At 39.3% G+C, this 70,239-nt stretch overlaps 1 protein-coding gene and 2 long non-coding RNA genes across 4 annotated transcripts in view; 1 reads left to right on the plus strand and 2 right to left on the minus strand.

Moving 5' to 3' along the window:
- Positions 1-17,137, plus strand: part of LOC148116854 (uncharacterized) — a 21,842-nt gene extending 4,705 nt beyond the window's left edge. The window contains exon 3 of the long non-coding RNA XR_015731441.1: positions 16,918-17,137. This is a non-coding gene — a long non-coding RNA (uncharacterized LOC148116854). The remainder of the gene's footprint in view (positions 1-16,917) is intronic.
- Positions 17,138-26,749: 9,612 nt separating this feature from the next.
- On the minus strand, positions 26,750-48,814 carry DACT2 (dishevelled binding antagonist of beta catenin 2). 2 transcript variants are annotated; one of them, XM_034428426.3, is made up of 4 exons: positions 47,908-48,814; positions 38,260-38,392; positions 35,457-35,741; positions 26,750-29,356 (listed from the first exon to the last, which is right to left on the minus strand). In XM_034428426.3, exons 1-4 carry the CDS (start codon positions 48,154-48,156, stop codon positions 27,543-27,545), a joined length of 2,481 nt encoding a protein of 826 aa, XP_034284317.2. In that variant the 5' UTR covers positions 48,157-48,814; the 3' UTR covers positions 26,750-27,542. The 2 variants fall into 2 exon arrangements, with proteins under 2 accessions (XP_034284317.2, XP_087739046.1); XM_087882920.1 differs by having other exon boundaries at positions 35,457-35,848; positions 47,908-48,425.
- A 3,736-nt stretch (positions 48,815-52,550) lies between these two features.
- On the minus strand, positions 52,551-59,567 carry LOC117671462 (uncharacterized). The gene is made up of 2 exons (XR_004592894.3): positions 59,438-59,567; positions 52,551-53,196 (listed from the first exon to the last, which is right to left on the minus strand). It is a non-coding gene; the product is annotated as an uncharacterized LOC117671462 (long non-coding RNA).
- Between the last annotated feature and the right edge of the window lie 10,672 nt (positions 59,568-70,239).

Raw genomic sequence — 70,239 nt, forward strand, 5'->3', positions numbered from 1 at the left:
TATAATCCACTCCACGCTTTCTAATGATGATGCTAGAGATTATGGAGTTAATGGTTTTACAGTTGGAGGGGGCATTTACACAAACTTGTGTATACAATAGCATTTAGCTCTTCTCCATTAACCCCCCCTTTATAGATGTATTCCTATTATATTACATAAAAACAAACTAACATAAAGGTATTCATCTATGCTACCATGACCACAAGAATAAACTAGAACTTGCTTCTTCTCCCCTGGTGTTAAACTTAGCATCCATTTATTTGTAATAGAAAAGAATAACATTCTTTAAAAGTTAACAGTACAAATATCCATGTCCCTGCCTGCCTGGGTTCTTCTTGAGGTAACATGTTTTTCAAAATAATAGAGAAAAGGATATCCATGAGCACTGTTGACCCCATTTTTTTGCTTCTTTTATCTCTCTTTGTCCTCTGGATACAATTTGGGATGCACAGGCTTGAGGTTTCTTTCTTTCTGGTCTCAAATTGCAGCTTTAATGCACTACTGAAGCTCTGGTTAGTTATCCTATAGCAGTGATAGCTAACTTTTTTGTCCTTGCATGCCAACATCACACGCACGTGCATGACAGCACATATGTGCGTGCCCACACCTATAATACAATGCGCGAATGACACCCCCTGTGCATGCGTGCGCCAACCCCACAAGCTCCCCCCACACCCCGTGTATGCACGTGTGATCCCCTGCACTCCCTCCCGCATGCCTACGCTTTTACAGGTGTTATGTCTGCCTTATCTGCAGCTTTATTCCTCTCTAGCATTCATCTCCATTGTTCAGTGATACATTTCCTGCCTCTCTAGGATTTACTTCTCTCTGCTCCTGTGAGGCACTTCCTGTTCTTATTGGATGTATATACAGCTCAGCTGGGGCGGGGGCTCGTGTGCCTGCAGAGAGGCATACGTGTGTCACCTGTGGCACGTGTGCCATAGGTTCACCATCACGGTTCTATAGAATGAATACCTAAGCTGTTTGCTCCTCTGAGTTCACAGTTTATATATACCAATAGCTTCCCTAGAAGAAGTTCATGGACCCACCAAATGTTCTTGAACCCAGAGCTACCTCTAGAACAAAACATATTTAGGGGGATATAATGAAACATAAATTACTGGCACAAAATTCAGATCAAAAGTAAAGTGTAGGAAATTAATTTGAGAGAAAAATGGCATTTTTACTCATCATGCATTATATAACACATTTGTGAGTATTGCAGCAAAAATGATCTATAGTTCCTTGCATTCACCTTGCAGATTGTGATAGGAACAAGGGAATTTGGGAGTAGCAAGGTTGCTGTATTTTTATTCCCACACTAGTGTTCTTCAAGTAATGCATTTACACAAAAAGAGTTTTTTACATTAAATTCTCCAATTGGATATCAGGAGTGTAAAATATAAATTTACAATAGTTTATCTCTGATTTCAAGGATATGCTAGGATGGGAGAAATTGCAATTTTTATTGTTGGGGAGAATTTCCATGATAAAAATAAATGTATTGCGTAGAATGATGTTTTGGAGGAATTTTGGTCTTTTAGCTTTTTAATTGTCTCTTTTGATGGCATGTAAATGTTGTTTATCTCTGTGTGCCTGCTGATGACTGATTTATCTGACTGATTTATCTGAATGCCAGGGTTCCAAGAATTCTCTAGCAGTTTTGGATCTAGTTGGATCTAGGATGTTAACAATTTCCCAGTTGAATCTATGGTTAAATTTGTCTGCATGTTGGGCCATTAAGGAGTTTTCATCAAGTCTTTTGACTGCTAGTTAGTGTACAAAAGTAAGATCACCAGATATATGAACAGGCAAAGGAGGAAATGGAAAATAGGAATGGGGAAAGAAAGTCTGGGGAAAGCATTCACAACAAAAAACAAAAGTCTGGGGAAAGCATTACAGCAAAAAAACTGGGAAAAGTACTGTATACTTGAGCCTACACATCACGGCCCTAGTTGATAATGAAATATGTGCAAGATAACAACCAAGTATAGAGAACACCAAAGTTCCTACAAAAATAGAATACTTTGGTTGAAAAAAAATAACTTTCCTAGAAGTCACCTCCCCAAAAATTATTCTGGTACATATTTAGGAAAATTATAGCAACAATCATTATTCAGAGGGAGGGCATTAAACATTAGCTCTCTCTTGTTGCGTGGTCTCTAACTGGTGAGATCCAGGTTTAGATCTGCTCCAGGCTCAATTGTGAATGCTGACTTGGCTTTGGGCTTGTTATCTTTTTTTTTCTTAGTCCAACTTTCCTCAGAGGGTTGAAGTTGCAGAGAAAAATCGGAGGAGGAAGTAGTTTACCTCTTGTGACTCTTGTGTTCCTGGAGAAAGGCAATATAGAAATCTAATAAATGATTAAATAACTGTTGTGATCATTGTGAAGGTGTGCTACCAGTTACCGAGTTCACATGAGAATTATGATGGCTAGGACTGCCTTTAAAAAAAAAAGCAATAAATCCCTTAAAAATCTTTTAAAAAATGTTTTTAGTGCTGTAAATCAAGAAAGAAGAGGCAGAGCAAATAGCATATGAAAAAAGTATGCAATTTTGAATTTTGTTTTCTTCTACAAAAGTCCTCTTCTTCACTCTATTTTTTTTACCCTGAAAACACTGGCAAAAATTCAGGGCAACCTTCCTATTCATTAAGAAAGTGCTTTTTTTTTTTTTTTTTTTTGCATAGATTTGCTGCTGAACATGAGCCATGGAGATTTATGTCATAATCTCTGCCCAGCTTTGACTCTGTGGGTGGTCTTTGATGAGTAACTGTCTTTTTGCTTAGCTTCCTATAAACGTTTATTGCAAGAAGAGTGGGGTCTCCATGATCAACTGTGACCAATGCTTGGGGGTGACAACAGCTAAGAAACAAGGCCATATCTCAGTTGAACTCTTTATCACAATCCTGAATAAATTATAGACACAAATATTTCTGTCCAGGGATACATATATATATATATATATATAATATGGAATATTCCTACAGGGATGATTGGCATGTTAGTGCACTTATGCAGGCCCCCGCTACTGACCACTTAAGTATGAAGTAAGGTCTATGGAAGTCAATTTGTGACTGCAACTGTGAAAATTTGTAGCTGAGACAACTGAATCAGGTAGGGCATTCTAGACTTTGACAACTCTATTATAGAAATCATATTTTTTTACAGTCAAGTTTAGAACCATTTACATTGAGTTTAAAGCAGTTGTTCGTGCATGTATTATTGTGATTAAAACCAGAAAAAGTCATTTACAGGTAAAAAACTACTACATATAATTTTGTATGCAATACCTAGGTCTGACCGCAAGCGAGGCAGTTCTGAGTTCTATCCAAACCAAGAATTTCGAGCCTAGTAGCATAAGGAATTGTATTGTGTACAGAAGAGTGCAAGACTTTTCTCGTGAAGTACTTCTGAACTTGCTTGATTGTACTGATGCCAGGGGTGGGGATTCCAAACACTTGAACAATACTCTAAAATTGGTCTAGCATAAGTTTTATAAGCTCTAATTAGCAATTCAATGTTTCCAGAAAAAAAACTTCGCAAAATTAAGTTTACAACTCTTAATGCTTTTTTAGCAACACTGTTACAGTGAGATCAATGCCACCTAGCTTATACTTGACATTCTGATTACGTTTACCAATATGTAAGACAGAGCATTTATTAATCGAAATTTGAAGTTGCCAAATAGATGACCATTCAGACACATAGTCGAGATCACTTTGCAGAACAACAGAATTTTCTGTGGAATTGAATAATTTTATATCATCAGCCAAAAGAATGCAATTCTTTTAAGTTGATCACATAAATCGTTGATATAGAGAAAAAAAAGTGTGGGACCTAAAACGCTGCCTTGCGCATGACTTCTTGGTTAATACAAAACCTTTACCTGAATATCTACCCTGTTTCCCCCAAAATAAGCATCCCTTATTAATAAACCCAATTGGACTTTTGAGCGCATGGCAATAAGGCCAAGCACTTATTTCAGGGTTCAAAAAAAATATGAGACAGGGTCTTATTTTCGGGGAAACATGGTATCTGTCCATCCATCTAACCATTCATCTGTCTATTTATCCAGCTTTGAGAAATTGGGAAATTGGGAAAATTAGCAGCCATAGCAACACCATTAACCTATATAATTTAAAACAAACCATATGATACTGTGCTATTCCACTATACAAACATAGTGACATATTTTAAATAGTCGGTTAGTCATCTTTTTCTTATTTTTCTTCTGCCATACAGGTTCCTTTGAAGCATGCATTTCCTAGATAACCCCCAAATCATTTCATTCTCTTGCCTTGCATATTTCAGCTCTATTCAAGTACACAATGGAGCATTAGTGCTTGACTTTTTGCCTTTAACAAAGACAAGAGGGCATACGTCCATGGCACATATGTGGATGAGGCAGACTAATTGGTCTCAAAATTTGAGCATAGGGCTTCTTTCAAGATCTTGACTTTCTAAAGACTTTTTTTTTTTAAATAAACATTTGCAATTCTTCATGAAAGGCACTTTTCTCCATGAATCCTCTTAACCTTTGCTGACCTTGCTTCCTAACTATACAGTGCTTTACACTTGGGGATGATTAGGACTTGAGAAGGCTCCTTCCAATGCATGCATACATTTGAGTCTGCCCATTCAACTCCAAGGACTGATGGTCTCAAGAGCTAGCTAAAGAAACAGAACAAAATAACATTGGAAAAATAAGCCAGAGAACCTCCTCACTCCTGTTCCATTTGGCTATCTAATGTCTGCTCACTGAGAGAAAATAACACGCATGATTGGGCACCCATGGCCCTGTGTATAGAAGTCATCCCTTGAGTACAAAATACAAATAACTGTTTTGAGCTACAGTATATACAGATGCTGCCATAGGGAATGCTTCTCCCCATTTACATCAACCTACTACTCCATCAGCTCATACAGAGAAGGCATGCTTGTCTGGGTACTACCAGCTAGGGATCTACATTTAGTGGGTCCCTGGAGATGTGCTTCTGTGCTTTGCCATCTGCCTTATGGAACATCCTTCTGGTCAAAATTAGTTTGGCCCCATCCCTTTTGATATTCTGACAAGCCCTCAATACCTGATTATGTGACCAGGGCTCCATAGAACTGGCTCCATTGTTAAGGGAACTGTCCCTTTATTTATGATTGTATTTTGGGGTTTTATGTTATTTATTACTATGGTTTTTATATTTGTACGAGTGGGATACCTGTGCTTTGCTACGAAACTATGTGATTGGGCTTGATAAATCGACACTTACAGCTTGAAAATTAATGAGTACTTATGATCGGCCTCTCCTCTCCCCTTCTCTCCTTCAGCCTTGTCCCATAGAACCCTATCCTATCCTATCTCCCTTCTCTTCCACAGCCTTACCCCACAGAAACGTCTTCTATCCTATCCCCTTCTCTCCCTCAGCCTTGCCCCACAGAAGCCTCCCCTATCCTATCCCCTTCACTCCCTCAGCCTTGCCACACAAAAGCCTCCCCTATCCTATTCCCTTCTCTCCCTCAGCCTTGTCCCACAAAAGCCTCCCCTATCTGATCCCCTTCTCTCCCTCAGGCTTGCCCCACAGAAGCCTCTCCTATCCTATCCCCTTCTCTCCCTCAGGCTTGCCCCACAGAAGTGTCCCCATCCTATTCCCTGGTTGCTGCTGTGAAAATAAAACTAAAAGTGAAACTCCTGTCCTCTGCTCATGTTTTGCATTTGGAACAGATTTCTTTTCAGGTAAGGAGGGGGAGTAGAACTCCTTAGCATCAGAGAGCTGTTTGGAAAGTGAAACAGTATTTGCTGTGTGAGCAAGGAGACAGGAAGGAGCCTGGCCATGACTTAGTTCAAGTGTTCTGTATTAAAGCTGCTTCCTGCTGTGAAAGTAAAACTGAAAGTGAAACTCCTCTCCTCTGCTTGTATTTTGCATTTGGAACAGATTTCTTTTAGGTAGGGAGGGGGAGTAGAACTCCTTAGCATCAGAGTGTGTTAATCATAATATAGGAAATATTAATGCTCTGATGATCATTTCGAAAAATCCTTACTTAGTAAGGACCTAGAAGCAGGGGTGAAATGCTCCTGGTTCGGACTGGATTGCCTGATCCGGTAGTGGTGGCGGCAGGTAGTTCAGAGAACAGGTAGCAAAAATCCTTCACCTCCCATGCCCAGCTGAGTCGCGTGATCATCAGAGCCTTTTTTTTTTCTTTTAAAAGTACCTCTTCGGCCAAAAAGGTTGTAGAAAAAATGCTTTTAAAAGGAAAGAAAGATCAGGCAACTCAGCTGGGATCGTCAGAGCCTTTTAAATGCATTTTTTCTACAACCTCTTCGGCCGAGCAGCGCAATCGTCAGAGGCTTTTTTTTTTACTTTTAAAAGCAATGCTTTTAAAAGTAAAAAAAAAGATTGTGCGCCACAGCTGATCACCCCCCCCCTTTGTGCATTGTTCTACTTACCACATGCCTCCTTTTGGCATGCACTGTGCACACACCTTGCATTTGGTGCATGGTGCGCTCTGCGCATGCGCAGCCAGTGAACCGGTAGTAAACCGGTTCAGATTTCACCACTGCCTAGAAGCCAAGGGGAACATACGTGGCAAATTTCAAGTTGTAGGTTTTACAGTTCTGGAGATTTCGTTATTACAGCGTGAGTGGTTTTTGCGTTTATATATATAGATTTGCTGTTTTTATACTTCCTTTTTTATGTATTGTTATGCATTGCCAAGAGTTGCCTTCAGTGAGATGGGTGGCTATATAAATTTGATAAATAAATAAATAAATATCTGGACAGCTAAAACGCAGAAAACCATTAGATTGGAGCAGAAGTATCATTTCTTTACTACCATCTAATGGCCCTGCTTTGATTTGCAAACAATAAAGCTACAAAAATGTTCCTTTATGATTACTTTATAAACTGCCTCAATTGCAGAATCTGGCCAGCTTATATCTGTGTAATAACACCATAAAATCATAAAAGCATGGACTTAAGTTTTGCAGAAAGCATTTAAGTTCCATTTCTTACTTGTTACATTTGAATCAAATCTCCCTTCAGCTGCTCATATAGCTGTTAAAATGGGAAGAAGCTGGGAGATGTTGCATCAGAAAGGATAAAAACAAAGCATTATTAAGAATAACTGACTATTTTTGAATCCAGAAGTACATTTTCCTCCATTTAAACCAGGAAACAGATCCATAAGTAGGGCTGAAGTCAAGCTGTTCTAAGATGTTATAGATATGCCTCAAAAACATTAATGGAATCAGCATGTACTCATGCATTAATTAACTATATAGCTTTCTCTTTGGGCAAAAGTAATAATTAAGAAAAGAACAAAGAAATCTATTTATTTTTCCTCCTATAGATTTAAAAGTCAGTTTTATGAATGCTCATTCATAAATTAATCCTGCTGAGTTCAATGGGAGCTCTTGCTAGTTAATCACAGATAAGACTGCAGTCTATTATTGCAACAACTGTAAAAGTAGACTCAACCACAGATGTATAGCTGAAGATGTTACTCAGTTGGGTAATGTAATGTCTGCAAGTAAACCAAGTTCAGAGAGCATCAAGGACTATACAGATGTATATTCATATTTTTATTTCCCTCAGTTATGAAAGAGAGGAGAGGATCAATAAATTATGTTGATCATAAAGAACCTCCCTTCAACTTTGCTTTCTATCCAGGATTTGATACTTAAATTAAATGCATTACCTTAAATTAGTTGGTTTGCAAGCTTTTGCTCTGTGAATCATGAGAATGCAAGATGCAATAGCTGTAATAACTTTCACAGTATCTGTGATTCAACACATTCCAAAAATCCCAATTTCACTCTGTCCAATCCAGAAAATCACTTGGTCCTCTCCAGACAATTAAATATGGTTCTGGCCCATATTCCCCAAAGTTTTCCAGTTCAGCATCTGGAATTTTACCTGTAGAATGTAAAATAGGTCTGGATGCTACATTTCTTCCTGCTCACTTCTAGCCAGTGGTGGGATTCAAGTAATTTAACAACCGGTTCTCTGCCCTAATGATTTCTTCCAACAACCAGTTTGCCAAACTGAGGACCCAGTTTGTGGGGGCAATAAGCTGACTTTGTATAAATATACAAAAGTATGAAAGGTATTGCTTAACGCATTGTAAGCCGCCCTGAGTCTCCGGAGAAGGGCGGCATATAAATCAAATTAAAAAAAAACAAACTGCTCAGAAAGTTAACAACCAGTTCTTCCGAAGTGGTGCAAACTGGCTGAATCCCACCACTGCTTCTAGCCCCCCCATCACCAGAAACACTAACTGATTTTACCTGATTTCAAAGCCGGCAACCTATCTGGTCAGCACAGCCAGAGGATGGATGCAATGACTACTTTTGGTGGCCTGTGCAGGTTAAGTCTCTCTGTAATAAGGCTAAGATTTCCACCCATGCCCTCTTGCACTTTTTTCATACTGAGGGAGCCCATCACATCCCCTCAGCAATAAAAGTCTACAGGGTAAAGGTGATAGCTGCTATCACCTATGGCGCCCCCCTCTGGGTGCAATCCAACATCTCCTCTCTTGAGTCGGTCGGTGGGAGGCTATCGGCGGCAGAAGGCAGTCTCGCAAATACCCCGGCCCTAAGCCATGGAGTGCTTTAAAGGTGGTCACCAACACCTTGAAGCGCACCTGGAAGACCACAGGAAGCCAGTGTAGCTCGTGCAGGAGAGGTGTTATATGTGAGCGCCCCATCGCTCCCATAATCCCCCGTGCGGCCGCGTTCTGAACCAACTGCAGTCTCCGGGTGCACCCCAAGGGGAGCCCCATGTAGAGAGCATTGCAGTAGTCCAGGTGGGAAGTGACGAGTGCTTGAGTGACCGTGTGTAGGGAGTCCCGATCCAGAAAGGGACGCAACTGGTGTATCAGGCGAACCTGATAAAAAGCCCCCCTGGCCACGGCCGTCATATGCTCTTCTAAAGACAGCCCTGCATCCAGAAGGACGCCTAAGTTGCGAGCCCGTGGGGGCCAGTAATTCGCCCCCAATAGCCAGCGATGGCACCAGCTGGCTATATCGGGACGCCGGAAGCCACAGCCACTTGGTCTTGGAAGGGTTGAGTCGGAGCCTGTTTCTCCCCATCCAGGCCCGCACGGCCTCCAGGCACTGGGACATCACTTCAAGGGCATCGTTGGGGTGGCCTGGGGTGGAGATGTACAGCTGAGTGTTGTCAGCGTACTGATGGAACATTACATTCGTATGTCCCCACTACCGAGACATAAGATCAAGATTCATTTCTCCTATTTCCCAGAGATTCCCTGGTTCACCTGATCTATTCAGCCTTTATTTCCTACTCCAGGACACAGACCCCAATATAACTCCAAAGATGGCAAAAAATTTTGCTGCAGTCGTGGCTGAAAAAAAACGAGGGAAGAGACGGGTAACCCCTACGGCAGAGGATCACTAGTATTGACAGTACGGATTGTATCTGAGGTAGTAGATGGTATACTGTCACATGATCTATCTATATTTGTAAAATATACTCCCCTTCTATGTGTATTTTAATTTGGTCTCTGACCGCAATAAAAAGCTTACTTACTTATTTACTACTTTTGTGGCATCAAAAAGGTGGATGTTTGAGTAATATTTTTCAACAGGAGCCCCTACTATTTTGCAAGGTCCCCCTCCCTCTTCATTTCAGTGTTTGTTGGGTCACACAGCTTTTTATCTATCAAAGCATCAGCCTGCAGCCAAACAATTCTGTTTTCACAATTAGCAGTGGAAGCCTATTCTCACATGATGCCCTGAGGACTAAAGGCCAACATTGGGAGCCAACTGTTTTCTACATTAAAGCAAGATCTGAAAAGAAAATGGTTTTAAAGCATGTTCTAAAAAGAAAGTAACTGCAAACTGGCTGGTTTTTCTGAGAAGAAAGATTAAAAACTGTGCTCCATCCAACAATATAATAAACTTCAAAGCCACATGCTCACCCTCATGTAATTGCATTACAATTCCTTTTAACATCTTAATCAAGGGACATACTTATGTATCTACCAAACAGATAAATAGATACTTCAGATATTTTAAAGTGTGCATTTTGTTTGTATTGTATGTTATTTAATAAAATATTTAGTCCTATTTATTAAGTAGGGAAGGTAATAAAGCCATAAAAAAATTCTAAAATCCACAAGAGTTCCTCCTCCTCCTCTTCCTCCATCATCACCCAGCTGGCATCCACACCTAAAGAAAGCCTAAAATCCCATTTTCCCTATTTCCAATCCATATCTTAACCACTACACCATATTGTCTCTCTCTCTTCAACTTTTGTTTTATTCAGTGTCAAGAGAAAATCTTGAGTTTTCTGAGAAGAATTCAACTAAATTGTCTTCCACTGATCACAGAAATTCATTATACCACTAACAATTATATAGTGGAGATGAAGAAAAAGGAGGAAGACATGTGAGCGGTGAAGAACTCTATACTTAAAGTTAATCTCTGTGATAATGTTGTCAGCTCCATCTCATTAAAAACGTAGATTCAAATTAGGGAAGGAAAGTTGGCCTATTAAATGATTAAGCCTGATCTGATATGAAAACCTCAGTGGGCATGTCCACATTTCACCACTTGCAGAAGATAAAAACTATATCCTATGGGGAAAGTAATTGCAAAGATTAAGTTTTATCTGATCAAGAGGTATTCAGTGGTTACATCCACATTTCACCATATGTAATAGAATAGTGGTAGCCTAGGGGGAAAAATGGCAAGCAAAGTTGAACAGATGCCTACTTACAATAAATGACCTTTTGACCAGGCTCAAGGGAAGTTTCTAATGTTCTCCTAGATTCTGCCTTGAACAAAGAGAACTTCCCCCACTATGGAAACAGATGCATTTTGTTGGCCAACCAAACACTGTCTGGTAAACAAAATGGAAAGACTGGAGGGTGATCCTTCAAGGCTCCCTAATGGGAAGCTTTCATTAAGACTCAGAAGAAATTTTCTATTCAGTGGGGTACAGTATTGTTTTGTGGCACCCTGTAGCTGAATGACCTTCCATCAAAAGGCATGTTCTCTTTTGTCATGCAGGAGAGTCAGGATTTGGCAAATCTCCCCATTCTTATGTACAGTAAGAGCAAAAGAGACCTACAGAGAACTTGCTATAAGAGCAATTCCAAACACTGGAATGTAGCAACAACTAAGCTTCTGATGGGTTTCACAGCTTCTGCTGCATCCACAGTTTAATAATGTGGATTAGCGCTCCTTAATCCACTAAATTGCATTCTCCAGATTCCACCTGCATGAGAAAAACAACGGTGTTGAAGTGATAACATTTTTTGGTTTCAAAAAGAGGAAAAGAGCGCTAAATACAACAGTTGAAATATTTCTTTTTTATTGGCTAGATGTAGGGAATATCTGCTTACTTCTCTTATGTTAAAACTGTAAGAAAGACAAAGAGGATGACATCTGAAGACCTAAAATTTCTATAATGTGCAGTACAATTTGATATCTTCTGGAAAGTTGGCATTGCTAATCTCTGATCATCCCTAATCACTGGCTGTGCTAAATGGAGTTGATGGGAACTGTGACCAACCTAAATCAGATCCCCTCTCAGTGTATTAAACTGTACCTCAAATTAATTCATCCACCATGGAATAATTGGAATTGATGAGTCCAATTTATGTAGAGAAAGAACAAAATTTCATTGCTGGATAATTTGCTGGATGCATTTATTCTTGTTAATTTGCTATTTGTCAGTAATTTAAAAATATCTTAAATACTAAATTGTTGAGTTTTAATGAATTGCTTATAAACATTGGATGTGGGTGTTGGGGTTGAAATTAAGATGTTCACTGTGATATATAAAATCTTGCAAAAGATAAAAGCTTGGGTTATAATACTTGGTATCGATCTAGTTCTCATCAAAGATTAGACTTAACAAGGTAGTGTGTTTTTGCAGGTACCATTACCAATTCTATTTGTACCATTACCTATAGTACAAATACTATTTGTACCATTTGTAGCATTACAAATACAATTCTGAGGTAAACTATGGAAGAATGGAAGATAAGCTAGGAGTGCCCAGGGCAAGGGTGAAGGGCAAGGGTCATGAACACTTGATTGAACATCCTTTAATATACTGACAAATATGCTAATGGAAAGGGCCTTTGATTGTATGGTCATAACCACATTTGGCTTTTTTGATCAAAAGAGGATGCTTATAAATTGGGGTTTATCTGTCATTTTTACAGTTCTGGGGAGGCAATTTAAAACATTTCACTTAGAGCCTTTAAAAAACTTCTGGAGTCTTTTTAAAGATTCTTTTTTTAAAAAAAATCTCTTAGTTGTTACTTAATACTTAGGTTGGATTTGCTAATCAGTTATACCAATAGGAATGGGTGGTATACGCATTTTTAAATTAAAAAATAAATAATATATACATCGCTCCATAGCTATACAATTAATTCTGCCAGATGCTGGTTACAAATACCCAGATTATTACTGGATGCATCAAAGAGAAACAGTATCATATGGAATTTTGCAGCTGAGCTCTGACACGCTGAAATGAAAAATAAATTACTGAAAAACAGAATTAGCTGGAAGTACAACTTTATAGATGTGCTAGAGTCTTTGGCTTGAACAGCAGGTCCTCAGCAATATTCCAAGTTTCTCCTTAAAATTACACTTGTCATTAAAACAACAAAAAATAAAACTCAACAGTTCCTTGATGTGGGTAATGTGCATGCAATGTTCTATTTTTTCTTCTTAGCATTTTTTCTGAAAGTGCAGGGTGTGATTTTTTTGTAAAGACCAACCAATTATTAATCTGTTGGTTGTAGCAGGATTTGACTGACCAACTTGTCACCTAAGTCTGACTTCATGGGCCTTTGACTGTGACTAGAACTCACAGTCTTCTGATTTCTAGCTTGGTGGTGCAGTGGTTAGAATGCAGTACTGCAGGCTACTTCTGCTGCCTGCTGGCTGCCTGCAGTTGGGCAGTTCGAATCTCACCAGGCTCAAGTTGACTCAGCCTTCCATCCTTCCAAGGTCGATAAAATGAGGACCCAGATTGTTGGGGGCAATATGCTGACTCTTATAAACCGCTTATAAACTGCTGACTCTATAAACTGCTGACTCTTATAAACCGTGAAGCAGTGGTGGGTTGCCCACGGTTCACACTGGTTCTATAGAACCGGTAGTAAAACCAGTGGGAGGCTCCGCCCACCGACCCCAATGTCATCAAAACACTTCTGCGCATGCGCAGAAGAGCATGCGGCCCCGCTGCAATCCGGTAGTAAAGGTAGGTAGAACCCACCCCTGCTGTGAAGCACTGTGAAGCGGTATATAAGTCTAAGCGCTATTGCTATTGGTGCTTTATCCAAACTGGCTCTTGTTCTGCCTATTATTATTAGGAATTAAACGTGTCTCTACATAAGTGAACTTTCTTTTGGTCAAGAAGCGCAAAAGCACTGGGATAACCTCTAGCACAAACTCCTTTGTTGCATTAACACAATATAATTATGCTAATTATTATGCTTTATTTATTAAATGATAATTACATTTGATAATTACAAACCTAGGCTGTTAGAACTCCTACTCAAGGCCTTGAGGTCAATTTTCTATGGTGGATATGACTATTTATAAAGCTGCATAAGAAAGGCTACCACTTCTTGATAGCATCTTGTCTGAATTAGAAATAATTTGCCTTCAGCTGTTCAGCTGTTTGCTGAGGTGGGAATAAATGTGGAGATGTTACATCAAGTAGTGTGAAAATGAAGTGTTCAAGAGAGGGGGAGGAGGATTTTTTAATGAAGATCCAATTGACTACCTTATTTGAATCTGGAAGCTCATTTTCTTCCACTTAATACTGGCAGCAGATGCATAATAAGGAAAACTCTTATGAAGAAAGGGTTGTAATTAAGAGATTATATGTTGGCCTTGAATCCTTCATGTGCATCCAAATAATATCGGGCTGTTCAAAGGCTACAGAAACATTTCAAACAAGTACTTACAATATTTGTATAAATATATAACTAGCCATATAATTATATATTAATTAATTGTACACCTTTTTCTCTGGGCTAAAAATACCAATTAAGAAAATAACAAAGTAATAAAATTATCTTTGTTCCCAAAGATGTAATGCTACAAGTCCTCTACATGTCTACTGAGTAACTGCCCAGATTTTTCCAGCTTAGATACAGGGAGCATAATACAATCAGGTAAATTTAGAAATATTTATTATAACAGAAGTGCTTATTATCATAGTTGGGGAAAATATGATTGATTGACCTGTCTCCATCCAAGAGCTAACCTCAAGTCATCCCTTTCCTTCCCCCCCCACCATTTTTTAGTTTTTGTTTCTTAAATCAAACTGGATAGACATACACACACATAGGAAAATCCTTTATAGCAGGCCAAAAATCAGTCAGATACCAGTTATGTGTAACTGCTCCTGTCTAGGATAATATCTGCACTTAATTATTTCAAAAGAATGTTCTGAGGAGGAACTATCATTCAAGAAAAAATATCTATGGAGATTCTCAGTCATCCAGGTCATGGTTGTCCCAAAGATACTTTTCAAAAGGCAACTGGATTGTATTTTTTCTTGAAGATGTTTCTCTTCTCATTCAAGAAGCTTCTGAAGAACTGAAAAAGCTTCTTGGACGAGAAGTGAAACATTTTCAAGGAAAAACATAGGCCAGTTGCCTTTTGAAAAAGCACTTTTGGGACATTCTGCCTCAGAGGAATAATGTAGAAACTTCATCCTTGGTACCGTTGTTGTTGTTAGTTGCGAAGTCGTGTCTGACCCATTGCGACCCCATGGACAACGTTCCTCCAGGCCTTCCTGTTCTCTACCATCCTCTGGAGTCCATTTAAGCTCACGCCAACTGCTTCAGTGACTCCATCCAGCCACCTTATTCTCTGTTGTCCCCTTCTTCTTTTGCCCTCAATATTTCCCAGCATTAGGCTCTTCTCCAGTGAGTCCTTCCTTCTCATTAGGTGGCCAGAGTATTTGAGTTTCATCTTCAGGATCTGACCTTCTAAGGAGCAGTCAGGATTGATCTCCTCTAGGACTGACTTGTTTGTTCGCCTTGCAATCCAAGGGACTCGCAGGAGTCTTCTCCAGCACCGTAGTTCAAAGGCCTCAATTCTTTGCCACTCAGCCTTTCTTATGATCCAACTTTCACAGCCATACGTTGCAACTGGGAAAACCATAGCCTTGACTATACGCACTTCTGTTGGCAGGTTGACAACTGATAATTGGTAACATTACTTTGAGAAATTTAGAATCATGTGGGAAAGTGATGGAAACTATGTAAAGAAGAGCAAGTTATTTACTGACACATAAAACTTTTACACATAAATTTAAATCTTCTAGCATTGAATATATTACCTAGTCAGATAAACTATCATCTACTAGCAAATAATCAGGTTCAAAGAGCACCAAGGACTCCACAGCTTTCAAACTTTACGGCATGTTTGCAAGTTTACTAATAGCCTCTAAAATGCTAGAAATTCCTGATCTCTGCAAGAAAGCAAAATTTATACTTATGGGATATTTATTAAGTTTCATTATCTTTTCCATCAATATAACTTTATAGTATTATTACTTTAATCTAGAATTTGACAATATTTTGGAAGGAATCATGCTGAAACCAACCTCTACCTGGGAAGGTTACTAATGTTCATGCATGGTAATCCTAGATATCTTCTCAGTAGTGAGCCTTAGTGAGTTCATCGAGGCTTAGCTTCAAGTGGGTATGTATAGGGCAGTGGTGGGATTCAAATTTTTTTACTACCGGTTCTGTGGGCGTGAATGAAGCAAGGAATCAGCAGCAAGTGCAGTTTTGAAAGATCAATTACGGCAAATAAATGCTCAGACATTCTGTTATTAACTTTTTGTGCAGACATTAAAGTTAATCCATTTAGCTTGATGAGTTTCTGGAGAAGAAGTGAAAATTCCTCTGGTGGTGATCTCCTTGTCAATCACACCCCTCTCTCCCCAAATCAGCTGCAGAGAAAGTCACTGTTTGTGTGAGTGATTGAATGTGTACCTAGGAGTGTTTTAAGAGTGGGGAGGGAAAGTATCTAATCCCTTCAGCAGCTGTCACTGCATGGGGGGGGGGACACCCTTGGCTGTGGAAAAAGGCAAAAGCATCTGTCATTCTGTACCTCCAAATACTTCACTTGCAATCCTTTTTTATTTATGCTACACACAAAGGCTGCCTGACAACAACACTAATGTTTGGGAGGTTGTCAATGCTTACCCAGAAGCTCTGAAGGCTGAGAATCATTAATCCCTTAAAGAAAGCTCCAAACGACTAGCTAATAACTTTCCACCTACTAGTATAAATGGTATTAATTAATACAGGTGACTATGCTCTTTCTAGGTATGGCATCCTTTTGTGGACAGCTTTCCCACCTTGCTCTTAGATTTTGAAAATTTAATGGCTCGGATGGAGGGGGGGAACCTTTCAGAGTTTTAACTATAGCAGAATGGTCATACCAGTGTTTCTAACTTGCCAACTTTCTGGTGTGTGGACTTCAACTCCCAGAATTCCCCAGTCAGCAGGCTGGCTGGGGAATTCTGGGAGTCGAAGTCAGGACATCGAAGTGCCTATTTGCATAGTTTTCTAATTTATTTATTTTCCTATTATATACCCTTAGCTGCAGTTTACAAATCAAAATAAATGTTTCTAAATATGTCTGTTCATTAGCTCTGAGAAGTCTTAAAAATTGAGACTGCTTTTACGTGTCCAGGTGGCATCCTTTATAGTTGTGTTCCCCTGGCACATTTACCAAGCGTTACTCAATTTTCTATGACCCATAAACTAACTGCATGGCGTATTTGAGTTTGCTTAACTCACTAGCTAAAATCTGATTGGATATTTGGTAATTCAGTTTGTCATATACATTAAGCTCAATCTGTATCTCATTAAAGTTTAAACAATAAGATGCCCAATTTTTCAAAATGCAGTCTCATGGAACAAAGACATGCAAAAATCTAGGTGGAAAAGAATAACCCTTCCAGGAATTCCACTGTAAAAAAAAGACAGAGGTAAGACAAGGCTTATTTAAATTCCTGTGTATTCAGGAGACTTCCCTCTTTCTGATTCCAATTCGTATCCCTAAAGATAACTTTTCTCAAATTTTCTTTACTTTGATATTGAGGGGGGGGGGAGAAACAAGCTATTCCATGGGAGCTGAAGCCAAGAATATTATGAAGAGTTTTGTTTTATCAAATGGAAAGTTCTCGTTGCTTCTAAAATTAAAGTATTGATTAGGGGAGTGTGACATCTGTCATTAAACTATCACAGAACATTTGAGGGTTAGATGATTTGCATTAGTAATACAATATGTATAATACAATAATACATTTATTGAAGCTATATGGATATTTGTTAGAGGTAAAATTGGAAGAACAACAAGTTAAAGAATCAATGATAGCGTGGGGAAAAAATTTTGGTCATGGTATTGATTTAGAGAAATGGCAAAAATTGTGGTCGCATAACTATAAAATGACAATGTCTACAGCATATAAGGAGAATTTATATAAGATGTTTTACAGGTGGCATTTACCCCCGACGAGGATAGCCAGAATGTTTAAGAATAAATCAGAGAAGTGTTGGAAGTGTCATCAGACTCCAGGATCTTATTACCATATGTGGTGGACATGCGCAGAAACTAAGAGATATTGGACTAAGATACACATGTGGTTGGAAAAAATGATAAAGAGACATATTGACTTTAAACCAGAGATATTTTTATTAGGGATATTACCAGAGACATATAATAAAGAACTGCAATATTTAATTGTGAATGTTTTAATAGCAGCCAGAATTGTATTTGCTAAAAATTGGAAAGGAGAAAAGATACCTACTGATGAAGAAGTTATTAAGAAAATGATGGACTGTGCTGAAATGAGCAAATTGACATTTGAAATAAGAGAACAGGAAGATAAACAATATTATTTGATATGGGATTTATTTTATCAATGGATAGATAATAAATTATGGAGATAAATATGAAATATGAAGTGGAAGTTGAGATAAAATAAGTGAAATATTTCTTCATGAAAATAAGCTTTGGTCATATATTGATATTTTGAAGATGGGACTGAGCACAAAAGGATGTTAACTGATTGATACACTGTCTGTAATTGTTTGGAATGATGATGGTTTTATGTTTTATGTTTGTTTTAAAATAAAAAATTGTTTTTGCAAAAAAAATAATAATAATACATTTATTGAATTTTATTTGCCATCTATCTAGAATAGGCCTCAAGACAAATGCATATCATGTAGATATGTCTGACTCTCTTTCCTATGATCCATCTACCTGTCTGTCTGTCATCTATCTCTCACGTTCAATGTAAGGAATGCAAGCTTAGATTAAAAAATCTTGGGAAAGCACAGACATTTGTCTTAATGTTTCTAATCCAGAGCAGTTCCACTTATGAAGACACAATAGTTTGGTATGGGATTTTAAGTACATTCATCTGAGTGTGTTTTGGCTCTTCCCTCTAACTGGGATTCCTGAAACAACAGATCAACTGAATGAGAGTATGTGTGGTCAGCTGCATTTTCCTTCACCATCAAGCTGAACTTACAAAGGTTAGAAGTCTCCTATAGAGAGAAAGTTATTTCACTAGTGTTTAATATATCAGTTCTGCTTCCCTGGTGTGCCTTTAATTTTAAATGGAAAAGTGGCTACTGTGTGTGTGTACATACATACATACATACATACATACATACATACATACTGGGGTGGGCTCTACTTACCTTTACTACCGGTTCACAATGGGGCCGCGCTCTCTCTCTCTTCGCTCACGCACCTGCGCTCTTCTGCACATGCGAAGCATTTTGATGATGTCGGGGTCGGTGGGCGGAGCCTCCTGCCTTTTTTTACTACTGGTTCTATAGAACCGGTGCGAACCGGGAGCAACCCACCACTGATACACACACACACACACACACACACACACACACACACACACACACACACACAAATGATTTTCTATAAACACTTGAATCAACTTAATTTATATTCCAAATTTAATGTATCTATATTTGTATATATTTATTCTCTCTCCCTCTCCCCCTCCCCCCTCTCTCCAAACTGACTCTTTCTACATCAGCTTTCGGTTATGGGGGTTTAAACTTGCCATGTTCCCCTAATTATATCCTGAATTTATACATAAATGCCTTTATGTCTTCTCCCTTTTTTAAAAAATAAAATACACGATTCTGACTGAGGACAATCATTTTTATTGCAGTGCATAAAGAATTTACAAAAAAAAGTGCTATCTTCATCAGGACCAGCTAAAATATCTTTCCCCAGCTTGCAAAGCAAATTAGTTGGACCTTTATTCATTATGATGGAATAAGTCTTATTTTAAGACTTATTCCGTCATATTAAAGATCTCAAAAGCATTTGATCAATTATTTTGGGATTAAAGATCTCAAAAGCATTTGATCAATTATTTTGGGAACAGAATGCTACAGAAAACCCAGCAATGACTTATATAATATCTCCAGAATATCAGGCAAAGTTTTAGATTTCTCTGCTGGATCAATAAGGCTGTCTATGTTTTTTTCTGCATTAGAAGTGTTTCAATGTGATGGTCATATTTCATACATAGACATAGTAGAATTAGGCTCAGGGAATGCAGATAGGAAAGACCAGAACTATTAAAATTTCATTTCACTCTTCACTGTCCCATAGCTTTAATTCCTCATACCTACTGATATTTTTAAAATTGCTGTTATTTATTTATGTCTTTATTTATTTGTATCCCAACAAATATATGTATATTTGTATTTATTTTTACAACGAACTTGAGGTGACAAACATATCCAACAGCTCTTCCTCCTCCTATTTTCCCCACAGCAACTGCCCTGGGAGGTGAGTTGGGCTGAGAGAGAGAGAAAATGACTGGCCCAAAGTCACCCAGCTGGCTTTTGGGGCTTTTATTATATTATGGTTTGTCACACAGTCAGCCAGATGTTCAGACTGGCATTTGGTGGTTTTATCCACCTATCAATTTCTTCCCAAAGACCTGGGATAGGTAGATGTTGATGTTTGAGGGTGTTAGAGGATGTAACACCATCCTGTTACCATTACAGGATGTAAGCTGTTTTGAGTAAAGCTGCCTTTTGCAATTGACTGATGGTGAATTTCCCAGTATTTCTTCTATTATGTTCCATCTTTGAGAGTTTAAGGAGGATTACATGAGGATTTCATATCATGAAGAGGAAGGCTAAATTTTGGGTAAGAAACTGTTCCCAGTCACCCAGTGAATCCCATGGTTGACTTGGGTCTTGAACCTGCATTTCCTCAGAATGAATCGACCACTTTAATCCCTAAACCATAAACCTCTTAGACCAGGTATAAATAGCTTTTTTTTCCAGATCAAAAGGTCATATTGTTACCTATTTCCACAACTGTAGCTCTACATACATTATCAAAGTTGTCAAACTGCACAGTGCAATCCACTAACAGATTCCTCCTTAATTCTCTTTTTATTGCTCCTTTCCTTTCTGAGAGTTAGAAGCAATTTGCTTTCCCTGTAAAGTGTCAGTTTGCTGCCTCAAACAAAAGAAACACTTAACTATCTGAGGCATTGCATGATAGATGATCCTTGGTGGTGTCTAGCAGCTCAATAGATGTTGCCTCTTGCAAAAGAATGGTTTATGAGGCAAAGTTCATGTATTCCACAGGCATTTGTTAATGAAATGGATGTCCAAAAAAAAGTTATCCGTAATGTCATTGACTGGGTGCTAGACATAGCAAAGCAATTCCTAATTCATTGGAACAATGCCTTTCCTAAACAACTTTCATGGGTTTTCAGATTCATGAGCCCTGCCCCAACCTGGAAAGGTATGAAAGGTTTGCCCTCTGACAACAAACAAAGAGCCTTGAAGGATCAAATCAAAGTTTTATCTAAATCAACATTCTGCATCACACACTGGGCAGTTTAACTTAGTTCGATATTTCCCAGGTTCAAAATTGTTTTTAATGCACTGGCACTGATTACTCAAGTAATTTTAACAGTGCTTCTAAAATCTCAAAGGTGCTTTTTCAAAACTTTGTTTTGAAAATCTTGAAGACTTCTCATCCAAAAAGCTTCTTCAGTTCTGACTGAATGGTGGAGGATGGAAAGATTTATATTTATATGCCTGCAAGGAATATAAATCCTTCCATTCTCCACTGTTCAGTCAAAACTGAAGAAGCTTCTTGGATGAGAAGCGAAACATCTTCAAGAAAAAACAAAGTCCAGTTGCCTTTTGAAAAAGCACCTTTGGGATAACCATGACATGGTTGACTGAGAATATCCATAGACAGTGATTCTAATAAGCTTGAGGCAGGGGAAGAGCCCCCATGCTGATGTTATAATCAATCTATGTTCCATGTCAGATAGTCCTTTGGGAACAGATTGACATGAAAGAGACTAATGTTAGGGTCGAAGATATCTTGTCATCTCCCTATTAGACATGTTCTACCCTAGGCATTTCATTTCTCTATTTTCTCTTCCATAACTATCGCTGGTTCTCCTTCCCTGTCCGAAAGCAAATGTCAATCTTTCTCTTCTTCTTGTTCATCTCCCTCTTTCTAGAGACAAAGAAAAAAGATAGATCTGTCTCATCGGTGCTCCATCCCCATTACTATTGATAGGTCCTTTTAGCAGCTGTGACACCTTCTCTTTCCCTTTCTCACCTTTAACTTTTTTGAAAAAAAGTGGGACTCTTGCAGAGCAAGATGGCATTTTCACTTATTCTTATTGTCTCTTTGTTAGACGTATACTCAGCCTTTCATCCAGACAACAGTACTCCCTCCTCCAATTTTCCCGCACCTCCACCAGATTGGCCTGCAATCTAATCTATTTAATGAACTTCCATGACTCAGGATTCATTTGAATCTAAATTCCTCCAGGTCCAATTCAAAGTTTTCCTAATTACTTCAGATCCAGAACAGGAGTTCTCAGTTTTATTTCAGCACTGGATGCATCATATGATTTTGTTAAATGTTGCAGAGATCTCAAGAAACAAATTAATTAGTTGAAGAATTAAATGCTCCAAATCAGCTAAGAAGTCAAATGAATAGAGATCTTAAGAGTGTAATTAAATCACATGATTTATTATTATTTCCTGTTGACTATCACCTTCAAAGCCTTATATGGCTCAAAACCTAGACATCATTGGGAGACATCATTGGGAGTGCCTCCTCTAAACAATCTGTGCTCATTCAATAAAATCTGTAAGAAAAGGCATCCTTTGCATTTCTTTGAATACATGTTATTGGGGCAATGAGGGTGAATCTTTTCTGTTACTGATTTTTATTTATTTTTTGGAAAACTGGCCCACCTGAGATCAGATCTGCACCCACCATGATGGCAATTCGAAAAACTGCCAAGGCTTGGCTATCTCAGCTCATCCTTGAGAGAATGGTGAAGAAATATTTTGATATTTCTCAGTGGGGTGGAAATGGTGCTAATTCACCACTTGCTTTGCATTGTTTTTACTGTTTATTGGTTTAATCTTTGTTTATTGTATTTGAGGGTCTGCTCCTAAGAGTTGTCCACAGATAAAGCAGCCTAATAGCCTCAATGTCTGAATAGACAGGGGTCAAAGGCTCTGTGCAGGGTTGCTGGGAGGCCAAAGAACCCACAGATATTGTGTTGCTGGTATCTTGGTCCACAGAGATATGCTGGACCAAGAGATGACAATATACCTAGAGCTTCATTATGCAGTACAGATGTTGAGAAAAGGGGGAAAATGTCTTCATCTTTGTCATGCTGTCATTTTGGATAGACCATAATTGGGCTCTAGAGACGTTGGCAAACCCTACAAAATAGACAAACAAGGTGAAACGGACTCCACAGGATGACTAGCATTATACTTTATTGAGACAGGTTATCTTAACAGAACTTCCCAAACTCCCTATGTTTTCCCTTCCCTTCCTCTTATACTCCAGGGAATCAGAAGAGATCATATTGAGATTCTATTATTTTCCTATCATCCTGGACTTGATGTATGCTTTATCTGCAACAGTTGTTGTCCTTTAACATTTCTGTATGTCTTCTCCAAGGTCACTTCTATGGCTCCTTACTCAGACCAATGCTTTTTATGATGCCAGCTGGAAATAGATAAAGGCAGTTGCAGGCCCAGGTTTTCTTATGTTGTTTTAGGTCCTTAATATAAACTAATGTATTCTATATATGGGCAACAATATAAAGACCCTAAGAATGAAATCTCCTGGTGTGAAGACAGGAATATTAATTTTAGCAGCTGTTCCAGTAACTGAGAACCAGTTAAATGTTTGTATATATTTGAGCAGATGAACCAAAACTTCATCTTTTTCCTGCTTTTCAGGCAGAATGGGAAATATGTGATGCACAGATTTAGCTGCTTGGTATTGAAAATACTCAGACTTAAACACCCAAAGAAGAAGTGCATTTCTATTTATTCCTTTTTAATACAATTGGTGTGAATAATTGTTTTATGATAATATAAATATTGATGGAATATATAAAGTTAAGCATATTTTTATATATACATATTTCTATTCAGTTCAGTAAGACTCTTGGCCACAAAATTATATTGTGTCATCCACTCACTTCTAAGCAGAAGTGACTTTATGATTGTGGTTGATGCCGCTTAACCAGGAAAGTCTGGTGACATGCCTTCAAGTTAGTGTCAACTCTTAGCAACCACAACCTGGTCCTTCAACTCTTCCAATGTTGACAGTGTAACTGATTTGAATTGTCTGTGTAAATTAGCATTATTGTTATTAAGCAACTTAAACAAGAATATGAATTCTCTCTGAATGTCATTCTTCACCATCCACATTCAAGAGGCATATCATATTTCTTGTATCTTCAGTTCTAAGTAAAGCAACTTACACTTTTCATTATCAAAGCTACCCATCTCAAAGGAAATTACTTTCAGGATGTTTTCTGAATAACACGATTCTAAACTGTATTATTTAGAACAGATTCCTGAATGTGTGATCCAGAGGGATATTGACATCGATTAATATTGATATTGGTATCAATGTCAACTTAATGAGGTCAGTCTTAACTGAAACTTTACACAGAATAGAATAGAATAGAATAGAATAGAATAGAATAGGACAAAGTTGGAAGGGACCTTAGAGGTCCTCTAGTCCAACCCCCTGCTTAGGCAGGAAACCCTACACCATTTCAGACAAGTGGTTATCCAATCTCTTCTTAAAAACTTCCAGTGTTGGAGCATTTACAACTTCTGGAGGCAAGTTGTTCCACTGATTAATTGTTCTGTCAGTAAATTTCTCCTTAGTTCTAAATTGCTTCTTTCCTTGATTAGTTTCCACCCATTGCTTCTTGTCCTACCCTCAGGCGCTTACAGGATCACCACACTGTAAAGTTGAGAACCTTTTTTATTACCATTTTTGTGATTTTTTTCTTTTTTTATATTTTTGTTAAAGTAGTTCAGCTGATTACCTCCTGATGTTTTTGATGAGCTAATGTAGTGTTGTCCAAACCATGTTGCCAGATTTATGTAACATCAGTCTTTAGAACACCCATCTGAAGACATGTATTTTGTGAGATCCACTTCATTAACGATGTTCTCAAGAAGCAAAATTAAATTTGACCCATACTTTCCCTCCCATTTTTAGTAAGTAGGCTATTTCACAGATCATACTTAACCTCCAATGATGAAAATCAATTATTAAATGACAATCTGATCATCCTCTTTCCTTTTATGGTGGAATTGTGTACAGGAGGTCCATGAACTGAGCATATTGTTATATGTGTGTGGAAAAATGAGGTTTCCCCCATCACCCATAACCAATTTATAACACAAAAGAAAAAGGTCTTTTCCACCTTCACACAGTTGCTTTCAACATCCAACAGAACATTTAATGTTCAATGATACACATCATCTGACTGGAGGTTTGATTATGACAGCTACTCAGCGATAGAGCTATCTTCTATACTTTTCTTGTTCATCCATGATCCGCTATGAGGCCCTTTTATTGAATGTATCTGGGCTTATGTGTTAAGGTAAAGGTTCCCCTCGCACATATGTGCTAGTCGTTCCCGACTCTAGGGGGCGGTGCTTATCTCAATTTCAAAGCCGAAGAGCCAGTGGTGTCCAAAGACGTCTCCATGGTCATGTGGCCGGCATCACTTAACACCAGAGGTGCACGAAACGTGGTTACCTTCCCACCAAAGGTGGTCCCTATTTTTCTACTTCATTTTTTACGTGCTTTCGAATTGCTAGGTTGGCAGAAGCTGGGACAAGTAACAGGAGCTCACCCCATTACGCGGTACTAGGGATTCGAACCGCTGAACTGCCAACCTTTCGATCGACAAGATCGTCTTAGCCACTAAGCCACCACATCCCTCTTGTGTGTTACAATATTATATAAAGAGAAAGGCTGTTTTTCCCTAGTTTACTTTCATTTGGTTAATGAGAAATATTTCATTTCCCCTTAACCAACTGTGCATTTTTAGGCATGAAAATAGAGGATTAGAGGCTAAAAAAATACCACCATTATTTTAAATTTTCCTTGCAGGGAAAATGAACAATCAGTTCCTTGACCATTCTGACTGAGGTTTCCAACCCACTTTCCACTAAGCAGTTGAAGCTCAGCCAGGAAGTGAAGGAGAGGCGAGTTTAATTTGGGAATTGGTACAAGAGAAAAGGGCTAAATGTTTTCTCTGAAGCCCCACTTCATGGAGTTTTGAAGTTAATTAGATTTGTTTAGGTTAAAAGAGAAATAACCTATTATGTTGCATAGTCTGCACTTTTACCTCAACAAGACTTCCATACCCCAGCCTGTAAAGAATAAAATCTTCTGTGTGTTTCCTGGCATTGATTACAAGCTTTCTCACTACTATACTCTTCTTGTAAAAAAAAAGTTTAAAAAATACCGCAAGAAATAGATCCACTTCTATGTAAAAGGAAGAGCCTCACTTTGCTCACAGTACTGCTATAATCAGTGTTGTGGGTGCCCAATGTTGTGCTCACAAACAGGAATTGGGCATGCTATCAAGAAAAGTACCAAATTCTGGCACTATGTTTTATTCCCAGCTTCGTACCTGCCCCTCTGTTCCAAGTATATATTTTTTGCAGAAAATAAAAGTGTGTTGTTTCTGTATATAGATGTATGTGTTTTATTTCCAAGTAGATCACCTGCCCAAGGAAAAAAGAAAACTGGAATATTATTGTAACATCCTTGTGAAGGGTGAGAGTGAAGAGACAACTAGAAAGTGTGGTAGAGTTTTCTAACACAGGACTCTCCAAACCTGGCAACTTTAAGACTTGTGGACTTCAAGTCCCAGAATTCCTTAGCCAGCATGGAAAACCCCAGTTCTAGCATATTAGTGCTTTATAGCTTATTAATTACCAATTACACCCATTTTATGAATGGATAAACCTCATCCACAGTAAACATGGGTGAGAAGTGCTTTAAAATCTTTCCATCAGTTAGAAAAAAAGCAAGGATATTAATCTTAAACTTATCACATCAGTTTGGGTGCATTTGCTCATGCATTTTATCTGTGGATTAAAAAAGAAATTGCAGCACTGAATTCAAGCACAATCCTTAAATGCAGCATTTAGCAGTATTTTTCCTCTAAAAAGAATACAATCACACCAGGAACACATGTGGCTTTAGCAGTTTAGGGACCGAGTGTTATGAATCATGTAGCACCCAATTCATTTCGAACATATCCACTGAGAAAAAGCTTGGTCACCAAAGTAACTCTGAACAGCCTCTGAACAAAATTAGGAAAACCTTTGTTTTAAATAAAGTGAGACAGCTTTTTACACCTTTGTAGATCATAACATTTATTGAGCCTGCAATAAATCTGAGCTGGTAATGTGCTGTGGCACAGTTTGGGGGGTGGTTTACCCAGTCCAGAAGATGCAAACATCTCAATATCAAAAGATGGTATTCTATATTGTAGAACATTATTTAACCTTCTGAATTTAGAAATGGCCAAGAATCATATCCAAACCTTCCTCTGAGCCATGCACAACTCTCTGACCCCAGAAAACTGAAACGAACGGACAAGTGTTACTGAATAAGCCATGTTGATAATGATTATTATTGTTCATTTTCTCAATCCGTATCTTGCCTTGCTGCTCATTAATATGGATGACCATGGAGAAAGAGAAGATGAGAAGGTGAGCTCTTTTGACAATGAGTGATCTTCCAAGAAACACGTTGCAGTGCCATCTCTGGCAAGAAAGCAATCTTACACACATAGACAAACACACCTGCCAACCTTGGGAAATCTCCCCCATGCATTATAGGCTATGCATTCTTCCCTCAATTCATCAGGACTTGGATGAATGGGACACATAATCTAAACACTTAGTAGCTATTAGAATGGAATGAAGTAGGGTAGGTATGAAGCCACAGAAACACACTTACAGAACAGAAAAAGGAACACAGTGTCATTTAGACAGGCATTAAACAAATGCAAAAAAACCCAACAACAACAACCACCTTGACTTGAAATCTAGGATCCAAGAATCCTTTACAGTACCAATCTTCCTTGGCTTTGCAAACGGGGACACAAGCAGCTGACCGAACAATCTTCCTCTCCTTTTAAACCATGGTCATCACTTTCAGGGAATTAGGCTGGAATCTCCTAATTTTCTTCTTGAGAGCCTTTGATGCTTTGATGCGGCAGAGTTTGGGCACTGGTGGTAGAGGCTTGGCCAAGACTTGACCGGCTGCTGCTGCCTGCTTGCCCGTAGATGTGGGCCAGATCATTTCATGCTCATGGATCTCGTCGACATAATCAAGAGTCAGGCTGCTGCCACTGCTGCTACTGCCCTCTTCTGAATCACTATCACTGGATTCACTGTCACCAAAGCGGTTGGTTGTATAGTCACTAATTTCTCCTTCACTGGTCTCTGCAATGGTGGAGTGGAAAAGCGATGCACATTCAGCAGAATACTCTGAATGGTCAGACTCACTTTTGGCATAGGCCCCTGGATGAAGAGGGAGGCTTTTTTTGGACTCGGCTCTCATGGTTACAGTACGCAAAATCCCAGCTCTCCTTCCCTGTTTTGGTGGTCCCAAGGCAAGGCTGCTAGAAAGGCTGGAAACCTGGGTTTTTGCCGAGATCTCCACTGTGGATTGCCATTTGCGCTGCTTTTTTTTAATCATTGGGTCAGAATAAGCTGCTTCTAGAGAATACATGGCATTAGCAGATGCTCTGCAGAGTTCGGATCTGGATAGTGTTTGAGGGATCCCGAATGGCACAGGATACAGACTGGACTCAGAGCAAGATCTCCCGGTGCTTTCCCCTGCAAAGGTAGGCCTCCGAATTAGATGCCTCCCTTTGAGCTGTCTCTGAGACAAACTCCACTCAAGAGGCAACTTGGCAGCAAGCTGGTGAACCCCATGTGGCTTCTCCATATAAAGCACCTGCCTGCCCGGCCTCAGCATCTTCTCACTATTCCTCCTCTTCATCTTCACAGGCTTCACCTTAGAATTGGCAAACCTGACTCGAACTTGATGGGACTCGGTAGGGACAAACTTGGCATGAACCAACTCCTCCTGGAGCGCAGACTCGGGTTCTTCAGGCTTTATGGCTCTCGGAGATTTCTTGTGAGATTTTTTGGCTGAAGCAACCCACGTGTTTGGGAGGCTCAAGTTGGAATCATCAACTCCAAACGGTGAGCAGGAAGAGCTGCGTTCCAGGCTGCTTTCCCCAGCCTCAGTGACAGGAGAGTCCCACACAGATGGCTTAGTGGGATAACAGCCATTCACAGCTGGGGAAGACTCTGTGTCAGCCAGTGAAGCTGCCTGCTCTACATTCGTGCAATGCACAGTCTCCGGCTGTTTGGCACATTCCCCTTCAGGCACGTCCCTTGGTGGCTTCGCATCGCCTTTATTGCAAAGCAGTGGGGCCCCCTGTTTTTCCAGCTGGATGCTGCTGCTGCTGTTAATTTTCACTCCACCAGGACTGGGGATAATAATGAGTCTCTGGAGCATTGTGAGTGGCTGATTCTTTGCTGGACCTTTCTCACTGAACTCGGCAGGATAGCTGGCAGGATAGTTTCCTTTGCTGCGTGTCAGCTGCAGCAGTTTGTTGATATAACCCCCTGGCCTGAGTTCCACAAGTGGCCGAGTCTTAATCAAGCTGTGTCCCATGAGATGAGGTGCACCTTTAAGTAAAGGGCGGCCCTCTGTTTCTGCCAGGGAGAAAAGGGGACTCTGTAAAGCAACAGCATGAAGGGGGCTAGGATAAGGATACACATCGTTCCCACTTTTAGAGACCAAATTGCTTTGGTATTTGGGGTCCATGCAATAAAATTGGACTTCCCCTCCTGAACCAAGCTGGGTAGAGGTCTTGAGGTCAATGACTTTTGGAAATCCGGCATCCACCACGCTGAGTCTTTCAAGGTCACCTGAAGAGAAGACAGAATTCCACAAAAAAAGTTAACAAGAAAGTAACATCTTTGGTGTTTCCATCCTTTTAAGTGAGCATTAATACAAGGCAATGACACAATGCTCCTTTTGATATCAATGAACTTTGTGCATGACACAAAAGCAAAGTGTTCCATTGCATTCCATGTAAAAGATTCCTCCTTAGGTATGAAGCTCATGCCTCTGTTTTCCAGGAGACATCCAAGCATAGATCCTCCTCATTTGTGACAAAGCCCCTGTGTTCAGAATGATTTGTGGAATTCATTTGACAAACCATCCTGTCCTGGCTCACTGCAGCACACACCAATATAAGCTTTCACAATGCAATGAATAAATTTGAATCTTTAAAATAAAATAAACACCCATTCCCCAAACATTCATTATTCCACAGGAATAGTAATGATGGAATAAACCTGTGTTCAAGATCTTCTAGTGCCGTGATGGCGAACCTGTGGCACACGTGGGCACAGTGGGCTCAGCTCCGGTGCGTGCATTTTCGGGCATTCTGGGACCACCAGAAGTAGGGAAACAGGCTGTTTCCTGCCTCCGGAGGGCCTGGGGGGTGATGGGGAAGGCCCGTTTTTCTCTCTCACCTGGCTCCAGAGCCTTTCTATGAGTCTGGGGTGGCCACCCCAGACATATCAGTGGGCACGTGAGCTCAGCTCCGGTGCGTGCATTTTCGGGCATTCTGGGACCACCAGAAGTAGGGAAACAGGCTGTTTCCTGCCTCCGGAGGGCCTGGGGGGTGATGGGGAAGGCCCGTTTTTCTCTCTCACCTGGCTCCAGAGCCTTTCTATGAGTCTGGGGTGGCCAAAAACGGCTTTCCCACCCACCCGGAGGCCCTCCGGAGGCCAGAAACAACTCATTTCCCAACTTCTGGTTGGACAGGAAATGACATTTTTTGCTGTCCCCAGCCTCCAGAGCCGGTTTCGCCTTCCCCAGAATCATAGAGAGGCTCTGGAGCTAGGTGAGAGAGAAAAATGGGCCTACTGGGCCATCACGTGCCAGGAGCAGGGGAGCGTCGCAGGGGCAGGGCGCATAGAATTATGGGTGTAGGCACATATGCGTGTGACTCCCCCGCCCCCCCCTCCTGGCATGTGATGGCAAAAAGGTTAGCCATGACTGTTCTAGTGGTTAGTTCATCTTTTGCCATGCATACAGTATTATGTCTCACTCAATATTATTTTATTATTCTTTTTTTAAATTTTAACTTATTCAACTTGGATGCCTCCAAGCTCTAATCAGTTCTGGGTGACTCACAGCATAAGAGAAAAATAACAAGTACAGAATCAAAATAAAACAGCAAAGAAAGGGGTGAATCAAGTCAGCAATAACAGACATATCATAAAGTCAGCAAAGAACTAACTCAGATCTTGGGAGAAAAGTCAAGGGTTTTAAGGTTCTCTTGAATGCCGCCAATATGGAAACTGTCTAGATCTTACTCCAGAAGGCAGCTGCCATGTGGAGAAGACATGCAGCTGGAGTCTCAATAGATGGCAGAGCTTAAATGAAGAAACCTGGAGTGTGCCGATTCTGTCAGATTAATCCAGCAGGCTGCTTATCAGGCACCCTTTCAAGCAGGGTGGGTAAAAAATCAATGATTTTTTTTAAATTTTTTTAAAAAAAATCAGATTTTTTTTATTTAAATCGGATTTTTTTTTTATTTAAATCGGATTTTTTTTATTTTTATCGAATTTATTTTAATAAAAAACTTTTGGGGTAAAATTCTATCATAAGATAGTTTTCTATTTAAATAATTTAGTTTATTCAGCATGAAATGGAGCTTAGTTATGTAGCATGAGGCTGTATATTCTGCAACACTGGGACTATCGGTGAGTCAACAGTGGGTCAAAGGAGTAGCAGAGATGACAGTTGCTCTTTAAAAATTATGATTTAAATCGAGTTGATTTAAATCAAGGCTTTTTTACTAATGATTTAAATCATGATTTAAATTGTGATTTAAATCAACTCGATTTAAATCAAATCCACCCTGCTTTCAAGTAACCAGGCCCAATGCCAAGAAGGACTTTATGGATCATAGCCAGCATTTTGAATCACTCATGTCACATGGGCATACTGAGCCATGGCCATCACTGCCTGTACTCCTGGATTTTTGACTAATTGCATGTTCTGAGTGATCTTTACAAGCAGCACACTTCAGTAAACATGCTGTGAGGTGACTAGGTTATGTACAAAAGCTTCCCAAACTAGGAAAGGGTTCAGCTGGCATATCAAATGAATTTGTGCACTTTCCTGGCCATAACTGTCCCCTGCTGATGGAGCAGGAACTGTGTATTTAGGAAGACCACCAATTGTACACTATTCTTAAATGGGGAAATGTTATTCCATTCAAGGTTAAAGATGGAATCTCCCCATATTTAGATGGTCCTGTGTCAGCCTCAATAGACCAGACCAGGAAATCAATTCCGCCAAATAGTAGCTAAAATTACTTTTATCAAGACTGGTTATAATAAAGTAAACCCGCAGATGTGATTGTGTGGTACCCCCTCCCCTGCTTACACACCTGTGAATTATAGATGTGTCTATCTAAGGCTCTTCTGAGTATTACCATTTTTTGTGGCCTTTACTTATGTTTCACCTCTTGTCATTTTGATAAGATAAAATGATAAGATAAGATAAGATAAGGGAGCTTAATCAAAATGTCATCTTTATTCTGTACAAGCTAACATCCACAGGAACTCAGTCTTGGTAGGATTGAGTCCTGGATGGTTCCTCCTCCATCCATTCATATAGCCTCACTTAGCTGGTTTTATAATGAACCCCAAACCAGCAAATAGCTTCACATAGTGGTTTCATGTAGAAAAAGGGAATAGGAAGGGAGAGTCAAACTCTGTAGCACCCCACAAAGGAGGGGCTTAGGGAATAACCTCTCCAACTAACATCCAGCAACCAGCCCAAAAGGAAGCCCCTAAAAATGCCCCCCCCGGCCATTTCTCACCCCTAGAGCTGTCCCAGAAGGATACCATAGTCAATGGTATTGAAATCCATTGAAGAACAACAAGAATGGCTGCAGCATTGCAGCATATGCATTCTGCTTCCACCATAGTCAAATGCCACGAGTCAAAAAGAGGGTTGTGAAAATATCTACAGACCCCTCAATCCTGGACATAAATTGTTTCAACTTCTACCCTCAAAACGACTACACACCAGAACAATTAGACCAGGGGTCTGCAACCTTAAACACTCAAAGAGCCATTTGGACCTGTTGCCCACAGAAAAGAAAACACTGGGAGCCACAAAACCCTTCCTGTGCCTGACTATTTTCTGAGCAGCCACAAAACTAGTATATGTAGTTGAATTAAACATTCTGTTTTCTTCTAAAACTTTTCTTTTCTTGGATGTATCCATGGTTGGCCTACCAGGGGTTGAAAAGCTCAATAAATCGTGTGCCAGCGGGTGTCACACATTGGCGGTTGTGATGCATATTTTGAGTGACAGGGAGCCGCAGCAAAAGGGTGAAAGAGCCACATGCGGCTCCAGAGCCGCAGGTTGCTGACCTCTGAACTAGACATAAGGACATTTTTTTCCCAGAATGCCATCACTCTGCTTAACAACTAATTCCCTCAACAGTCAAATAATTTACTAAGACTGTATTACTATTATTCTTCTATTCTCTTCCTTACTAGTATCTATCTCTTCCCATTTATTACCATGTTGCTTGCATCTTTCAATTATATTGTTTTTATTTGTTTCCTAGTACGATTTGATAGCTTATTAGTAACCTTGACTATCACTAAGTGTTGTATCTTTTTATTCTTGATGAATGTATTTTATTCTCCTTATGTACATTGACAGCATAAACACCTAAAACAAATTCCTTGTGTGTCCAATCACACTTGGCCAATAAAGAATTCTATTCTATTCTATTCTATTCTATTCTATTCTATTCTATTCTATTCTATTCTATTCTATTCTATTCTATTCTATTCTATTCTATTCTATAGGTCATCAACAAGCATGTTCAAGGCTGTCTCCATACGAATCCCAGCCTGACTGAAATGGATCTAGATAAACTGCTTCCTTCAGGATTTTTATCAACTATAGACCAACTATCTTCTCCACAATCTTCCCTAAGAAAGAGTAGGTTGGAGACAGAACAATAGTCACCTAAATTTTTTTTTGGTCCAAGGGTTCTTGAGTAGGGAGCATACCACTGCCTCCTTTCACTTCCTTAGCTTTTTCATAACCCAGCAGAGGCCTGAGTCCAATAAAGGTGGCTGAACTGACCTCACAGAGAATCCTGTCCATTCTTCAGGAGTCACCAGTTCAAACTCCTCTCTGAGCACACCACAGAACCAGCCTCTCAGTCACAGTCCAAGTCAGAGCAGATCTGAGCGACTTTCATTTGCCAGATAGTCACATCTCCTTAGAATTAATCAGGCCAACTGCTTTCTTGACTTTCCTTATGCTCAAGATTGTGAAGCTCAAATTCCATTTTGAAATCAAGGGGCAAAGGAGGTAAACAAGGCAAATCTTCTGTGTAACTATGTAAGTTTAAATGTTTTAGTTGATACAAGAAGCATGCCCAGATAGCTCCATTTCATGACACTATTGGCCAATTTTGGAAGAAGTTTCTTGATATGGGCAGCAGCTGTATTATTTCTTTCACAGAGCAAAGTGGGTAAAAACTATACAGTAACTAATTAATTCCAGTTTTCTCTGAGTAAGTTGAAAGGCTGAATGTAATAGAAACAGAAATTTCCTCTTCTTGCTATGCATCCTTTTTTATTATTTCTGGCACTTTACTCAGCTCTAGTGAAACTGTGCCTTTAAGACCATTTAGTTACTTAGTGCAAACACTCTGAACTGAACAGCCCCTCTAACTTTATGTACTTCCTGCACAATCCTGGAGGTTTAAATGACCTCCAAAGTAGTTCAGAAGAAACGCAACTTTGCTCATCTCCAATAGGTACACATATCTCACCAATGTGTACCTCTTATCGGCTATTCTCCTTACATCTAAAACAGAATGTTTTTAAAATTCCTCCAGTGTGATTGAAGTTATGGGCTGTGTGGTTCTTAAGTACAGACTCAAAGTACCTGCAGTTTCCAAGATACTGAGACAAAAGAGTCTCAGTGAAAAAGCAAAAATTAGTACCACTTGGAGATATAGGTAAAGGTTCCCCACGCATATATGTGCTAATTGTTCCCGACTCTAGGGGGCAGTGCTCATCACCGTTTCAAAGCCGAAGAGCCAGCGCTGTCCAAAGACGTCTCTGTGGTCATATGGCCAGCATGATTAAATGCCAAAGGCACATGGAACGCTGTTACCTTCCCACCAAAGGTGGTCTCTATTTTTCTACTTGCATTTTTTACGTGCTTTCGAACTGCTAGGTTGGCAGAAGCTGGGACAAGTAATGGGAGCTCACCCCGTTATGCAGCACTAGGGATTTGAACCACTGAACTGCCGACCTTTCGATTGACAAGTTCAGCGTCTTAGCTACTGAACCACCGCATCCCTATTTTGGATATAAGGACACAGTAAATGAGAGCAGGAATACACATACACACACGCACAAAATCTGGAAAGGTAATGGCAAATCATGTCTATAAAATCAATCAGACTTAAGCTCAACTCAAAGCATTCTGCTTTGATGAAACTGGCTTAAGATTGAGAACTGTATTTCATGATGTGAACACCATAGGAACATGTCAACAGTTTGCACTATGCAGTGTGGCCGCAAGCTTTGTTTATCTTTGTTGCTATTGAGTGGGGATATTGAAGTTCCAAGCTCCTGGCTCAAACTGAAGACCAGACAGTAATTCAGGCAGTACACCATGCTGTTTCAAGAGAGGCTAAACTGATTAAAAATCTGTCTGATAAAAGTATAGCGATTTTAAGTGAATTAAATCTGTCCATATTGCTATGTGCAAGAGAACTTCCCACACTGTCCAATCCAGGACAGCTTCAGCAACATCCTGTTACTTCTTCAGAATGAAAGACTAAATGACTACAGCCTCAATACAAAATAGCATGTGCCATCTTCATCAATAATAGCAAGGATAAAAAGAAAGCTATTTCCCTTTCTAATCAAGACCTAAAGAACCTGAGATACTTACCAGTAGAGACAGGCCTTGGTCTGGACTTGCTTGGAGTGCCTGAAACATCTAGGCAAGCTTTGCTTTGGCATCCATCACTGCTATGAGGTCCCTCCTGTTGGAACTGGGTGCGCACTGTGGTTTCATCTGCAGATTTAGGTCGGTAATCAAAGATGCTAAGATGGGTTTTGGAGAGCTGAGAACTTGGTAACAAACTGGCATGGGAGGAGGAAATGGATTCACTGAAGACAGATGTGCAGGAATTAGACAGAGAGCAGGAGCCACCGTCACTCAGATCATAAAAACCTGATGAATCAAAAAAAAAAATTCCTGGTTTACAGAGAACAAATAAACTGCATAGCAGAAGGTTCAGTTGGAGCACTTCCTTCTCTTCCATTTCATAGATGAGAGTACTGTGAGAGAAAAAAAACCAGGTGCTTTCAGACAAAATTTCTGCTGTCCCTCATTCACAAAATTTTGCAATGGTGAGTTAGACTTTCTGGTCTTATAGTTCTAAGCCTCCCAAGTTTTCTCACTGCTTCTGGCTTTTCTCATTAAAAATCTGTCAGTGAGGGAAAAGTCTGAAGAGTTATGTTTTTGACTGGCAATGTCAAAACTGTCATACACAGGTGAGCAAGTTTTGAGGGAAGCTCCAGGAGATTGAAAAGCATTTTGAGCCTGTGCTCTAAAATGGGCAAAAGTAGAACCCATAGAAATGGTGTGGAAATGAAATGAAAGATACAGCTAAAGCACAGAAACAAGCTTTGTTTTATTACAGTTGCATTAATTGTATTCGTTTAATGAATTGAAAAAGACAGCTCCTATCCATAGAAGGATTTGCCTTTTCTATTTGCTCCCTATGCTTATTTTAAGCAGAGCATAATTGTTATTTGAATGATCATCATCTTAAAATCAATGCCATCTACTTCACAATTGTACTAAAACCAATTCACATAGTAGACATTTAAAACCACAAAAAGCAAGAGAAGAACAGGAAAAAAAATAAGATTAACTGGATGACAGATCTACTGGGACAACCAAGTATAAAAGACTTGGCTATGATACAACCACTGGCTTTTTGTCTCAGATGTCAGGAAAAAGAAATAAATTTAAAAAAAAACCTCCAAAGGAAGAATAAGGCAAAAGGCACAAGCCAAAGTAGAAAGGAATGGATCAAATAGGAAGGGGAAGACTGGAGATGGGTTGGTAGCTTCAAAGAGAATGAAACCAAGACTGAATGGTGGAGATGGAGATAGGAATAGTTTGAGTGATGATGTACCAATGGCAATTGGGAGATTTCAATATCACTGAAATTCAGCAACAACATTCAGGTTTCTGTGGGGCTCTAAGTGATCTTCCAGGAGGCTGCAGGTTGTGCACCTGTATTTTAGTAACATACTATTAAACATTAATAGTCACTATCCATAATTATCCATGTCTATGGATTTAGACAGAACATCCATGTCTATGGATTTAGACATAAGATATTTATAGCCTCCTAAACTTCACTCTCCTTTTTATCTCTTTCCCAGTTCACATAAAACAAAAGTTTGGCAAGAATCTCAGTGAGTCAGTTCACACATCACACACAGTTTAAAGTAAGAATGCCCACTTGTGCTTTATGACTTTTACAGGTTGCTTGCGGTCTCCCTTCCTGTGTTGGTAAAGACAATGAAATATCCATGGTTTGCTTCATTTACTTTAGTATGAGTAAAAAAAAATTAACTATGGCTTTGTCCATCTAGAAGAAAAATAAAGCATAAAACCATTTCTTTTTCAGTTTGCTTGTTTTCCTACTGAACCTATGGTCAGTCTACTTCATGCGAAGTTAGGCTTACAGAATCATGAAGGATTTATTAACCAGTCTCCTCCTGAGAAAGAACCAGAGGCCTCCTTAAGCTTTGTTGTTTAATATAAAGAAGGAAGAGTTGCAAAGGCAGTCACTGCCATTACTTCTAACTGTGATCAGGATGGTGATAACAAGTTCCTTGAAAGCAAACAGACTATCTATAATGTGCAAGTAGTTCTCAAACATCTGAAGAGTAGCCACAACTAAAAAAACACACACTACATAATAGACCAAGGAGAATATTTATGGAAATTTTATTTACTCTTATAACATTCAGCTGTATGTATAGCTGGAAAAATTATGGAAAATATTGTTCAACAGTTGTAAAGGGCACCAGGTTAAGCAAGACTGGTGCTCTATGCAAAATATGCACAACAGCAATCCTGAACACAGGATCTCATTTTTTGAAAGATGGTAGGCTTCAAAGAGTCAAAACGCTAAAAACAGAAATTTAGGAAATAAGCCACCTTTTTGTGTGTGTGTGTGTGTGTGTGTGTGTGTGTGTGTGTGTGTGTGTGTATATATATATATATATATATATATATATATATATATATATATATATTGTAATAAATTACCATCTCATCTTTCAGTGTTTTTACTATTGATTATCAATCCACCTTTATCACTTCCAAGATGCAGCAAGGGGAAGGCAAGGGACAGAATGGTGCTAACGGAAGTGGAAGAGTTTGGATGAGTGAAGAGGTAAGTGTGAAGATCTCCTTTTGCTCTTCATTTGGCTAAACATGGTGCCCCACCAAATAGCCAATTTTCTCACTTAATTTCAAGAGCAGAGTCAGCAGGGGCCCAGGGGCTTGTACAGGAAGTTAGGGGGACATATGGCAAGTCTGTTCCTTACCAATAAAGTTCTTCTTTATGGATTGTCTTTTGAGTTATCATTGTTTTACTATATATGCCACTGTAAAAAAAATTAAAATGTTCATAGCAGAAGAAAAGGAAAAACAATCCAATTACCTGAACTGGGCCTACTATCACTATCAAGATATTCAATGGAAGTTTTGCCGACATCCAACTTCAGTTCACTGATCTGCTGGTCCAATTGATCCAGATGAGTTTTCAGTCCCACATCTTGTCTCCTCAGCCGTGACTGTTCATAGGGGAAAGAGAAGATGGTCAGTTTCTGTTGGCTCTGTAGGACCAACTCAACATTCCCATCTTCTAGGACTAATCTGATCTTTGAAGAAATAGCACAAAGGCAGAACAAAATAGGAAACTAGTAGCTTCTAGTCACAATATGTTGACTGGATTCTATGAGAGCTTAAACTGATGACTTTGATGGTAAAACTGAGCATGGAAGGACCATGCAAATAATTCATATTAATACATTTTGAAGTTCTATTTGTAGAACCTTGTGTGGGTCTTTAATTAATAAACCATTTCAGAAACTCAGGGACTTGGGGGAACCATCTTGGTGACAACCAAAATATCTGAAGCTGTACACTGTACACTGCTCAGGGTGATACATAAATTAGACAGACAGATAAATAAATATAAATAAATAAATAGGCAGTTTAAACTGGAGAGAGACACTCCCAAAATCTTCTGTGATGTAGGGCACAAGGATACCAAAATATTCCTTTTTCTCCTCCCTAAGCAATCTACTAATTCCAGTTTATGGATTATGCGGATTCTTCCTCATTCATGCCCTTCAATGTCCTTTCAGCTGCTAAGAAAGGCTTCCACTGATTTCAGAAAATCTGGAGAAAGCCCAGAGTTACTAATTTTATATCCTTACAGTCAATAATACTTGCTTAATATATTTCTAGATGAACAGCTTCCCATATTGGCTTCTTTGGAAGGTAAAACTGTTTTAAGGCTTTTTTTATTATTATTTTAAATTCTCTTCTCTAAAACAAAAATGTTCTATTCAAATTGAGGAAAATCCTGGATTTACATCAACAAAATTTTAATAAACATACTATCCCAAAAAGTCTGCTGTTGATTGGACTAGGAATAGAACACACTTTAGATCCCCAGACCATGGTCCACTGGTGGGCTGTGAGCTGTTCAAAGCTGGGCTGCCTGAAACGATGGGCGAGTATGCACACATCCCCTTTTCACAAGCAGCAGGTAAGCACATGCACGTTTTCCATTTGTGAGTGCATGCATGCGGCTTTCCCACCACTCCCACCCAGCCATCCCCTCCTTCCCCATCTCCCCCGCCATCTGCAAAGCCAGAAAGGTTGGGGAACTCTGCTTTAGAATGTCTGTTTTTTCACATAGCTTATAAAGCTAAATACATATACTTTTAACCTCTCGGTTCTACTACTGTAGAATTAATGATTGCTGGAAATGATTGGCAGTAAACTCAGAAATTTCAATCATTTGAAATTTCACTCATGTGCAAAGCAGCAGTAACATCTGGAACAGCAGTGGCTTGTTAGGAAGCACTTAATTTAACTCCCCCTTTCCTCTCTAATTTACTACTCCACCCCCTACCAACCTTACAAATTTAGCCAGCAAATATATCTTAGAAGCTTAGCTGAGGGGGGGGGGAGGGAGGGAGGGACCAAAAGCTTCAGAACTTTGCAGAGATTTTTAACAGATGAAATCCAGATTGCTTACATGCAGGCAACTAATGTGGAAAGGGTGTACAGACAAATGGGAAACTTCACCCACCCACCCCCAACATCCCAATTCCCGTGCAGTCATTTTCTTTCCTGCTTTGACTGGAGATGGCTTCTATTTAGGTCCACATGAATGTCAGTACGATATTTGTTGTGGCTTACCCTGACACTTATATGAGTAATAACCTCCATATAGTCAGGCAGTCTGATAAAAGCTGAGTTCTTAATTGCAGTGGCCTACATAGCAGAGTAAATGTGTGCTTAACGGGCTTCCAAAGTGTGTTTTGCTAAGCTGAGCAGCAGGATCCTCTTCCATGGCCAGGTGCATTTGTTCAGCAAGAGCATTAGCTCTATGGATTCTCTGTTCAATAAGCAGTTTCCAAGATGATTTATACTGCTATTAGCAACCTCATACTATTGTACAAGAGATGCAGTTTCCTGCAGGTTTCGTTAGGAGACCTACAGTAATCTTAACAATGGCACCAATCACAATACAACCCATTCAAATACATAGCCTTTCTTGCTAGCATTCCAAACTAACACGATACATGTATTTTTTTTATGTCTAAGCACTGCTCTTCTGATGTGCAAAGGAATGAAAGAGCTTTAGGCTTTACTGATTTCAGGAAGTAAGTAACTGAATTTTGTTTTCATGGTTGGAATTAATTGCTTCATGATTAATGTTTTGCCAGCCAATCCCTCCCTTTGTGGTTTCTGATTAATGGCAGAGAGGCCACAAAGCATTCACAAGACTCTCAGGTATTCAAGGATAATTTATTGTACCAGGATCTGTTTGCAATTTTACAGCACTTTAACCAGTATGAAACTATTTACACTGGCCTTATAAACCCTTTCCTCTTTTCCAACTTTTCCTACCATGAAGCCTGGTGTGCTTCATCAGTGTTTGATTGGCTTCATACTTCTCATCCATTCCTGATGTGTATTTGTATTTTTTGTGCTCAAACTGTTCATTTGAGATCACTTTTTTTTGATGATCCAAAAAACTGTTTGCTCCAGTCAAGTAGGGCTTTGCCTGATACATCTGGCCCAGTAAATTTGGGAGTGAGGATCCTTACAAGGAATTGGAATTCCCATCAAGAGTTCCATAAATCACCTATACTGGACTAATTCCTTCCAAAACAGTTACCAACATGACCTTTTGTTGTAGTGAATGGAGCTATATGAGTTGTAGTTCAACATGTTTGTTAAGCACTCTGCATTGAAGGCTTCTATAAGGCTTTGTTTTCCTCCAAAGTTTGACTTAATTAGAGCACCTTATGTTATTAAGAGCTTAGGTTCTTCCAAATTGCTAGTTCATCTGGGTTTTTTTGGGGGGGAAGATAGTATTAATTTTTTAATATTTCCCAGCTGTTGCCCTTCAAAATATTCTACCACAAAACGCATGGTGGAGAGGTATGCAAACAAAATTGCAAGGAATACTTGAATAACATTAGAAAATACATTTTCCGGTATGTCAATCAAGATATTATTGTTTTATTAATAAATCATTTCAAATTATTAGGCACTAAGCAAAAGATAAAAGAAATAGGCCTTTGTATAAAAGCTTAGAATAGGACAAAGAGAAGCAGCCTAGTGAAAAAACAGAAATGGTGGGGATAAGTTCAAAGCAGAAATATTACCTGTAGCATTAGCAACTGATTTTAAAATATCAGCTGAGAAAAAAATTATGCAGTAGATCATGAAAGTATGATTTTTCAAAACTAACAACAACAACACACACACGAAACTTCTTTCCTTAGACACTTAGAAATATTTCTGATACAGGCAATCCATTAAAAACTGAAGACATTTGACATTAGCTCCATTTTACTTTTTCTAGAGCACATGGCCAGCTCATTTAGGGTTAGATGGAATTTCAGCGAGAATAACTGGTCCTTTCAGTGCTGTAAAGTTTTGAAGTGCCTGCCAAAATCTATAGAGGCATAAGGATCTCAATGCTGAAAGGTTGGCCATTGTGCTCTCACTATTGCCCAGAGGGCAAACAGATTTGACTTCCTTTCCTGCTCTTCCTGAATATTATCTGCTGTCTAGTAATCAGATTATTTCAGCTAAATTCCTATTTTTAACACTGTTGTCTCCCAAAGAATGTTACTGGCAAGTGCTAGGTAAGTTTTACAACTGTGAGAATGTTGGATGGCTAAGTTAGATGGCCAACTCATCCCTTAATTACAATGTAGAATGTAGTGAAGGTTACCTGTATGGATGACTCATTTAGCTGGATATATTTTCTAATATTGTGTTCTTTAAACATTGTGACTCCATCAAAATAAAGGCAGAGTTATTATGGTGAAACCAGTGGTGAAATCCAATTTTTTTTTACTACTGGTTCTGTGGCTTGGTGGGCGTGGTGTGGCTTGGTGGGCATGGCAGAGGAAGGATACTGCAAAATCCCCATTCCCACCCCACTCTGGGGCCAGACACAGGTGGTATTTGCTGGTTCTCCAAACTACTCAAAATTTCCGCTACCGGTTCTCCAGAACCTGTCAGAACCTGCTGGATTTCAACCCTGGGTAAAACTAAATGCTTTTTTGCACATATAATGGGATTTGGTAACCATGTTTAGGGAAGCAGCCTTAATTTTGTTTTTCTTCTTATGGTAAAGCAGAGTGGAGACTAGACACACTTGAACTAGAAGGCTACTTGTTTAGAAGACACAAGTATTAAAAGTAGGAGTTTAGCTGAAATAAACTGATTACTATTCAGGAAGGGCAGGAAGGAAAGTCAAATCTGTTGCAATAGTCAGTCCTTCGAACTATGTGTGACATGCTTCTAAATTGCGCAGGATTATATTACCTGTGCTTTAGGAAAAGATGTCTGTTGAACTTTGAGACTCTCAGATGCCTTAAGCTATATAGATAACTTTGATCAGGATGTCTTTAGATTGTTTGATAAAGTCTGTAAGTTAGTAGTTTCCTCTTTGTGTTTTTAGAATAATGCTCAATATACTAATTTCTTTATTATTCATCAAATTCATCTACACCACCCATCTCATCTAAGTGACTCTGGGAGATTTATAAGTTAAAAAAGAAACCCAAGTATTCAAAACAAAGTTAAAAAGGGTTTAAAGAGATTTAATGCAGGGGTGAAATCCAGCAGGTTCTGACAGGTTCTGGAGAACCGGTAACAAAAATTTTGAGTAGTTCAGAGAACTGGCAAATACCAGTTCTGGCTGGCCCCAGAGTGGGGTGGGAATGGAGATTTTGCAATATCCTTCCCCAAGGAGTGGGGAGGGAATGGAGATTTTGCAGTATCCTTCCCCTGGAGTGGGGTGGGAATGAAGGTTTTGCAGTATCCTTCCCCTGCCACGCCCACCAAGCCACACCATGCCCACCAAGCCACGCCCACAGAACCGGTATTAAAAAAAAATGGATTTCACCAGTGGTTTAATATTTTAAAAAGGCAGAGGAAGTGCCCTCAATACATCAACCATCTCCAAAGTTGCATGCTACTCTTACTCTCCCATGCCAGTTTGCAGAACCAGGTCTTGACACTTCCAGAAGGCCAGGAGGATAGGACCTGCCTTGTCTCTGGGGGCAAGATATTCCATAAAGGAGGGGCAATAGTAGAGAAAGCTCTTTTCCTAGACTCTACCAGCTGAAATTCTTTAGCCAATGGGATCTGCAACATGCCCTCCCAGATTGAGTGGGATGGGTCAATGAAATAAGTATAAGACAGTTCTCAAGCAGCCTAGTTCAATTCCATAAAAGGCTTTAATTATGATAAACACCACCTTGACCTGAATCCAGAAGCAAGCAAAACATTGGACTACTGATACATAAAAGCTTTCCAATAATGGAAACACCGTGAAGTTTTTTCCTTCAACCTCTTTCTCAGTTTTCTGCTCAATCTTCCTCAGCTAACCATCCATTTTCAAATCTTATGCACATGGAATGAATGAGCTATTATAAACTAAAGTACTCAAATAGGAACACTCTGTTTTAGATAGAGGTCATTGGGAGTTTGTATTAGCCCATCAGCATTGAGCATGTAATAAATGCTTTAACTCTTATTTTCTTTGGCATTAAATAAAATATAGTGGGGGTTATCAGCTAATATTATCAATGGCAGGTAATCAAAAGATTGCCAGTACATCTGTGCTGCCATTTTGACTCTAATCGAAATATGCTGGCTTCAAACCTTCCCAGGTAGGATTTAAGCATCTCATGAAGGTTAAAGTCAATTTTCACTCCCCAATGCCTTCTGATAAGCTACTCACTTGTAGTGAATACTCTTTGCATGTGTCACACCTGATGGATAATTAATGGCCATGTCTAACACCAATAAGGAGGGAGGGATCTTGGAGCTCTGAATTAGCTCAATGCTTACTGAAGTGTGTAATTACCAAGATTGGAGAGACTGAAGTCTCTAACATTTTGATTGAATTCTCCTTCAAGAACACATTCCATATTTTAAAAAGAGAAGAAACAACAGAAGCTGTTGTTGCACAAATTCAATCTATTCCATCTAAATAGGTAAAAACAGGGGAAGGGGTGTTTCTCTTCCAAATTGCAAAGTAGAACCAATTAAAAGGTTACAAAGAAACACCTTGAGAGATATTCAGACTATTATGCCACAAACACCTGAAAACAATACATGAGAGACGAAGAAAAGATACTTTTTCTAATAGACTAATCCCATTCCATCCTGTAGCTTATGTATGGAAAGAGAGGGTAGGTAAGAACCCAAAGCAGTTCAATAGACTAAGATAGCTGGATTATATGAACTAGTTGACTTTACCAATAACACAAAGCACTTAGGTTCATTGCCTCCACTGTGTTAGCCCCAATATATAGGAAACACCACAAAGAATATATGTAAGTGAGATATATTTTATATTGTTTTGGTCATCAATTTAAGTAATCTTTCAATATCACTTATCATATGGTGATGATCATAATACTGAACAAAATTACTTGAGAGAAATAATCTATGTGAAGTAATGTGAAATTCTATACTAAAATAGTACATAAATATCATTTATAAAACAAAACTTGAAAATCTAACAATATTCCCATGGCTACACTCTATTATGAAGTTTAAATATACAAATAAAATTTCAGATAAGTAAACCTGAGGGGGAAAAAGAACTAAGAAACCTTACACGGTCTTGTTTACCTGTTTGAAAGACCCAACAGCTGGGTGGGTTTGTTCCCATATTCTTGGTCTGACTCACTACTTTATTTGAAGCAAGATAGGAAAGTTGACACAAAGTGAATTTGATTTCTGACTGCTCTCTCAATAGTTCCAAATGTAACCCAAAACCTGCATGACAACACCTAGGGATAGACACTAATCCATTTAAGATTGTGCCTTTTCTCTACTCCATCCCACCCTCTTCCCCTCTGCATGCTGTAACATCTCAGAGATCCAGGGATTTTGACAATTTACCCACAAATGTTTAAATTCTTAGCTGATATTAATAAAGGCATTTCCTGATTTTGATGACACAGCAGATACTTTAATTTTTTTTCTTGATGCTAAGGAAAATGGCTTTGCTTCAGAATAACCCTGTGTTCTCTTATGCTGAGAGTGACTTGATCTTTCCAAAGGCTATTTTACACTTCTTTAGGATAAGAAATTATCTTCTTTCATGGAATGAGTCTGTCTGTTTAGAAATATCCAATGTGATTGACAATATCTGCCCGCCTTTTATGCCCAGACTGGCTGAATATACTGGAGTTTATAATTTTGATATATCTAAAGGCAGCACACTGGAAAAAGCTGCATTAGAAGTTATAGTCAAATTAAGTTTAGATTACTCTGAATCCTCTTTTCTATTTTAAAAATGTGCAGATTGTCCCTACACTGGAATACTGTGTAGTACCTTCAAGGAATCAGAGATTGTGATCAATCTCCAGACAGTCTATTAAAATGTGAGGTATTTTTTTATTATTATTTTTTTGAAAAGAGCAAAGGGTGACGTTTGCATTTAGCAGCTTGATGGCTGATTTCAGAATGATGTGAACTGCTTCCTAATTTTTCCAATTATCATAACTCTCCATACTTCAAATACCAAGACAGATATATTTTACAAAATATGAACATCTGTTTGACGCCTCACTAAAAATGCATCCCCACACACATAATTATGCTAAGTAGAGAAAAAGTTGTCTACATGGAAAGACATTGATTGCTGTTCCTGTGGATAAATTACCTTTATTTTATCAATAAAATATATTTGTCTGGAAAGGAAGTCAAATAATATTACTTGTATTGAAAGAATGCAAGCATGATCTGGAATTATCCCAGTGGATTTTGTGCACCAGAATAAAATTTAATTAGAATGTGGAATGGGAAATGAGCTTAATTTTTTTTTTTTTTACTCAGAAATCATACTTGGAATAACTAGAAAACAAGCAAACAATGGCTTTAAAGTTCAATTAAATTAAATGTATGGCTGTGGAAGAAGAAATAAAAAGATTGGGAATTAAAACATCCCCCAAAAAGAGATAATTTCTGCTCAGTCTCCTCTAATCCCCTCAGAAATAAACCCAGTTTAACCCTATAAATCATAATTTTCAGCAAGGCTTCACAAGGTAACTTTGTATATACAGTAAGTCCCAATCAGTTTCATTTACTTTTGAGTCAGCATTCATAGGATGCTGTTTGTGCTTAGATTTCAGTCCTGTTGAGGTAATAGCATCAAATGAACAAAAGCGCTCCCTTCCCACACCTCACATGTATAAAAGGATAGCCATGTCCTTTTCTTGAAAGGGACAAAATTCACATTCCATTTTAGTAGTGTCTGATTGCTCGATTGCTTGGACTGTGAGCTTCTCCTTATTAAATACAGTAGGACTTACTTGCAAATGCCCATGGAATTGCAGTCTGAAACTTTTTTTTTTAAGATACTGAATAATGGGTGGAGTAGATCAAAGGGGCAATTTACCATCCAAGTCTACTTACCCATGGGTACTTTCTCACTGACATCAAGAGTCTGCAAGATCCAAGTCAAAACATGTAGCTAATGGAACCCTACCGCTATACTCAAGAGTTATTTCAATATTTTCTTGTACAGAATTCACATTTGTGGTTAAAAAATGCAACAGACAGGAAGCACGCTGTTATGGATGACAATCTCACATTGTGGCTAAATTGCTATACATTTACTACTTGGAAAAACACAATATTTAAAGACTTCTTAGATTGGGAAGGAAGATAACAAGGACCGCCCCAGGGTTATTATATGACTGCAATTTTGAGAGATTGGATTCTAATTTAAATAATGCACCCTTATCATAAATTATTACACTGGGGAATTTGAATATTCTTAACTTCAAATGCAGACATAAATATATATATATATATACTCCTTTTCTGAACATGTGAGAACATACACTGTTCTTCTTTTAGAACATATCCGAGAGCCTTTCCCTTTTTTAATGGTTACCATTAAAATAGGGGGTGTGTGTATATTACATTATAGATAAATTCTATTTATATAGTACGGATCTAACAGATAAAGCCTAAATAAGAAGATCAGGACAAATATTGTGCAACTGGGCAGAGAGAGACTGCAGGTGGGGGAGGAAACTTACTATTAAAATACAATTACTTCGTGCAAAGGTAGGCTGTTAACAATACCTCCCTCGAAATCCTTCTGTTCAAACAAGAATGAAAGATTTTCCTCCTCGTTCAGCCTAGAAATAATGGATTTTCTTGCAAGGGCAATCCTTTTTGGGGGGAAGAGGTGGGGGGGAGGAAGGATCTACAAATGGACACTTTGCATGGCAAGCGACGGAATAGGGAGAGAGGCTCCATACAACCAGGAGTAGCGAACAATGACCGACTAGGTCCCCGCCGGTTTTCCGCCAGGCGGTCTCCCTCGAAAGCTTGCCGGCTACAGAAGTCTCTGCCCTGCATTACCCCGAAAGCCAGCCGGGGCGCGCCTACCTGGCCAAAGAACAGCCCAGCCGCGCGTGTCGTGGGCGCGTTGCGGGTCTCCCCCCCCCCAACCCACTCGCAAACCAAGGGCATTCCGCGAACCCAGGAGCCTCCGCAGCGGCTCCCTTACCAGTTGCTCCTTCAGGGCGGTGAGGGTGGCTTCCAAGCGCTGCTCCTTGTTCTGTGCCTGGCTCTCCTCGGTTGGGCGCTGCATGGCCAAAGCCTCGCTCACCAGCGCCCGCTGTTTTTCCCGCAGCACCTGGAGTTCCTGGAGGCCGGCCAGGGCGGCTTGCAGTCTCTCGCTGACCCTGCAGCGGTCCCAGCCGCCGGGCCGCTGCTGCTGCTGCTGGTGGTGGTGGTGCTGCCTCCCCGTGAGCATCTTTCCACGCCGCTCTCAAACCACGGCCATGCCAGGCAACGCCGGAACCTGCTGCTTCGGAAAGAAGGGTCAGGAGCGCGCAAAAAAAAAGGCGGCGGGAGCAGCAGCCTCTCGCTTCGCCCTCCGCTGAGACGGAATGAAGCGGAGGAGCGGCCACTGCGGCTGGGGAGCGAGCGGGCGGAGGCGAGGCGAGGCTGCGGTTCAACGCCCTCTCCGACGCGGGGCAGCCCAGGGCCACCGCCGAGCCGAGGAGACAGAAAGCCGGCGAGGGCGAACCAACCACGGGGCCGCCTCATTCATTCCTCCCCCCACCCCATCCCCACCCCCACTCCCACCCCGCCGCGGAGTCCCCGCCCTCTGATGGGGAAGGTTCAACGAGAGGTCTGGCGATCCTGGAGAGAACCACTTTCTCAGGAGGGGCAGGAGAGTGTGTGTGCGTGGGGGGGTGGTGATTTTTGTCTGCCCCTCCTTGCAAATTCCCCTCCCACCTTCCCACCCACCCCACCCCCCTCCAGTGAAGTCAGGTTGCAGTTGAAGACATAGGCTCCGTAAACCCTGATCCTCATAGGTCTTCAAGGGATGCTCGGCTCCTGGCGGCTACCTGGATGCATCCAAATGGTTTACTTTTGCAGCGGCAAAAAAAAAAAAAAAAAAAAAAGTCCTTTCTCCTCTTCCTGGGTGTCTTTTCAGTTTTTCGGTCTGGGAATTCCGCAGGAATCTCTTCTCCACCTTTTCTCCAGGTGTATCCTGCTTTAGATTCCGAACCCAGGGAAGAATGGCTCTGGCAGCTACTAAGCTATGTAGTCCATAGATTCTTTTTTTCGGTCTTTCCTGGGAGGAGGGAGTAACTGAATCCATGGCCTCGTGGTTGTTTGGTTGCCTGAGTGTATCTAACATGCTTGCAATGTTTGAGTCCAGGTGGAATGAGAGAATTGAATTTTAGGTATGGGGGGGAGGATGGGTGGGTCCTTCCCCCCCCCATCTCAAAGGAATCAGTTTAACTTTAAATTAAATTTCTCAGCCAAGCAGCAGCTGATTAGATGGGAATTCAGCTGCAGCTTGTAACACCTTTCCATAAGCAAATACTTACCTAGTGAACGCCACAAATGAACTCTGATTGTACTGAGCTCTCTCTCTCTCTCTCTCTCTCTCTCTCACTCACTCACTCACTCACTCACTCACTCACACACACACACACACACACACACACACACAGCGCCAGTGGGTGTTTGAATCTGGATTTCCAAGTTCAAGGTCAGATTATCTACTGCCACAGCTTCCCTTTTTCCTTCCTTGAGGCAGCTGTCCTTGAAAAGAATAAGATAAGACTTTTTTTTATTTGATTTATATGCCGCCCTTCTCCTGAGACTCAGGGTGGCTTACAATGCGTTAAGCAATAGCCTTTGTACTTTTGTATATTTATACAAAGTCAGCTTATTGCCCCCACAAACTGGGTCCTCATTTAATCTACTTTAGAACGGATGGAAGGCTGAGTCAACCTTGAGCCTGGTGAGGCTCCTCACAAAAGGGCTGAGTTAAAAAATCAAGTTTAATATTGTTTTTCTAGAACCAAAGAGATTTATCACACTGCATGGGTTTATCAGCAGCTCGTTGCAAAAATGACTGGTGTTTTTTTATATATATATAGGGGAGTGCAATTTGGCCATCATCTGGTTCAAAATGTTGCTTCAGTTTTAGGCCAGTCTGGTGGTGATCTGCTTCCAGGTGGTGCTTTCCTTAGGCAAAAGGGGGAAAAAAAGGAGTTGTTCCATTTTGAAAACGGTAAGGTGGGGCTCTGCGCTTTGACGGACTGCTTCGGTCTGAAGAAACAAAGTCTTTTGGTGCATGTGTTCATGTGCACAGAAGGCACTTTTATCACCTTGATTGAACTAGCAAGCCTTCTCAAGTCTTCAGCGTTGATCCAGGACAGCTCTTTGATTTGGCACTTCCAGTGGTTGGATTCAAATAATTTAATAACCAGTTCTCTGCCCTAATGATCAGCTGGGTGGGCATGCCCAGGGTCTGTGACAGGCAGCACTTGGCCTCCTGCACCACCCTGGGAGCAAAAATGGGCTGAGCCCCCCCCCCCGCCCCATTTTGGGCCTAGTATGCCTCCCTGCAGCTCCTGGGACCAAAAACAGGGCACAGGCTGGGAGCGCCACAGACCCCCGTGCCCCATTTTGGGCCTAGCAGGCCTCTAGCCTCCTGGGAGCAAAAACAGGGTGCAGGGGGCCACACCGCCTCCCCCTGAGCCTCATTTTGGGCCTAAGCAGGCCTCCCTGCAGCCTCCTGGGAGCCAAAACAGGCGCGTGGGGACTCCTGGAAGGGGCAGGGCGGGGCCAGCCAGTCAGCAATTTAATCCCACCACTGGGCACTTCCCTTCCAAGACATGTTCTGATTGGTGCTTCATTAAGCTGCCCTAATATTTGGTGAATGCCCACTATTGAGAAGGATTTTATCTACTTCATGTTCTTCTTTTGCTACTTGCCCTACAATGAATGTGTGTGTGTTCTCTCAGGGTGTGTTTTTTTCTCCCAACTGTTGTAGTTGATGGCAGCCTATGAAACTTATGTTATTGTTAGCCCTTTGAGTGCCAGACAGTTCCTTTTCACAAGTACATGACTGTTCAGATCAACAAACAAATTTACTATATTTTAGTATTGAAGGCTGAATGTTGCTTCTCCCAGGGGCAATGTTACTCAAAAAAGGAGAAGGGGTATATCTTCTGATATTTTCTGATATATAGATATATATGAAAGGAATTTTGAGAGATTACACATGCAATCTTTTCTGCAGTATAATGTAGAACAGTGGTCCCCAACCTTTTTATCGCCGCGGCCCGCTGAGCGCACGCAGGGGTGGGGGCACGGCCCAGGAGCTTTTGCGCACGGCCCATTGCGCACGGCCCAGGAGCTTTTGCGCACGGCCCAGGAGCCTTTGCGCTGCAGCGTTCATGTCCCCCGGCCGCTGCGCGGCCCGGTGCCAGGTACTCCACGGCCCGGCACCGGTCCGCGGACCGGGGGTTGGGGACCACTGATGTAGAAGGCAGGAATGATACCACCTTATTGAAGAAAGCCAAAAGACACAGTGGCTTTTTGAAATTCAAGTAGTCCTGGACTTACAACAGTTCATTTAGTGACCAATCAAAGTTATAACAGCACTGAAAAAAGTGACTTATGACCATTTTTCATAGTTACCACCATTATAGCATCCCCATAATTATGTGTGCAAAGCTCAGATGCTTGGCAGCTGATCCATACTGTGTTTTCCCCAAAATAAGACCCGGCCAGAAAATAAGCCCTAGCATGGTTTTTCAGGAAGCTCGTAAAAGAGCCTACCCCAAAAATAAGCCCCAGTTAAGATCATCAGCCAGACGGATGTATTTAGTAATGCATTTCCCCCAAAAAAGGACTCCACCTGAAAATAAGCCCTAATGCGTCTTTTGGAGCAAAAATTAATGTAAGACTCTGTCTTATTTTCAGGGAAACACAGTATTTATGACTGTTCCTGTATCCCAAGTTTCAGTGGTCACCTTTTGTGACCTTCTGACAAGCAAAGTCAATGGGGAAACCAGATTCACTTAACAACTGGGCTACTAACTTATCAACTGCAGTGATTCACTTAACAACTGTGGCAAGAATGGCAGTAAAATGGACAACTCACTTCACAAATACAACAGAAATTTTGGGCTCCATTGTGATCGTAAGTCGGCTATCTGTAGGCTGCAATGGATTCAGCTTTAATTGTGCTTAGAGCAGACCCACTGAAATCAGGGAGACGAGAAAACCAATACTATTTATGTCTTATAAATTTCTATGGGTTTGCTATAAGCATAACTATCAACTCACTGGGCAAGTACCATTGTTTGGAATGTGTTGCTGTATTTGTATATGACCCCGCCCCCCCAAAAAAGGAATAAAGATCTCAAAACCCAAGATACACTTTTCTAACTACACAAAGTTATCCTTATCAGGTTCTAGTGAACTGCAGATACAGTTTGATGATTCTCCACTCCTGCCTTTCTTTATTTTTGTATGTCACTGGGCAGAAAGCAAGGGACATCTTCTTAAGTTTTATTTCAGTTTACTGAAATAAATAGCATACAATAGAGTGCCAGTTTGGTGCAGTGGTTAAGATACCAGGCTAGAAACTGGGAGACTGTGAGTTCTAGTTTTGCCTTAGATAGAAAACCAGCTTGGTGACCTTGTGCCAGTCACATTCTCATAGCCCTAGGAAACAAGCAATGACAAACCACACTTCTGAACATCTTGCAAGAAAACTGCAAGGACCTGTCCAGGCAGTTGTAGAAGTTGACACTGATGTAAAGGCCTCCTCCTCCCCCTACCCCCACAAATACATACAGTGTTGTTCAGATATAAAGCCCAGAGTTCGAATTAATTGATCAACTGAATGAATTTACTGATCATTGCAATGGTTTTGCAATGGCAAAAATCTATGTTCATTAGCCTCAAATTTGAGGGATGGTCTTATACAATGAGCTGGTCTTGTGAATCTAACAAAATTGCAACTTGTTAGATTCAACTTTGAGTACCCAGGGATCTTATTCAATAATTCTTCACCATGCAACGAATGACCAGATATTGGGTTCATGGGCACAAGGATAATTTGAGCAATTTCCCCACTTGGACATTATTAATTTTTTTTGCAAAGGAGGGGTTACCTTTTGTATGAAAAGTGGGATAATTTACTTAGTGAAGGCGAATAGCTGAATGGATGGATTGTCTTGGTTTAAGAACACAAGATTAATCTGAGATAGCATGAAAGCTTTATCTGGAAGGAATCACTTGTTGGCATCTATCTTCAAATTATCTGTTGATGTTGCAGTTACTGAATGAGGACTTTTCCTAAACAAAGAGGTTTATTTAATTGGCTTACACCACTAGGGTAATTTTTTTTTCTTCACCCAGAACAAGCCTACTCTATGCTCAAATCAGTTCATTCAGCTTCATTCCACGGTGTTTGTTACTTCTGAAATGTTGATTTGGCAGCTGAAACAACCCCCTTTTCTTACGCCATCTCCTAGAGGGGAAGAAGAGAGGGAGGGAGGAAGTTTATTACTTTTCCACAAAAGGAACATGTCTAGGCTAAATAAATCCAGCAGAAAAAGTGATTACAGGATGTTTCAGCAGCTTTAATCTCAGGGAGTTTTCATTTAAAATACAGTAACGCATGTGGAAGCAGAGAGGAAAGAGCAAGAGTAGTGATCTATGAAATTCATCTCTGTGTGTTACCTCCCCCCCTTTTTTTTTTCATTGCTGCAGCTTTCTAGATAAGCCAGTAGTTTCTGCAGTGAGTATTTTGCAAATCAGTTGAAAGGAAGCACTAATATAAAGCTTATATAAGAGTTGAGTCAATAGATCAATTTCTATTCTTGTTCAAGCAGTTCAATCTTTAAAAGAAGGCTTCATTTGGAGAATTGCAGCCAATGCAAGGATAGTTAAGGAGGTATGCATAAAATATGACTTTGCAATGTTTTATAACGCATTAAGCAGAATCTGAACAGAGCAGACTTGCTGAATTAGGCTAAGGCACATTTTAGCTTGTACTTTTGTTTCTTGCATGACCAGCTAGATGTTTCTGGAATCTCTGCCATTGTTCGTCACATGCTCTTGGGAGTCATGGGCATAATACAGAAGCTTCAAGATCAGCAGTCTGTGATGGACCTTCCCTCCATCAATTTCTCCTGTTCCTTCCCTATAAGCTTCTAAAATAATAGCCATCCATACAGCTTGTAATAATGAGTTCGAATTACACATTGTATGGAAAAGTGCTGCAAACTGTAATGCACTTTCCATGATGTTGGCTTAGGGTATTTTCCGAATTCAGCTATTGTGAACTGCAAACAAAGTTTGGATGGTTAGAGTTATGTGTGAACCCAGCCATTTGTGCCTTATCCAACAAACCATGAGTTAAGCAAATCATGCTCAGAGGGTGGCATGAATCCCAGCCAAATGAGTCATTCACCAAAGCAGCCATAACTCATTCACAATATAAGTAGGTTTGCAAGCCTATAAAACTGAAACAAGAGGGATATCAAGCAGAACCAAGCCTATGGTTGGAGGTTGGATACAGGAATAACAAATCATAGAAAAAATTCCAAAAGGGGAAATTCCAAACAGAAATTCCAACAGGGAAAAATATGTTCTTGCCTCCAGTGTATTATTCTATGGGAATCTTTGCTGTTAAAGGCATGCAGGGACAAAAGAATTAATTGCTATTGCCTGTCATAATGGAAGAAGTCATTCTGCTTGCTGATTTTTTTTTTTTTGAAGTATTCTTTTATTCATGTATGTGCAAGGTATTATGAAGCTGGCACCCTCTAAACTAACCTCAGAGCCTGAGATTAGACAAGAAAGTACTCCTTGATAGATTAATTTTAGTAGGGTTACAAGTTCCTCGTCCAGAAACTCTTGACTCTTGTGTTTCTTCTTGTTTTCCTTAATGCAGAGTCTATTATGATTCAAGAGATGACTAAACTTTTGAGCTAATCTCTGTCTGTCATCACTAAAGCTGTTGTTCCTTTATTCCTTTCTCTGACTCCTAAGAATATAACATTTAAAACATGGCCAGATGTGAGTAAATCCAGAAGCAATAATTGTTGCAAATTGCTCCGTAGGCTGATATGAGGAAAAGTGCTGAGTGATCCACATTCAAACCTAATCAAACCAAATAACCAAATCAAATCAAGTCAAATAAAAAATTGCCCTTTTCAAATTCAGAGAAGTCTTTCCTCTTTTACTTTCATCCCAGGGTCAATTTTATACCTGTTGTTCCCCTGAGACAGAGCTGAGTAACATGATGCAAAAGGCACATGTTGCAGGTTCTGTCAAAGAACTTTGGCTGGTGGGGTCCAGGAGAAGAGCCTTTTCTAACTTTTGGAATATCCTATCTCCCCCCCCCCCCAATCCTAAAGTGAGATCCTCTGACATACGTCTGACCTTCCATAAGGAACTGAAGACCTGGCTCTATTAATTGGCTTATGGTCCCAATCAAGTATCAAACTGAAGGTGGTTGATGGATTAAGAGAAAATCTCACCTTCCTGTCACCCCGTGCATATCCTGCTTCTTTCCTCCCCCCGTATTTAATTGTAATTTATTACTGTTATTAGGAATAGGATTAGGACATCATTCGACAACATTTCGGTGTGGCACCAATTATAGAGAAGATGAGAGAAGGCCGACTCTGCTGGTATGGACATGTCCAGAGAGCAGCACCTTCCACCATGGCCAAGACCAACTTCTACCAACTAGAAGTCAATGGCTGGTGACCTTGTGGGCATCCAAAACAGAGATGGCAAGACACCATCAACAAAAATATGCAAGCCGCAGACCTGCACCCTGGAGATGCAGCTGATCATGCAAAGTGGTGTTCAATGATCCAAAAAGTGGACCCTGCACCTGCGGGAATATGCTAGGAGGAAGAAGAAGATTAGGAATATTTATTGTTTGTAGTTTCATTATTTCTTAAGCTGCCCAGAGTCACCTCAAAGCGAAATGGGTAGCAAACAAATCAAATCAATCAACAAATGATCTCCTCTCCTACTGTAAAGCCAAGTCCATAGTTCCCAAGGCAAGTCCAGTTAAACAACAGAGGGACATGGTTTCCCAAAACACCTCTTCTCATTCCTAGAAGCAAAAATAGAATGTCAATGAACGTAGGAATTGCCATTTGCTATGCAGTCACTCTGATGTTTGTGCTGCCTTTTAATCACCAACAGCCCTGCACTCCTGTCTGCTGCTAGAATCCACAAAGAACATTGCAAGAGCACCTTCATCAATAACAAGTCCGTTTTCTCCTATTAGACTGGACTTGGTCATGTGGAAACTGTCTGAGAAGTTACGCCCGGCAATGTTGAGTTTGGGTTGGGACTCCACGAGTAAATGTGTGTGGATCTGATGCAGTGCCTTGGTTCAGATGGGAGCTCTTTTTCACACTTCCATTAAGTGTTTGGTTTCAGCTCATTCTACCAGTTTAAAAAAAGAAATCACCATTCATCAGGCTGCCCTAAATTTCTCCTAACTTTTTAACTTGAAGATCTTGGCTCACAGTAAGGATCAGCATTAGATGGGCCAATTGGCAGTGCCTTGTGCTGTAGCTTTGGGGGTCAGGAAAGGTCAGGAAATTCATCTTTATTTTATTGAGTTTTTGTATATTCTCTGCTACTGGTTTCTGCCTCATGTGCTATAACAACCTGGCTATTTTGCAGTTTTTTCCCCCCTCATTAGCTTAGATGAGTGACTATTACTCCTACTTAGACCCTGCTTAAAATCATAGTTGCGGAACGGATATCTGGCACGGAATGAGGACATTATTGGACAGGAGGCAAGTTCATAGCAAAAGCTAATGAACTTAATTCCTGGTTCTAGTGGAAGCTATGTGGAGAGATACCTGTGCTTTTATCTTAATTTATGCAGAGCAAATGTAAGATGTACCAAAAATGTAATTCCTAAGAAATGCTGAATAACTTCTTCAGGGCTCATCTTAACTGATATAAAGTTCTAAAAAAGAAGGGTCTGTATAATGAAATAAATGGTCAGGGAAAAAGTAGCCATTCAAATATGCTAGTCAGAAAGTTATATGCTATAAAGATGAACCTAAGAAGATAAGGAGAAACCTGATGAATCAGAGCAAATATTGTTAATCAGTTCTTACTAGCAGATGGTTTTAGGAATCCTGTGAGCAAAGCAACTGGCTTGCTCTTTTTCACCACTCACTAGCACTGAAAAAACAATATACAAGACAATTTATATAGTTATCATGGCAAACAGACATCCATAATCTTACTTTCCTGAATATGCTTAGTCGTCAATGGACATCAACCCAGAGAGATGCATAGTTTAAATGTGTTCTGTGTAAATGAATAAGTCCTTTGGTTCTAGTTCTCCTCCCATACAGTTTCATTAGATAAACCGATATGAATTGTATATAAGAATTTATACACCTATCATCAATTTTCACCTATACTAGTACTAGCCACATAGTCACTAACTTTTCCTGTCCTTATGTTGGGAGCTTAGAATGAAGGTTACTATAACCCAGCATATCTAATAATATTTTTAATTGTTTACAAATATAAAGATTAAAAAAAACTAATGTAAACTAAGAAAAATTCAAACAGGAAAAATGTGCAGAGAGAAGAAAAACGGGAAAGGAAGAAAACAATACATAAAAGGAAAAATATATAAAGAAATGACTGGCTCCTTCTTAAGGATAAGTTCGAACAATTTCAGTAACTTATCTTCCTTAATATTTCAACTAGAATCTCTACATCCCTATCTCATCTTTTTCTCTATCTACACCCACACCTATATCTTAAACAAGTAAATCAATTTCATATTTCTTTCATTTACCTTATACAGTAACTTACCATTTTCTATTCCAACAATGTGTGGCAGCAGCCAAAAAAGCCAATGCAATCCTAGGTTGCATTAACACAACAGCTGGCATTAAGACCAGCTGCCTGCAATTACTGCAGGGTTCGAATCTCGCCAAGGCTCAAGGTTGACTCAGCCTTCCATCCTTTCTAAGGTAGGTGAAATGAGGACCCAGTTTGTGGGGGCAATAAGCTGACTTTGTATAAATATACAAAAGGATGAAGGCTATTGCTGAGCACATTGTAAGCCGCCCTGAGTCTTCGGAGAAGGGCGGCATATAAATCAAATTAAATAAATAAATAAATAAATAAATAAATAAATAAATAAACAGGCATAAAATCAAGATTGCATGAAATATTAGTACCGCTTTGTAAAGTCTTAGTAAGACCACACTTATCCTGTTTTGGTCACCAAGTTATAAAAAAAAATGTTGAGTGCAGAAAAGAGTAACAATGATTAAGGTGCTGGAGGCTAAAACATACAAACAATGGTTATAGGAATTGGGTTTGTCTACTCTAATGAAAAGAAGGAGTAGGGTGACATGATTGCAGTGCTCCCATATTTGAGGGTCTGCCACAAAGAAGAGTGGGTAATCTATTTTCTAAAGCACCTGAAGGCAAGACAAGAAGCAATGGATGGAAACTAATCAAGGAGACAAGTAACCTAGAAATGTCCTGACAGTGAGAACAAGTAACCAGTGGAATGTCTTGCCTTCAGAAGTTGTGGATGCTTATCACTGGAGGTTTTTAAGAAGAGACTGGACAGCCACTTGTCTGGAATGGTATAGGACAGTGATGGCTAACCTTTTGCCATTGCGTGCCAGGAGCGTGGGGTGGAGGGGGGGTCACGCACATGTGTGCCACACCCATAATTCTATGCGCCCAGCCACCACGCATGCGTGCACAACCCCCCCAGTCCCCCCTGCTCCTGACATACGATGGCATGTGGTATGCCTGTTTTTCTCTCTCCCCAGGCTCCAGAGCCTTTCTAGGAGCTTGGGGAGGGCGAAAACGGCCTTCCCCACCCTCCGGAGGCCCTCTGGAGGCAGGAAACAGCCTGTTTCCCTACTTCTGGTGGGCCCAGAAGGCCCGAAAACCAGTTGGACTGTGCGCACATGCGCTCCAGAACTGAGCTACACATGCCACCTGTGGCATGCATGCCATAGGTTTGCCATCACGGGTATAGGATCTCCTGCTTGAGCAGGGGGTTGGACTAGAAGACCTCTAAGATCTCTTCCAACTCTGGTATTATTCTGCTCTTGTACTCTTATTCTGCTAAAAATACAAAACCATTCTTTTCTTCCCACATCTTAACAGATCACATCATATCTATAAACAATTGTAAAGCCTCATGATTCATAGTTAATCAGAAAAGATTCTATTAAGAGTTACCAGAAACAACATATTGAAATTTAATCCCATCAAATAATGTTTCATAAATTAATTTCTATTTCTTATTATTTTCTCCTCATCTCCTCTCAGAAACTGTTTCACAAGTTTAACACTTTTCTTAAATTCAAATACTTCATCTATTGCTTTCTCTGAAAATACAACAAAATAATACCTTCTGCCCATATCTTTTCAACCTTCATCATTCAGCCCTGATGACATTAAAACATTAAAAAAACATTAAAGCTGCTAGAAAAAAACACCTTAGCCAAATAAGCCAACTTCATAATTTTTTTTAACTTTTGCATTTAAAAGTCTTGATGTTGATTCCTTTAGTGCCCTATAAGATTATTATTTTTTCATTCTCTCTCTATCTTTTCTCAGAAAATCCTTCATAGGTATAACAGAGCTCTTTTGTTAGTCTAAAAAAGAAAGTTATCTAAATTATACTTCTGAGTAGAAATCCACATATCCAAGTCACTCTTCTGATTTACTACCTGTGTGTCCCTTTTAAATGGCTCAGCAGTTAAAGATGCTGAGTTTATCAGCTGGAAAGCTGGCAGTCCGGGTTTGAAACCCAAGCACCGCGCAATGGGGTGAGCTCCTGTTCCTGCAAAATCCCCATTTCCTCCCAATCAGCTGAGACTCGGGAGGCAGATAATAGATGGGGGCGGGGCCAGTCAGAGGTGGCATTTACTGGTTCTCCGAACTACTCAAAATTTCCACTACCGGTTCTCCAGAACTGGTCAGAACCTGCTGAAACCCACCTCTGGGTTACATGACCACGGAAAATGACTTTGGACAATGCTGGCTTCCTCAGTCAAGAAATGAGATAAGCACCACATCCTAGAGTCAGACACAACTGGACAGGGAAACTTTACCTTTAAAATATCAACTGGTTTCATTTGTAAATCCTGTAAAGCATCTTTGTCAATATCATTGTATCCTGTCCATTTTAAATCCATACTCAAAATAACCTGATTCTCTATTGTATCCTCTTCTATCTTCTCTTTTAAACCCACTTTTATAGTAAATGAAAACTTCATATTACATTACATTATACATTATAGCCAAATATTCCTGAATTCTTCCACTGTTAAAATACTTTTCTCCATTTTGTATTGGTACAGGGAGTCCTCAATTTACAACACTTTGTTTAACAACTGTTTAAAGTTACAAAAAAATTTTTTTTATTTTTTTTTATTTTTTAATTTATTTTTATTTATTTTATTTTATTTTATTTATTTATTTTATTTATTTATTTTTAATTACTAACATTACAAAAAAAAATAAAGTTACAAAAAATTAAAAAAATTAAAAAAATAAAGTTAACAATGATACTGAAAAAGTGACTTATGACCAGTCCTCACATATGTGACAATTGCAACATCCCTGTGGTCACCTGATCACGATTCAGGTGCTTGGCAGTCGGCAGGCATTTATGATGGTTGCAGTGTGCCAGGTCATGTGATCTCCATTTGATCTCCTTCCCAGCTGGCTTTCAAAACAAGCAAAGTCAACAGAGAAGGCAGATTCACTTAAAGACCGCATGAGTCACTTAACAACTGCAGTGATTTGCTTAATAACCATTGTAAAATTGTGCATGACTCACTTAACAACTGCCTTGCTGAGCAACATAAATTCTAGTACAGTTTTGGTTATAAGTCGAAGACTATCTATAGGCCATTTCCTTTAGTTATAACCTTTAGTTCTTTCTGGTTGTCTCTCATAAACAGTTTTTAAGGTCTCCTCTTAAATTTTTCTCTAATCCATAACCTACATTAAGGAAAGTTTTCTTACACTTAAATTCAAAATCTTTGCATACTTTAAATAAGATTTTAAACAAACTGCAGGAAACCGTCTTATAATTAATTCATAATTTTATTTGCAATCAATCTGGATTCAGTCTGCTTAAAAATTTCCCCAGATCAATAGTCTAATCATTCTTTTGCTGCTTATTTCCAAATAACAACTTTTTTAAAGCTTACATGAAATGTCTTTCACTGGAGATTGAAGGAAGAACACCATCTTTCTGAAGACAATTTGCAAGGCAATTGCAGTGAAAATGATTTTTAAAAGAAAGTGGGCAAACCCAGTGTTTCTTTGAAGGCTTGGGCAAAACTTGACTCTCCCATTTCCCACAACTGTAAACCTTCTGGAGGCCACTGCTGTATGGCATGAGGCGCTATGGGCAATCACAGATCTTCTCCTTAATCCAGAGATGAGTTTGGTGAACCAGTTCTTTCACCAGTCCCCCTTTTTACTGGCTTTGCTCGTGTGAATTTGACTTCAGGTTGCTATGCTTCCTTGGAAGCCTGTAATCCAGCATATCTAGCTGGCACCAGTGTTGAGTAAAAATGAACTAAGAGCAAATGCTGTTCTGAGTGCATTAACAGGAGCAGAGGGAAGTAATTGTTTTCCTGAGTCTGCTTAAGTGAGGCTGCACTGGGCATACTGTATCACATTCTGAGCACCACAGTCCAAAAAGGACAACAACAAAATTGAAGTTCAGAAGAGGGCTATCAGCAAAGTGAAAGGACTGGAAGCCAAATCATATGAGGAACAGATAATTTACATACATTTAGGAGAGAGTAACAGTAACAGAGTTGGAAGGGACCTTGGAGGTCATCTAGTCCAACCCCCTGCTCACGCAGGAGATCTGTACTAGGGATTCGAACTGCCAAACTGCCAACCTTTCTGATTGACAAGCTCAGTGTCTTAGCCACTGAGCCTAGTCAGGCTAAGAACTAGAGAGAACTGCAAGAAGATGTAACAGCAATCTTCAAATGACTGGAGACATTTTATGTCAAAGAAGAAGTGTACTTATTCTCTATAGCTCCAGAAGGTACAATATGCAAGAACCAGTTATTTAAAATTGCTTGGAAGAAGTTTCAGGCTACATGTCAGGAGAAATTTCCTGATTATGACTAAGTAAATCCCACTGCAGATTCTCAAAGGACTTGGATAATATCTTCCTTCATTTAAATTTAAATTAACACTTTTTTAGTATCCAACAACTCCAGAATCCTACAGTTCCTCTTGGAAATGCTTGGGTGATCCAGATGCAGAAGAACAGGTATCTTAAAACAGATTCATTTTTACCCTTGTACCTCAGTCTTTGACTTTACAAGTGGCTCTTAACTATATGGAATTAATTGGTTTGTTAGGATTAATTTTATATCTTATAAAGATATGCCAAGAAAAAAAAAAGGCAAAGTCCACAAACAAAAATGGAGTGGCCAAATGGAAAATAGCTTCATTTCATTTTAATCTTAAGGGTAGACTGTAAGAAAAACTCACGGATGCAAAGATGAGAAAATTCAAACTATCCATTAAAAAATTGTTTGTGTTCAGTGCACAAACTGTGATTAATATTGTAAGTATTCAAGTAAAAATTCAAGTTTTGTTCCAGGTTCCTCCATATTTCAGTAGATGTTGAATTGTGGGGTCTGCAAAGAATAAAATGCATAACAAAACTGAAAAAGGCCTTTAAAAAAGTTGGCTGCAGAACGGAACTTGCAAACTAAGTAAGTTCATTGAAATTTTATTATATGATTCAGGGCTGCTACATGTTAGCATAATATATTAAAAAATCTATTAGATAACTCCCAAGATGTCCAGATAAGGCTTAGTCCCAGAACAGAAGTGCTGATTGTGAATATTCTCTGAGAGAACTTGTTCTCTTGATATTTATTGGTGCTGTTTCAATTCTACCTCTCTTTGTACATGGAGATACCAGTGCTTGGAATTGCAGTGTCATTACGGAAGTTAAATAAACAAGTTATAAAACATTCTCATCATATGAAGGGGAAAAGATATAATACAATTAGAAGCTCCAATATTTTCCAGCAGAGATCCATGACTAATGGGTGTTATTTATCCAGCAATTTTGCCTTGTCCAAGACATGCAAAGCTGAACTGAATCTCTCTCTCTCTCTCTTTTTTTTTTCTCTCTCTCTATTTATATTCTCAGCCTGACAATTTGAACCTAGCTCAAATTCTTAAATATTGGGACATGGAATATTCTTACTGCATAACATTGTACTGTTTGATACAGAAAATATTTTAAAACAATGCAAAATTGAAACATGTTTTCTCTTAGGTATCATAGATAAGCAGACATAGAGAAAATGTGGGTTTTTGTTTCTATATATGATAATGGCAGCAAGGCTTTTCTATGCGTAGAGGGGGGGAAATACACAAAAGTCCACAACTGAAGAGTGGATTTTGAAATTAATGGAATTGATAGAGATCAGGGGTGGGTTCTACCTACCTTTACTACCGGTTCGCAGTGGGGCCACGTGCACATGCGCAGAAGTGTTTTGATGATGTCGAGGTTGGTGGGCGGAGCCTCCCACCGGTTTTACTACTGGTTCTATAGAACCGGTGCGAACCGGGGGCAACCCACCACTGGTAGAGATGGTAAAACTGATTTGATGAAAGACAAAAGCCTGTCTAGTTTCCATTTCTGTTGGACACTGTTTTTGGACTTCTTGCTTGAGAAAAATAAAAATAAAGTTTTGATTTTAGGGGCACCTACAATCTGGAACGAGCTCCCCCCGGAGATCTTCGCACCTTCCGTCGCACGCTTAAAATGTTTTTATTTCATCAAGCTGGCCTGGCCTAAATCATCTCTGTTGCAATATTTTCAGGATCAGACTCAATAATAATAATAAGAGTTAGAGGTTTAAATATATTTCTCTTTAATTATAATAGGCATTCTATATTCACTGAATATTCACAGATAGAAGCAAAGCAAATGGTGAAGGTGGCTCCTTATATATACAAAGGGTGGAGCCAAGAGTGGGAGTGGTGAATTATGAATACATTAAGAGTCAAAGAATAAGTTAACCCCTGATATCCCATATATACATTATTTACACATTAGGGAATAAGGCATTTACATCTGACAAATCCCCCTCTAAATGCCGGTTCGCTATACAACACCAATTACATTCAGATTCAGGACAATATAAGACATACAATTTGGAAGTTAAGTATTTGTGCTGTTTAGAAGGTAAAGGCTTCGTCAATATGTCTGCTAATTGTTCAGAGGTATCACAATGCACTGCTTTGATAAATCCATCTTGAGACAATTGTCTCACATGCTTAAATTTTATATCTATATGCCTGGATCTTTGTCCAATGGCATCGGATCTAGATATTTCAATGGCTGCTTTATTGTCTTCATGCATAACAAAAGGCAAAGCAGGTTTTTTCCAAACATCTGAAATTAAATCATTAAACCATACAAGGTTATTTGCAGCTTTGGATAAACAAACATATTCCGCTTCTGTGGTTGAAGTGGCTACCAGTTCTTGTTTACCAGTGTACCAGTAAACTGGACAGTCATTTAATAGAAAAATATAACCAGAAGTACTTTTTCTGCATGATATATCTCCAGCCCAATCCGCATCTGCGTAACATGTAAGTTTTGGTTCTTTATTATCACTAGGTTCTAATACTAGGCAAAAGTCTAATGTACTTTTCAGATATCTTAAAATTCTTTTGACAGCTTCCCAGTGATACATTGTTGGTTTGCTAACGTGCCTTGATAATAAATTGAGTGGTAATGCAATATCTGGCCTAGTCCAATTAGATATATAAAGAAGTGAACCTATGACTGATCTATAAAATGTATTATCCTTGAATTCAGGGGAAGATTCATCAGTATTTCTAAGGAAATCAGTTTGCATAGGAGTGTCACAGGGTTTGGCATTGTTTAAATTGCATTTGTTTAGAAGTTCAATAATCTTATCTTTCTGAGTAAGTTTGAATCCCCTTCTAGTTTTGTTAATTTGTACACCAAGGTATTTGTTTACTTTACCTAGAGATTTCAACGAGAAATGTTCATTTAGCTTGTTCACAAAGATTTCTCTTCTCTCTTTGTGTTTTCCTATATATAAAATATCATCTACATAAATCAATACAAATTCAATGTAATCATCACTCTTTTTGACAAAGAAACAGTTATCAGCAGTGGTAGCGTTGAAATCCATGGTCTTAAGTACTTTTACCAAGCAATCGTACCATCTTTTGCCAGATTGCTTTAATCCGTATAAACTCTTGTTCAATAGCCAAATTTCATTTTTATTAGTGTATTGACTGTGAGGTGCTCTTACATATATTTCCTTATCTAGTTTTGCGTGTAGATACGCAGTCTGTATGTCATATTGAAATACATCAAGATTGAGTGCGGATGCTACTACTAGAGCTGTTTTAACACTCTCTGTTCTTACTGTGGGGGAGTACGTGTCAGTATAGTCCTCCGGATATTTTTGTGCATAACCTTGTGCAACCAATCTAGCTTTGTATAGGGTATTGCCTCCTTCTAGGTTCTTAATTTTATAAATCCACCTGGTACCAATAATTGTTTTATCTTTAGGTGCAATCGCAGGTGTGAATACATTTAATCCTTGCAAACTTTCCATCTCTTTTTTCATAGCTAGTTCCCATTTTTCCTTTTCTTCACGAGGGAGTTTTAATACTTCCTCATATGTATTAGGTGTTATTTGTTCACCATCCATATGCATTATGTAATCTCTGTATTTATTTGGTATTTGGTTTCTGTTGTTCCTAATAGCTCTTTCAGGTTTGCTATGGTAGTCATGCAAATATCTTGCTTCCTTTTTTGTTAATGTGTCTGTCTTTATTTTGTGTTGACTATTTGTCCATGTTTTGTTTTTGTTTTTATTTTTGTTGATATTTTGATTTTCTATTGTCCCTTCCTCACGAGATTTTGTATCTTTGCATTTATTTGGAAATATTTCATTAAGATGTAATTTAGACCAGTTGGCCTGTTCATGGAACACAGCTGTTCTGGAAACTATAAATTTGTTATTATTATCAATGAATCTGTACCCTTTGGTGCCAGTTTCATATCCCATAAATCTTAGTCTTCTGGATACGTTTTCTCCCTTTCTTCTCAACTGTTTAGGTATGTGTACGTCTGCAGTGACCCCAAATATGTGCATGTGTGCTAATTTTGGTTTCCTATTATACATCACCTCATATGGTGTCTTATTCACAATACTGGACCAGGTTCTATTTTGAGTGTAATTTGAATAATGTAAGGCTTCTGACCAAAATTGTTTGCCTAAACCAGCATCCTCTAATGTGCACCTAATCATGGTTTGTAATGTGGAATTCTTTCTCTCTGCAATCCCGTTCTGGAACGCAGAAAATGGACTAGACATGTAATGTAGCATTCCTCTATCCTTTAACCATTGGGAGAATTCTTTAGACATGAATTCACATCCCCTATCTGTCATAATTTGTTTTATTCTGATATTATGTTGTGTTTCTATGCGTTTGTAAAATTCCTTAAATTTTTGAAAGGTTTCATCCTTGTGTTTTAATGTGTAAACAAAACCATAGCGACTGTAATCGTCTACTATTGTTAGGAAGTAACGTTTTCTATAAGTGATTGATGGAGTTAATGGGCCAACTAAGTCCATGTGTACTAAGTCAAAAATTTTGTTAGTTGATCTGGTGGATTTTTTTGGCCTGGGACTAGTTTTTAGTTTAGTAGATTTACATACTGAGCATTCCAAATAATTTTCACAATTTTTTATTTTGACACCTTCTGCGTGTTCAGTCATTTTTTGTACTACAGGAAAACTTGCATGTCCTAACTTCCTATGTAAGATGTGAGCACACTCGTCATGAATTGGTTTACCTATTTTTGGTTTCTTCTCATTGTGTGTATCTGTGTGATCATGAGATATCTTACATTCATCATTGTCACTGTTACTAATATTTTCATCATCTGCCTCAATACAATCTTCCATATTTGAATCAATGTTATGTAACCATCTTTCTTTTGTTATCAGATAGGGTAGGCCTCCTTTAATCATCACAGTGCCTACATTTGTTTTATTCTTCTCTAAAGTTGCTTTTCCCTTTGAGAAAACTATATTGATGTCAGAATCTCTGCTTAGTTTTATGGCACTTAGTATGTTATGAGGTATTTCTGGTATTAACAATACCCCCTCTATTTTTCCTAGACCAGGCAAGGTCACATTCCCTCTGCCTAATACTTGAACTTTTTCTTGATTAGCTACCTTTATTACAAACTTATCTTCTGTAAATGAAGACAATATATTTTTGTTATTAGTGGTGTGATTAGTTGCCCCAGAATCAATAAGCCAATTATTGTTCTCATTTTGTTGCGTTTTAGTGCTGTCTTGTTTATTTAGTCCATTCAGTGAACCAGATTTTCTCTCTTTTGAATTTTCTCTGCCCCCTCTACTTTCTCTGTAATTTGGTGGGCTTCTATATTTATGTCTATCTGTGGAAGACTGTCTATAATTGTATTTATTCCTATATTCTGACCTATGTCTTTCCTTTGAAATTTTGGGACAATCTCTTCTATTGTGTTCCCTGGACCCACAATTGTGGCATTTAAAAGTTTCATTATATTTTTCTTGGAAAGCTACCTTCCTAAAAGATTTGTGTTCTGTGTGATTGCTATAACGATTTTTTCTTGAATTGTCTTCTGCTATCAATTTGTTAGACAGACTTTCTATTGATAAATATCCTAGATTGATGGTGTCTAAGTGTGACATAAAACTATCCCATGATGAATCAAGTGAATTGATAATAACACTTTTCATTGTTTGATCTGAAATCACTTCCCCCCTCAAATGCAGCTCAGCTCTTATTTTGTTTAAAGATATTAAATGCTCACTTATGGAAACCCCTGGTTTTACTCTGGAAGAAAAGAAGTCCTTAGACATTCTTGTGGTGGTAGCTACACTATCGCTGTGAAACAAATTAAACATGCATTGAATTATTTCTGAAACAGTTAGATTTGGTTTGATGCTATGATACATTGCAGGAGACACGCTAGATATTATTAAGAAAAATGCCTTATGGTGTAAACAATCTATTTTTAAAGTCCAAGGTCTTCTTGGGGGACTAGTGATAAAAAATAGTAAATTTTCTTTCATAAAGACAACCTGGAGCTGTTGATACCATTCTTGCAAATTAATGCCATCAACCCTAAGTTTTGGGAAGTCACTGGGTAAGTTTCCCACATTATTTTGTCCATTACTTACAACCTGAGGTAGTCCGTGGTCTCGCAAGTGTAGGAAATTGCAAAACGGCATGGGGATGCTCGCAACGAGTCTGCGCGGTTCTCTGGCCAGTTCAAGTCTTTCCGGACCGTCTACGTAGTTTCGCACATGCGCGTTGTTCATTTCTTCTTTGGCGTCGTCGTGGAAGGTTCTCTCCATTGTAGCTCGCTCGCTCCGCTCCTCTTCAGACGAGTCGGTCTCTGGCTCGGTCTTAGGAGTTCTGATGGCGGCGACTGTTCTTCTCTTTCTTTTGGGTGCGTTGGCACTTGCTTCGGTCTGCGGTGTAGGGCGGAATCGACATGGCTCTCTGGGCTCGGGCGTCGTCGCTCTCGAAGTCAGGATGGGAGCGTGCAGGTCTTGAAGTATCGGCTTGTTCGCTTGCTTCTTCGTTGGCGCTTTGGAAATTTTTAATTTTGGCCCAAACGCAGCAAAAAGCGTCTTCATTGCTGACTTTACTTGGGATTTCGTTAAGTCGTCTTCACTTTCTGATTCTGGCTCTTCCGAAGAGTTTGAATCCTCCTTTTTACTTTCGTTGTCTGATAACGTTTTTCGCGCCAGAAATTTTGAACTGAGCATTTTGATTGGCTCTGCTTCGCTCACTTTGGAGGCTTGTTGAAACCAAGATGGCTGCCATTCAAAATTTCGCGCGGGATCACATTTTTTCTTTTTCATAACGACTTTCTCTGTATTCATATCACTCACAGTTTTTTGGTCTTTGGGTTTCTCTTTAGCAATGTTTTTCTCTCTCGCTGCTCCGCTGTTCTTCAGCATTTCTTGGAGGTTCGCGATGAGGCTTTCATCATTCTTCTGGCTTTTTAATAACTTCAATATCTCTGACCTGAGTTCGTTATTTTCTATTTCGATTTCCTCCTGGCCATCATTTTCATTTATTAATTCTTCTTCTTCAGTGGTGTATTCTTCGGATTCTCTCGAAATCGCGTTTGTGGATTCGTTGATTATTTCTTGTTCAGTTTCTATTTCTTTGCTGTAGGCCCTGGTGTTGGGCCTATCTTTCTTAGACATTTTTAGGTATTTATTGAGTCAATTAACCATCCTCTGCTACCAGCTTGTTGCAATATTTTCAGGATCAGACTCAATAATAATAATAAGAGTTAGAGGTTTAAATATATTTCTCTTTAATTATAATAGGCATTCTATATTCACTGAATATTCACAGATAGAAGCAAAGCAAATGGTGAAGGTGGCTCCTTATATATACAAAGGGTGGAGCCAAGAGTGGGAGTGGTGAATTATGAATACATTAAGAGTCAAAGAATAAGTTAACCCCTGATATCCCATATATACATTATTTACACATTAGGGAATAAGGCATTTACATCTGACAATCTCCTCTTTTAAATTTAAATTTTAAACATAAATTTTAATCTGTTTAATTATGGGGTATTTTAAAATTCAGCCTAAATTATTTAATTCGTTTTAATTTATTTTAAATTTTGTATTTCTGTGTTTTATCTTCTGGCTGTTCACGCCCTGAGTCCTTCGGGAGAAGGGCGGTTTAGAAATTTAATAAATAATAATAAAATAATCATAATAATAATTTGAGAATTAGATTTGTTATGATTATAGAAATATTATGTATCCTTATTCTTATTATTAGACATGTATACTATATTTGTTATACTTATATGTAAGCTTAAATATAAAGTAAGAGATTTTTGATTACAGTGGTATCTTGGTACTCAACTGCTTTAAAACTCATCAAATTTGATACTCAATGCATTTTAATGTGAACATTTTGTCCCAGTACTCATTATTTGTTTGGTACTCAACTCACAAGCTAGGTGTTGGCTGCCTTGTGACTCACTACATTTTTCCTTATGGAAAAATGTGGTTGGTACTCATTTATTTATTTATTTATTTATTGGTTCAATTTATATGACGCCCTTCTCTGGAGAATCAGGGCGGCTTACAATGCGTTAAGCAATAGCCTTCATACTTTTGTATATACCTGCTTAGTAGGGCTTTCGGCCCCCCCAAGCGGTGTTCTTTTTTATACAAAGTCAGCTTATTGCCCCCACAATCAGGGTCCTCATTTTACCTACCTCGGAAGAATGGAAGGCTGAGTCAACCTTGAGCCTGGTGAGATTTGAACGTGCAGTAATTGCAGGCAGCTGGTGCTACTTAACAGCACTTTAGTCCACTGCGCCACCAAGGCTCATCATTTTTGGCATTTCCCAGAACCAATTTGGCATTTCCCAGAA

The sequence above is a fragment of the Pantherophis guttatus genome, chromosome 1 (assembly GCF_059756535.1).
Source record: "Pantherophis guttatus breed Tessera chromosome 1, ASM5975653v1, whole genome shotgun sequence".
Lineage (NCBI taxonomy): Eukaryota > Metazoa > Chordata > Lepidosauria > Squamata > Colubridae > Pantherophis > Pantherophis guttatus.

Bases quoted from the DNA above. Each gene is read 5' to 3' on its own strand.
- DACT2 (XM_034428426.3), bottom strand. From the start codon at position 48,156: ATGCTCACGGGGAGGCAGCACCACCACCACCAGCAGCAGCAGCAGCGG. The intron at 38,393-47,907 runs GTAAGGGAGCCG...CCCTATGAACAG, and splicing joins CCGCCCTGAAGGAGCAACTG to TCACGGCTGAGGAGACAAGA. The intron at 29,357-35,456 runs GTAAGTATCTCA...TCTTCTCTTCAG, and splicing joins ACCAAGGCCTGTCTCTACTG to GTGACCTTGAAAGACTCAGC.